The sequence below is a fragment of the Oncorhynchus mykiss genome, chromosome 18, assembly GCF_013265735.2.
Source record: "Oncorhynchus mykiss isolate Arlee chromosome 18, USDA_OmykA_1.1, whole genome shotgun sequence".
Lineage (NCBI taxonomy): Eukaryota > Metazoa > Chordata > Actinopteri > Salmoniformes > Salmonidae > Oncorhynchus > Oncorhynchus mykiss.
The window spans coordinates 34,959,121-35,030,822 of record NC_048582.1 but is presented as its reverse complement, the minus strand read 5'-3'; the positions used below and the strand labels follow the sequence as shown (position 1 = coordinate 35,030,822).

Genomic DNA, 71,702 nt, shown 5'->3' with positions numbered 1-71,702 from the left:
GTATTGACTTTCTAGTACAGCGTAGGTGAATCTGTGTGCTCTGTCGGGTGGAGTGCCTGACCCTGAGGGAGGGTCGCCCCAGAAACGAGCTAGTCAGTGATCTGGTGGATGTGATCCACCAGCAGCGCATCCACAAGGCTTTTGAGGAGCTGTTGTAAGAAACCATTTGACCAAGTTTGAATCCCAAATGGTACTCTATTCCCTTTATAGTGTACTACTTTTGCACAGTCCCATGTGCTCTGGTCAAAAGTAGTACACTAGGAATAAGGTGCTATTTGGGATGGCTCCACTGTTAGAGTGAAACAGAAGCGAAAAAATGAGGATGAAAGATGTCACCTACTTTGCTGTCTCAGTACTTTTTCTGTCTCAGGCTGTTCTATCCAGTCTTCTACAGGAGTCCATGAAATTCAGGACAAGGCCCAAGACATTGACCTGTCCTGCTTGTCACTCACTGTGACATCACCTGAGATTCTCTGAAGCCCAACCCCCTGCGCATACCCATAAGGTGAGCTGGAATGAGGGTGTACAATACAAAGAAATAATAGACCTTCTGAAATTCGGAGCAGGATATCTAGATCAAACCTACTTGTGTGTTGTCAATGAGAACCTCGTGCAATTGTAATCCTTACTTGCCGACAGAGATGGCCGCCTCGCTTCGCGTTCCTAGGAAACTATGATTTTTGTTGTTTTTTTCTGTGTTATTTCTTACAGTGGTACCCGAGGTAATCTTACGTTTCATTACATACAGTCGGGAGGAACTACTGAATATAAGAGCAATGTCAACTCACCATCATTACGACCAGGAATATGACTCTCCCGAAGCGGATTCTGGATTTTGCCTTCCACCCAGGACAATGGATCGGACCCCAGCCAGCGACCCTAAACGACTCCGTAAAAGGGGCAAACGAAGCGGTCTTCTGGTCAGGCTCCGGAGACGGGCACATTGCGCACCACTCCCTAGCATACTACTCGCCAATGTCCAGTCTCTTGACAACAAGGTTGATGAAATCCGAGCAAGGGTACCAGAGAGACATCAGAGACTGTAACGTTCTTTACTTCACGGAAACATGGCTCACTTGAGAGACGCTAACAGAGTCGGTGCAGCCAGCTGGTTTCTTCACGCATCGCGCCGACAGAAACAAGCATCTTTCTGGTAAGAAGAGGGGCGGGGGGGTATGCCTTATGATTAACGAGACGTGGTGTGATCATAACAACATACAGGAACTCAAGTCCTTCTGTTCACCTGACTTAGAATTCCTCACAATCAAATGTCGACCGCATTATCTACCAAGGGGATTCTCTTCGATTATAATCACAGCCGTATATATTCCCCCCCAAGCAGACACATCGATGGCCCTGAACAAACTTAATTTGACTCTATGTAAACTTGAAACCACATATCCTGAGGCTGCATTCATTGTAGCTGTGGATTTTAACAAGGCTAATCTGAAAACAAGACTCCCTAAATTCTATCAGCATATCAATTGTGCTACCAGGGCTGGTAAAACCCTGGATCTTTGTTATCATTGTTATGTTTAACTTCCTCGACGCATAATAAGGCCCTCCCCCACCCTCCTTTCGGAAAAGCTGACCACGACTCAATTTTGTTGCTTCCAGCCTACAGACAGAAACTAAAACAAGAAGCTCCCGCGCTCAGGTCTGTTCAACACTGGTCCAACCAATCTGATTCCACGCTTCAAGACTGCTTCGATCACGTGGATTGAGGTACAGTATGTTCCGCATTGCGTCCAACAACAACATTGACGAATACGCTGATTCGGTGAGCGAGTTCATTAGAAAGTGCATCGGCGACGTTGTACCCACAGCAACGATTAAAACGTTCCCAAACCAGAAACCGTGGATTGATAGCAGCATTCGTGTGAAACTGAAAGCGCAAACCACTGCTTTTAACCAGGGCAAGGTGACCGGAAACATGACCGAGTACAAACAGTGTAGCTATTCCCTCTGCAAGGCAATCAAACAAGCTAAGTGTCAGTATAGAGACAAAGTAGAGTCACAATTCAACGGCTCAGACACAAGAGGTTTGTGGCAGGGTCTACAGTCAATCGGATTACAAAAAACGGATTACAAAAAGAAAAAAGAAAAAAAAAGAAAACCAGCCCTGTCGTGGAACAGGATGTCTTGCTCCCAGACAGACAAAATAACTTTTTTGCTCGCTTTGAGGACAATACAGTGCCACTGACACGGCCCGACGTGAGTAAAACATTTAAACGTGTTAACCCTCGCAAGGCTGCAGGCCCAGACGGCATCCCCAGCCGCGTCCTCAGAGCATGCGCAGACCAGCTGGCTGGTGTGTTTACGGACATATTCAATCAATCCTTATCCCATTCTGCTGTTCCCACATGTTCAAGAGGGCCACCATTGTTCCTGTTCCCAAGAAAGCTAAGGGAAACGACCGCCCCATAGCACTCACTTCCGTCATCATGAAGTGCTTTGAGAGACTAGTCAAGGACCATATCCTAGTCAAGGACCATATCACCTCCACCCTACCTGACACCCTAGACCCACTGCAATTTGCTTACCGCCCCAATAGGTCCACAGACAACGCAATCGCAACCACACTGCACACTGCCCTAACCCATCTGGACAAGAGGAATACCTATGTGAGAATGCTGTTCATCGACTACAGCTCTCGACCCCGCCCTGTGCAACTGGGTCCTGGACTTCCTGACGGCCCGCCACCAGGTGTTGTTACCTACCCTCACCATCTCCACCCCGCTGATCCTCAACACTGGGAAACCCACAAGGGTGCGTTCTGAGCCCTCTCCTGTACTCCCTGTTCACCGACGACTGCGTGGCCATGCACGCCTCCAACTCAATCATCAAGTTTGCGGACGACACTACAGTGGCAGGCTTGATTACCAACAACGATGAGACGGCCTACAGGGAGGAGGTGAGGGCCCTCGGAGTGTGGTGTCAGGAAAATAACCTCACACTCAACGTCAACAAAACACAGGAATAGATTGTGGACTTCAGGAAACAGCAGAGGCAGCACCCCCCTATCCACATCGACGGGACAGTAGTGGAGAGGGTAGTACGTTTTAAGTTCCTCGGCGTACACATCACGAACAAACTGAATTGGTCCATCCACACAGACAGCGTTGTGAAGAAGGCGCAGCCGTGCCTCTTCAACCTCAGGAGGCTGAAGAAATGTGGCTTGTCACCAAAAGCACTCACAAACCTCTACAAATGCACAATCGAGAGCATCCTGTCGGGCTGTATCACCGCATGGTACTGCAAGTGCTCCGCCCACAACCGTAAGGCTCTCCAGATGGTAGTGAGGTCTGCACAACACATCACCGAGGGCAAACTACCTGCCCTCCAGGACACCTACACCACCCGATGTCACAGGAAGGCCATAAAGATCATCAAGGACAACAACCACCCGAGCCACTGCCTGTTCACCCCGCTATCATCCAGAAGGCGAGGTCAGTACAGGTGCATCAAAGCAGGGACCGAGAGACTGAAAAACAGCTTCTATCTCAAGGCCATCAGACTGTTAAACAGCCACCACTAACATTGAGTGGCTGCTGCCAACATACTGACTCAATTCCAGCCACTTTTAATAATGGAAATTGATGTAAAAATGTTTCACTAGCCACTTTAAACAATGCCACTTAAACATATAATGTTTGCATACCCTACATTACTCATCTCATATGTACAGTGCCTTGCGAAAGTATTCGGCCCCCTTGAACTTTGCGACCTTTTGCCACATTTCAGGCTTCAAACATAAAGATATAAAACTGTATTTTTTTGTGAAGAATCAACAACAAGTGGGACACAATCATGAAGTGGAACGACATTTATTGGATATTTCAAACTTTTTTAACAAATCAAAAACTGAAAAATTGGGCGTGCAAAATTATTCAGCCCCCTTAAGTTAATACTTTGTAGCGCCACCTTTTGCTGCGATTACAGCTGTAAGTCGCTTGGGGTATGTCTCTATCAGTTTTGCACATCGAGAGACTGACATTTTTTCCCATTCCTCCTTGCAAAACAGCTCGAGCTCAGTGAGGTTGGATGGAGAGCATTTGTGAACAGCAGTTTTCAGTTCTTTCCACAGATTCTCGATTGGATTCAGGTCTGGACTTTGACTTGGCCATTCTAACACCTGGATATGTTTATTTTTGAACCATTCCATTGTAGATTTTGCTTTATGTTTTGGATCATTGTCTTGTTGGAAGACAAATCTCCGTCCCAGTCTCAGGTCTTTTGCAGACTCCATCAGGTTTTCTTCCAGAATGGTCCTGTATTTGGCTCCATCCATCTTCCCATCAATTTTAACCATCTTCCATGTCCCTGCTGAAGAAAAGCAGGCCCATGATGCTGCCACCACCATGTTTTACAGTGGGGATGGTGTGTTCAGGGTGATGAGCTGTGTTGCTTTTACGCCAAACATAACGTTTTGCATTGTTGCCAAAAAGTTCAATTTTGGTTTCATCTGACCAGAGCACCTTCTTCCACATGTTTGGTGTGTCTCCCAGGTGGCTTGTGGCAAACATTAAACAACACTTTTTATGGATATCTTTAAGAAATGGCTTTCTTCATGCCACTCTTCCATAAAGGCCAGATTTGTGCAATATACGACTGATTGTTGTCCTATGGACAGAGTCTCCCACCTCAGCTGTAGATCTCTGCAGTTCATCCAGAGTGATCATGGGCCTCTTGGCTGCATCTCTGATCAGTCTTCTCCTTGTATGAGCTGAAAGTTTAGAGGGACGGCCAGGTCTTGTTAGATTTGCAGTGGTCTGATACTTCAGTTTTATATCTTTATGTTTGAAGCCTGAAATGTGGCAAAAGGTCGCAAAGTTCAAAGGGGCCGAATACTTTCGCAAGGCACTGTATATGTATATACTGTACTCTATACCATCTACTTAATCTTGCCATCTTTATGTAATACATGTATCACTAGCCACTTTAAACTATGCCACTTTATGTTTATATACCCTACATTACTCATCTCATATATATATATATATATATATACTGTACTCTATACCATCTACTGCATCTTGCCTATGCCGTTCTGTACCATCACTCATTAATATATCTTTATGTACATATTCTTTATCCCGTTACACTTGTGTGTACAAGGTAGTAGTCTTGGAATTGTTAGGTTAGATTACTCTTTGGTTATTACTGCATTGTCGGAACTAGAAGCACAAGCATTTCACTACACCCGCATTAACATCTGCTAACCATGTGTATGTGACAAATAACATTTGTTTTGATTTGTATAAACATGCCTGTAACTATCTACAATATTAATTAACCAGGCACTCAACTCATCAAAATAGTTTCTGCAATGCCACCATTTGCCTTTCAAATCAATTGAAAGGACCTGTAAAATACCTGTATGTGAAAATGTGCTGCTGCAGTTCCACCACCTCCCAGCAGTGGGAGCATTTCAGCCAGTACAACATGGCCCAAGCACAGGAGACGATGCAGGCGTCACAGCAGCTGAGGGAGGACATGAGTCACTAGTTTACAGGTATAAAATAAAGCCTGGGGGAGAGGAGTGTAGCGTTACCATATGGCCAGGCCTGTAAAAATAGCACTGTTCTGTATTGACCCCTATAAAACAGCACTGTCACTGCATCCCAAAAGGCACCCTATTCCCTTTATAGTGCTGCACTACTTTTGACCAGGGCCCATTGGATGCCATTTGGGGGACACACCCTGTCTGCTTTCACAGGGCTCTCTGTTGTTGTTTAGTATTTGATAGGGCCTGTTTCTGCTTCATAGATATTGCTAAAATGTATGTGTACAGTAAGACTATTGAGAGTTAGGTGACAAGTGTGGCAAATGAAGAAGCTGATTAAACAGCATGATAATTACACAGGTGCACCTTGTGTTGGGGACAATAAAAGGCCAATCTAAATGTTGCAGGCGGGTTGCATCTCTGAATGTGATCACGTTTAAGAAACACATCTGATGATTCGCTCACGTGTTAAGAAACCAGCTAGCATGCCTACTGACATTGCTTCACTGGCTAAGTCTAGGAGTCCTAGGCCTAGCTAAATGTTCTGTTACCTGATTTAATGTGTGCATTTACTTGAGAATTCAGAGCATGCGGACCGTGTTGTATGCATGTGCTCAAAGAGACCGCAACCTTACCTGGGTCCAAGGGCAGCTCCATGCGGCTTATTTAAAAAATATATATATTTCACCTTTATTTAACCAGGTAGGCCAGTTGAGAACAAGTTCTCATTTACAACTGCGACCTGGCCAAGATAAAGTAAACTGTGTTCAGTTTAAGGTATATATATACATATACAGTTGAAGTCGGAAGTTTACATACACCTAGGTTGGAGTCATTAAAACTCGTTTTTCAACCACTCCACACATTTCTTGTTAACAAACTATCATTTTGGCAAGTCGGTAAGGACATCTACTTTGTGCATGACACAAGTAATTTTTCCAACAATTGTTTACAGACAGATTATTTCACTTAGAATTCATTGTATCACAATTCCAGTGGGTCAGAAGTTTACATACACTAAGTTGACTGTGCCTTTAAGCAGCTTGGAAAATTCCAGAAAATGATGTCATCGCTTTAGAAGCTTCTAATAGGCTAATTGACATTATTTGAGTCAATTGGAGGTGTACCTGTGGATGTATTTCAAGGCCTACCTTCAAACTCAGTGCCTCTTTGTTTGACATCATGAGAAAATCAAAAGAAATCAGCCAAGACCTCAGAAAAAAATTGTAGGCCCCCACAAGTCTGGTTCATCCTTGGGAGCAATTTCCAAACACCTGAAGGTACCACGTTCATCTATACAAACAATAGTACGCAAGTATAAACACCATGGGACCAAGCAGCCGTCATACCGCTCAGGAAGGAGACGCGTTCTGTCTCCTAAAGATGAATGTACTTTGGTGTGAAAAGTGCAAATCAATCCCAGATGCTGGAGGAAACAGGTACAAACGTATCGATATCCACAGTAAAATGAGTCCTATATTGACATAACCTGAAAGGCCGCTCAGCAAGGAAGAAGCCACTGCTCCAAAACCGCCATAAAAAATCCAGACTACGGTTTGCAACTGCACATGAGGACAAAGATCGTACTTTTTGGAGAAATGTCCTCTGGACTGATGAAAGAACAATAGAACTGTTTGGCCATCATGACCATCGTTATGTTTGGAGCAAAAAGGGGGAGGCTTCCAAGCCAAAGAACAACATCCCAACCGTGAAGCACGGGGTGCTTTGCTGCAGGAGGGACTGGTGCACTTCACAAAATAGATGGCATCATGAGGACGGAAAATCATGTGGATATATTGAAGCAACATCTCAAGACATCAGTCAGGAAGTTAAAGCTTGGTCGCAAATGGGTATTTCAAATGGATCATGACCCCAAGCATACTTCCAATGTTGTGGCAAAATGGCTTAAGGACAACAAAGTCAAGGTATTGGAGTGGCCATCACAAAGCCCTGACCTCAATCCTATAGAAAATTTGTGGGCAGAACTGAAAAAGCGTGCGCGAGCAAGGAGGCCAACAACCTGACTCAGTTACACCAGCTCTGTCAAGAGAAATGGGTCAAAATTCACCCAAAATATTGTGGGAAGCATGTGGAAGGCTACCTGAAATGTTTGACCCAAGTTAAACAATTTAAAGGCAATGCTACCAAATACTAATTGAGTGTATGTAAACTTCTGACCCACTGGGAATGTGATGAAAGAAATTGAAGCTGAAATAAATAATTCTCTACTATTATTCTGACATTTCACATTCTTAAAATAAAGTGGTGATCCTAACTGACCTAAAACAGGGCATTTTTACTTGGACTAAATGTTAGGAATTGTGAAAAAAGTTAGTTTAAATGTATTTGACTAAGGTGTCTGCAAACTTCTTACTTCGACTGTATATGGTATATATACAAAAAAACATGCTCAAATGTTTCAAACCAAAACCTCATGGCCATCAAAATCCAGCAGCCTCACAGCTCTGCAAGCTGCTACATCCTCACTACTTTGCACAATCAACTCTTGACAAGTCTTTCTGTCAGAGCACAGCACCTGACCAGTTGCTGCTGCCACCTGGAGTTTAGAAGTGGTAGTGTAGCATATAATTGTGCTCATCACAAATAAACTACCTATTCCATAAACCACGTTTTAAGGTGATTTATGTATATTGAGCATTCACATTAATGACCCTGTTTATCCTACGTCTATCCAATACGCATTGTTTGGCCAAGACTACGTCCCAGATGGCATCCTATATGGTGCACTACTTTTGATCGCAGCCCTGTGGTCAAAATGTGTGAACTATACAGTATAGGGAATAGGGTGCCATTTGGCATGCAGTCCAAAATAGGTTGTTTTGATCCAGAGTCCTGGGCATAGTGTTTATTAGGCCTTTGTATCATACGGTTTATGTGACCTTTGTATCATACGAGGAGGTAGCTAGATAAAAACAAGGTAAACACGCACAGGAAAGAGAATCATTGATAATAAACCACCCTAACAGCTTGTGGTAATGTCTCCAAATGTGCTTGTTTGTGTCAGACAGTATATTTTAAAGAGGAGGAAGAAGACCGATTTTTATCAATATTTATAGTGCCGCCACAAGTGCTGTGCAGAACGTAGGACATAGAACATGTTTTCTATATACACTATATATACAAAAGTATGTGGAAATGAGTAGATTCAGAAATTTCAGCTACACCCGTTCTTGACGGGTGTATAAAATCGAGCACACAGCCATGCAATCTCCATAGACACACATTAGCAGTAGAATGGCTTTACTGAAGAGCTCAGTGACTTTCAATGTGGAACCGTCATAGGATGCCACCTTTCCAACAAGTCAGTTCATCAAATTTCTGCCCTGCTAGAGCTTCCCCGGTCAACTGTTATTGTGAAGTGGAAATGTCTAGGCCACAGAAGCTCACAGAACAGGACCGCCGAGTGCTGAAGCGAGTGGAAATGGTCTGTCCTCGGGTTGCAACACTCACTACCGAGTTCCAAACTGACTCTGGAAACAAAGTCAGCACAGGAACTATTCGTCAGGAGCTTCACGAAATGGGTTTCCATGGCCGAGCAGCCACACACAAGCCTAGATAGCCATGCGCAATGCCAAGCGTAGGCCGAAGTGGCGTAAAGCTCGCCGCCATTGAACTCTGGAGTAGTGGAAACGCATTCTCTGGAGTGATGAATCACGCTTCCCCATCTGACAGTCCGACGGACAAATCTGGGTTTGGCGGATGCCAGGAGAACTCTACCTGCTCCAATGCATAGTGCCAACTGTAAAGTTTGGTGGAGGGGGAATAATGGTCTGGGGCTGTTTATACGGTGCGGGCTAAACCCCTAGTTCCAGTGCAGGGAAATCATAATGCTACAACATACAATGACATCCTAGACGATTCTATGCTTCCAATTTTGTGGCAACAGTTTGGGGAAGACCCAAACCTGTTTCAGCACGACAATACCCCCGTGCACAAAGCAAGGTCCATACAGAAATGGTTTGTTGAGATTAGTGTGGAAGAACTTGAAAGGCCTGCACAAAGCACTGACCTCAACCCCATCAAACACCTTTGGGATGAATTGGAATGATGACTGCGAGCCAGGCCTAATCGGCCAACAGCAGTGCCCAACCTCACTAATGCTCTTGTTGCTGAATGGAAGCAAGTCCCCGCAGCAATGTTCCAACATTTTAGTGGAAAGCCTTCCCAGAATTGTGGAGGCTGTTATAGCAGCAAGGGGAAACCAACTCCATTTTAATGCCCATAATTTTGGAACAAGATGTTCGACGAGCAGGTGTCCACATACTTTAGACTATAGTTTAGGTGTAGCCTACAGTTTTATTTCAGATACACTTGTATGTCGTAGTGGAGACCAATATCTATCTTGTGTTATTAAGCTATATACTGTAAAACAACTCTTTGTTGATTTGTGTGGCTGAATTTCAGATTCTTTTTTTACATTTGAATGTAGTACCAGGTCCTACAGTGGTAGAACTTTTATTCTGTCTGGTGCTTTAGTGTTTGAGCGAGCAATAGTGAAAGGGAACTGCAGGCTATCAGTGAATTTATGTAAATCACACAGCTAATTAGAGTTTCTCAGTGACAACAGAGTGATCAAATTGTACACACAACACAATTAACAGATCGCATTGTACACATCACACTCCCTTTACTCTGCTCTCTATCGATCATACCCATGTGCGTGTGTTTGTCAGTGCTGTGGAAACCAAACCAACAGCAATGATGCAAATCGTTCTCCTTTTGTGTTTTCAAATTTAAATTAAAATTTGATTTAACATGTATTTAACTTGGCATGTCAGTTAAGAACAGATTCTTAGGGGCTGTGATTCTGAAAATAAAAATATGGGACAAAACACACATCACAACAAGCGAGACAACACTACATAAAGAGAGACGACAACACAACATGGTAGCAACACAACATGGTAGCAGCACAAAATATGGTACAAACATTATTGGGCCAGACAAAGGGCACAAAGGGCAAGAAGGTAGAGGCAACAATATATCACATGAAACAGCCATAACTGTCAGTAAAATTGTCCATGATTGAGTCCAGATTGTCCAGTTTTATTATTATTTTTTTTTAAAAAAGCTCGTTCCAGTCGCTAGCTGAGGATCGACCCAGGGATGTGTGTGCTTTGGGGACCTTTAACAGAATGTGACTGGCAGAACAGGTGTTGTATGTGAAAGATGAGTCCTGCAGTAGATATCTCAGATAGGGGGGATTGAGGCCAAGAGGGTTTTATAAATAAACACCAACCAGTGGGTCTTGTGACGAGTATACAGAGATTACCAGTTTACAGAGGAGTATAGAGTACAGTGATTTGTCCTATAAGGAGCATTGGTGGCAAATCTGATGGCCGAATGGTAAAGAACATCTAGCCGCTGGAGTGCACCCTTACCTGCTGATCTAAAAATTAACTCTCTGTAATCTAGCATGGGTAGGATGGTCATCTGAATCAGGGTTAGTTTGGCAGCTGGGGTGAAAGAGGAGCGGTTACGATAGAGGAAACCAAGTCTAGATTTAACCTTAGCCTGCAGCTTTGATATGTGCTGAGAGAAGGACAGTGTACCGTCTAGCCATACTCCCAAGTACTTGTATGAGGTGACTACCTCAAGCTCTAAACCCTCAGAGGTAGAAATCACACCGGTAGGGAGAGGGACATTCTTCTTACCAAACCACGTGTTTCATTCAATAAAGGAAAAAGGCTCATTTAAAAACCAATTCAGACAAATAAAACGTAAAGGGCGGGTTTCCCTTAAGCTTAGCTTGGACCAAATAAAGGATTTGAATGGAGATTCTACATTGACCCTACTTTTTAGTCCAGAACTAGGCTTTATCTGTGTCCAGGAAACTAGCCCATAGTGCTCTTACACATAAATGTAGATAAGGATAGCTGAACAAAGGATAGCTTTGAACAAAGCTGGGGGAGAATTGTTTTTCTTTATGATAAAACTCTATACTGATGACATTTTTATTTGCACACACAACTATCCAACCTCGCTCTAATCTTCTCTCTTCCGTGAAGAGTAATTTATGTCACTTACACACCCGAGCGCACACATACAAATAAACCAGGTTGTTTTCCTACTGCTATAAAGCATAGAGAATCTCCCTTGTGCCACAAAGTAGGCGCCCAACCCTAAAGCCCTACTACCCTGCTCCCACGCGATGACCATCATCCGTGGCATTTTATGACTTTACTGCCTGACCCTCAAGTTAATTTCGAGTGGCCGCGCCGTGGCTGGATGGGCATGCGCTTCCTGACAAGCCCAATTATTCTGAATCATTTCACTAAAGGGTCCAGATGCTGCCTTGCTGTCGTCTCAGATCCTGGGGGCCATTAAGACACGCTGGTGCCTCCTAAATGCCATACACTTCTGCTTGAATGGGCACCTCCCCATATCTGTCTACCTGTCATGCTGCACCCTGCCCCTTCATGCCCACACACATATACACACACCAGTATCACCCCACTTCCGCTCTCTATACTATTGTCACCAAAGGGTTGTCTCTGCCTCCCTGCTCTCTCACTCAGTGCCAAGCCTGTGTGTGGAGGAGAGAGGGGTTTGCCAAAGAGTGATGTGCTCACATGGTGGGAACTATCCTATTGATGCGCATTGCAACTTCACAAGAGGAATGCTGTCCACAAATTGAAGCTAGCCATCTGTGATTGGGCATTGAGGATTTACTGTATGTGCTTTGGAATTTGTTTCCAACCGAGTCGCTTTAAGAGATCTTACTTTTAACATCCATTACATCTGCCACAGGACTAGTGTGCTTTTTTTCTTCCCATCTCAAATGATTTTACTTGCAGTATCGAGACTTCAGTTGCTTCTGATGCAGTGCCTCCTATGGTCCTGAACTCCTGAGCAGGAGGTGTGAGCCGAAGCGATGCAAGTGCCCGTCAAGGACTGTGTCTCCCTGACGGTCTACTCCTTCACGTTCCTGCTGGGCCTCCCCTCCAATCTGCTGGTGCTCTTCGTGTACGTCCGCAAGGCGCGCAAGCGGGGTGCCACGCCCAACGTGGTATACGCACTCAACCTCTGCCTGGCTAACCTGGCACTGATGGCCTGGCTGCCTGTCAAGGCCTTGGAGACTTTCCTCCAGGACTGGGCTCTTCCATCGCCCCTCTGTCCCGTCTACAGCTTCTTCTTGTTCTCCTCGATGTACGGCAGCTGCCTCTTCCTCACGGCAGTGACGGTGGGCCGCTACCTCAGCATCGCCTTTCCCATCAGCTACAAGCTGTACCGGCGGGGCCGCATCTCCTGCTTCATCAGCGCTGCCCTCTGGGCAGTGGTACTGTTGCACCTGAGTCTGGGCCTGGTGGCAGAAGGCGGGGGTGGTTTCGTGTCCACCTCCAGCCATAATGTGTCAGTCTGCTTTGAGAACTTCACCCAGGACCAGCTGGACCTGCTGCTGCCATTGCGCCTGGAGATGGCGCTCCTCCTCTTCCTAATGCCACTGGCCATTACCGCCTTCTGCACGCTGCGCTGCGTAGCCCTGGTGTGGCGGTCCTGCTTGCCCGTCCTGGGAAAGAGGCGCGTCCTGGCCGTGGCCCTTTCCACACTGGCTGTGTTTGTGGTTTGCTACGTGCCCTACAACGCCTCACACATCGTGGGCTTTGTGCTGCAGGAGAACGTCCACTGGAGGACTGAGGCCATGCTGTCCAGTGCATGTAACGTCTTCCTGGAGCCTGTGGTCATGCTGATGCTCTCCCCGGCAACGCCCCGCGGCCTCATGGGAAGGCTCTGTGGAAGGCCCAGCAGATACAGCCGGACAGAGGGGCGCCATTGTAGCAAAACCATCACACGGGACCCTCTAGCTAATGTGAGGGGAGTGGCGTCGCTGACCGACAGACAGACAGGAGCAAACATTTCCAAGTTATGTCAGGAAAAATCTGCACAAACAAGACATATAAGACCTGTGAGTGGAATTTAAAAAATAAATAGTTTAGGACAAAATGAAGTGAAGAACTCAGGCTGATGTGGAAAACACTTAGAAATAGGACTCGGTAGTGCTCAAAATGGGCAGAGCTGAGGTTGGAACAAGTGACAGTCTAGAAATCTCACAATTATTGATGACAAAATAATATATTGTGTTCTCATGATACTGTAAGCTTTCTATGCTCTGAAATCGTTAGAAAGTTCTACATAACAAACCACAGTGATCATATGAAGAACCTTTGTGGCTTATGAACTGAGAGGCTGAAAGACAAGTGAGATGTGGAAAATTGACCAAAGGTTATCTGAGATGAGCCAGTGATGAGTCCTCTACTGTGATGGTCTGATCTGGATTGTGCCACCGGCAGATGGGGCAGGAGGACAATTTCAACTGAGTGACTAATTACAATGGAGCCATTGTTAAAAAGTTAGATTCATAAAAATAGTTTGAATGTATTCTGGTATATTTTTGTTGGTTTACTGTAAGAAACTGGGTGTCTTTCTCTATCTTAAAAAGGTATGGTGATAGAAATGCCCTGTCAATTCTCTGTCCAAATATTCTGTAGATAATTGATCAATAGGCAAGTGGTATTAAACAGACACATGTAAATAGAACCATCATTTATTGATTGTTATTTACAGCTTACACTGGGAGCTTTAAGGAGTTTACGAAGATGAATGTAAAATGTACTAATTATTTCTGATCTGAAACTCTGCTGAACATGAAGTGAATCAGAAACATGTCCTCATTTTATATCTGACAGTCTGAGAATCAATACATTTGAAATCTCAACCAGAAACAGTTCTGACTATAATGAATGTTTCTCTAATCTCAAAATGTGAATTAACTGAGCATTACTTGTTTATAGAACCTGCTTCTAATTGAGGATTTGACTTTGCAATATTTACATGTAAATCACTACCTTCCTTGTGCAAGAGAAATGCCTGAATAAAATATAAACTGAGCAAGTGTTGTGTATATTTCTTCTGAATCCCATTTAAGAGACATTCTGAACTATGGATAACTTGATCAATTCAACGTGATAGTGTTCAGTGTTACAGTTAAATGATTTACCCTGTTAGTCGGCCTAATTGAGAGTACCTAAAGTTGATCATATTATAAGCATTCAGTGAAAGTCCCTCAGACTGTTTATCATTTCATCATTTTCATGTTAGTCACTTCCTCATCATAGATACATCCTAATGTGTGTATAAAAAAAATTGAGGTCAGTTGAAGTGCATTTATGGTAACGAGTGAGGAGAAGGCCTTCTTTGGTGAGCAAATTCACTTTAATAATTTATTTTATTTGAGAGTACCATCAGCAAATGCAACATGGTTCACAGTCCTTATCCATAGCCGTTATCCATGACCTTTGTACAAGAGATACTGAAAACACGTTGTGTTCTCCAAACACGTTGTTACTCTTGCAGAACTGTGCAATTATAAATCTACCATGTAATATCTTAGTATGGGGTCACATTGTTTGTGTAATTCAAATTACCTGTACCATAATGTGTATGGCTTTTATGCATGCCTTTGCTAAATATGCTGCAAATAAGCCAAATGCTGCATTCATGAAAATAAAGAACTAAAATGATTTTTGACACTTCTCAGGGCATCTGCAAGGTTGGGTTAAGAGAGAACAAGAAGGGGTCCCCTTTTTTGTGTCTAGTGTGGTGTCATTTAGAGTAGTACTTTTCAAATGAATCCCTGAGTGGCTGTATTGTCTAGTGTGATGTCATTTAGAGTAGTACTTTTAAATGGATCCCTGGAGGGGCTGTATTGTCTAGTGTGGTATCATTTAGAGTAGTATTTTTAAATGTATCCCTGAGGGGCTGTATTGTCTAGTGTGGTGTCATTTAGAGTAGTACTTTTAAATGGATCCCTGGAGGGGCTGTATTGTCTAGTGTGGTGTCATTTAGAGTAGTACTTTTAAATGTATCCCTGAGGGGCTGTATTGTCTAGTGTGGTGTCATTTAGAGTAGTATTTTTAAATGGATCCCTGGAGGGGCTGTATTGTCTAGTGTGGTATCATTTAGAGTAGTATTTTTAAATGGATCCCCGAGGGGCTGTATTGTCTAGTGTGGTATCATTTAGAGTAGTACTTTTAAATGGATCCCTGAGGGGCTGTATTGTCTAGACTGGTGTCATTTAGAGTAGTATTTTTCAAATTAATCCCTGAGTGGCTGTATTGTCTAGTGTGGTGTCATTTAGAGTAGTACTTTTCAAATTAATCCCTGAGTGGCTGTATTGTCTAGTGTGGTGTCATTTAGAGTAGTACTTTTAAATTAATCCCTGAGGGGCCGTATTGTCTAGTGTGGTGTCATTTAGAGTAGTACTTTTAAATAAATCCCTGAGGGGCTGTATTGTGTCTAGTGTGGTGTCATTTAGAGTAGTACTTTTAAATGGATCCCTGAGGGGCTGTATTGTCTAGACTGGTGTCATTTAGAGTAGTACTTTTAAATTAATCCCTGAGGGGCCGTATTGTCTAGTGTGGTGTCATTTAGAGTAGTACTTTTAAATAAATCCCTGAGGGGCTGTATTGTGTCTAGTGTGGTGTCATTTAGAGTAGTACTTTTAAATGTATCCCTGAGGGGCTGTATTGTCTAGTCTGGTGTCATTTAGAGTAGTACTGTAAAATGGATCCCTGAGGGTCTGTATTGTCTAGTGTGGTGTCATTTAGAGTAGTACTTTTAAATAAATCCCTGAGGGGCTGTATTGTGTCTAGTGTGGTGTCATTTAGAGTAGTACTTTTAAATGGATCCCTGAGGGGCTGTATTGTCTAGACTGGTGTCATTTAGAGTAGTACTTTTAAATTAATCCCCGAGGGGCTGTATTGTCTAGTGTGGTGTCATTTAGAGTAGTACTTTTAAATGGATCCCTGAGGGGCTGTATTGTGTCTAGTGTGGTGTCATTTAGAGTAGTACTTTTAAATGGATCCCTGAGGGGCTGTATTGTCTAGACTGGTGTCATTTAGAGTAGTACTTTTAAATTAATCCCCGAGGGGCTGTATTGTCTAGTGTGGTGTCATTTAGAGTAGTACTTTTAAATAAATCCCTGAGGGGCTGTATTGTGTCTAGTGTGGTGTCAGAGTAGTACTTTTAAATGGATCCCTGAGGGGCTGTATTGTGTCTAGTGTGGTGTCATTTAGAGTAGTACTTTTAAATAGATCCCTGAGGGGCTGTATTGTGTCTAGTGTGGTGTCATTTAGAGTAGTACTTTTAAATGGATCCCTGAGGGGCTGTATTGTGTTATGTTGACGAAGTTTACCACACTTGCAACTCCAGTATGAGACATTGGTTCCTAAAGTACGCTGATCAGTATTCTCAACATAAAACAAGCATTACTACTACAGAACAAACTATGCTGGGAAGCATACACAAGAATAAAGTGGGTTTGATATTTTGAGGCCTCAATCTAAGAAAAATTATTCATTTTAAAATGTTCATAACATTTTTTTTAAAAGAGTAAAAGTGCAAGGGACAAATGTATCCTCTCTAACAATTGATAACTAAGGTTATTATATTCAGAATATTCCATTATATATATTCATATGTTTAACTATGGACACTAGAGGATTTGCTAATAAAACAGTACACAACAGGGTGTGCACAATGGGGAAATAACCTCGTAGCTTAGTTCATTTTAAAAATTCATTTTTTGTGTAACTAGAAATAATGAACAGTCATTATAGAAATATCATAACTGTTTTGTGGCGTGTCTCCATGGTAATAAAGTAATGACAGGAAGTGAATGAGACAACAATGTCATCTGAGATGTTAGTTGTGCAATTCCGTTCAGATAGCTGTCTCCCAATAGTTTTGGGTTGAAATGTCAGTGTTTCATTATGCTTTTCTCTCTCTTGTAGTGACAACAACGCCAACAGTATCTGCCAATATGAGGCCAGCAAATGACATTTCATGCAGCTTTGCGCTGTTCGTCTACATCACCACCTTCTTGATCGGGGTACCTGCCAACATCCTGGCATTCTGCACTTTTTGCCGAAAGGTGCGTCGCAAACCTGCCCCCATCGACATCCTGCTCCTCAACCTGACCATCTCCGACCTCATCTTCCTTGCTTTCCTGCCCTTCAAGATGAAGGAGGCTGTTGATGATTTTAACTGGACCCTCCCTTACTTCCTGTGTCCAGTCACTGGCTACCTGTTCTTCTCCACCATCTACAACAGCACCCTCCTCCTGACCGCGGTGAGTGTGGAGCGCTTCCTCAGCGTGGCGTATCCCGTAAGGTTTACAGCACCAGGCAGGGTTTTCCACACACAGTTGGCCTGTGCAGTTTTCTGGATCCTGTCCCTTGCCCACTGCAGTGTTGTCTTCGTAATGCAATTAGACAAAGATGCCGACAACACTACCTGCTATGGAAATTTCAATGATGTCCAGCTTATTACCCTTCTCCCGGTACGCTTAGAGATGTCCCTGGTTCTCTTCTGTGTACCCTTCCTGATCAGCACCTTCTGCTATGTCAACTTCATCCGTATCCTGTCTAGGCTTCCCAACATCAGCCAGCACCGGCGCCTGCGTGCCATCGGGCTGGCGTTGGGGACTCTGCTGGTTTTCGCCCTCTGCTTTGGGCCCTACAACGTGTCCCATATGGTGGGGATCATGCAGAATAAAGTCCCTACTTGGCGCAACAATGCCATTCTGCTCACCACCTTAAATGCCTGTCTGGACCCCATCGTCTTCTACTTCTCCTCCTCAGCTGTTAGGAGCACTCTCAGCCTCTGCCTGAAGCGAATCAAGGCTCAGCTCAATCCAAAGGCCACAGCCGCCCATGCTGGTAATACACCAGACCCTATGGACTCCACCCATTCGTCCAGCCAGAAGTTTGTCGCTGCTGCCAAAAGTGGGACAAATTACACCCCACGATGAATCAGTGACTAGTAAATCAGTTTTGTCCATCCATACAAAGTGTACACAAAGCATTGAAATGGTGTGTTTCCACAATGTGATCTAGAATTCTGATACCATGGTCAAGCATTTTGATAGCATTTGTCCATCTGAAACTGCTATAGAATGTCTGAATTCATCTGCACATGTATTCAGTTCTGTGTGCAGAGTGAGACAACAGTATGATGATGTCTGGTGACTGTGACTGGTAACTTAGCTTGTGTCCCACAAGGGTTATTACAGTACAGTACAGTAATTTGTCTTTGTGGCTAATCTTATGCCATGCTTATTGAGACTGTAAATGCCAGAATATCAATATGCAATTGCTGCACAAATTATATAAAACAAAATCAGTATCAGAAAAGTCACATTGTGGTCATTGCACTTGAATTTACAGTATATTGTGTATGCGTTATTACACATGCAATTCGCTTTTTTACTGATCAGTTAGTCAATAAACTCCTTATTAAGACATTATCCTTGCCTAATGTTATTGCTTTTCTTGCCAACTATCTTTTAGATTTATCATCAAGTCATTCAGCTTTTTCAAGAACCTTGAGGGTCATCTTTATCTGGAGAAGAGGAAATTGTAAGAGGAGCTTGTAGGAAGGACTATGCTTATTTGTGTAGAGTGTATATTCTCCTATGTATTTGTATGTCTCGTGTTGTTGAGGAAGAGCTTGCAAGTAGAATTTCACTGTATTGTTCACACCTGCTGTATCCTGTGCACGTGACAAATTAGATTTAGGTAATTTCCGGACCTCTTCATGATAGGGGCCCAAGTTTCAAGTCAGCAAAGAACAACAACACACTTGTATGTATTTTTGGGGGGTATTTTTTGGTGTTTTAGTATCCCCATTAGCTGTTGCAAAAGCAGCAGCTACTCTTCCTGGGGTCCACACAAAACATGAAACATAATACAGAATATTAATAGACAAGAACAGCTTAAGGACAGAATACATTAAAAAAAGGCACATGTAGCCTTACATATCAATGCATAAACACAAACTATCTAGGTCATGGCGTTGTGCCATGAGGCATTGCTTTCTGTTTTTTGAAACCAGGTTGGCTGTTTATTTGAGCAATATGAGATGGAACAGAGTGCCATGCAATAATGGCTCTATATACAGTGCCTTGCGAAAGTATTCGGCCCCCTTGAACTTTGCGACCTTTTGCCACATTTCAGGCTTCAAACATAAAGATATAAAACTGTATTTTTTTGTGAAGAATCAACAACAAGTGGGACACAATCATGAAGTGGAACGACATTTATTGGATATTTCAAACTTTTTTAACAAATCAAAAACTGAAAAATTGGGCGTGCAAAATTATTCAGCCCCTTTACTTTCAGTGCAGCAAACTCTCTCCAGATGTTTAGTGAGGATCTCTGAATGATCCAATGTTGACCTAAATGACTAATGATGATAAATACAATCTACCTGTGTGTAATCAAGTCTCCGTATAAATGCACCTGCACTGTGATAGTCTCAGAGGTCCGTTAAAAGCGCAGAGAGCATCATGAAGAACAAGGAACACACCAGGCAGGTCCGAGATACTGTTGTGAATAAGTTTAAAGCCGGATTTGGATACAAAAAGATTTCCCAAGCTTTAAAACTACCAAGGAGCACTGTGCAGGCGATAATATTGAAATGGAAGGAGTATCAGACCACTGCAAATCTACCAAGACCTGCCGTCCCTCTAAACTTTCAGCTCATACAAGGAGAAGACTGATCAGAGATGCAGCCAAGAGGCCCATGATCACTCTGGATGAACTGCAGAGATCTACAGCTGAGGTGGGAGACTCTGTCCATAGGACAACAATCAGTCGTATATTGCACAAATCTGGCCTTTATGGAAGAGTGGCAAGAAGAAAGCCATTTCTTAAAGATATCCATAAAAAGTGTTGTTTAAAGTTTGCCACAAGCCACCTGGGAGACACACCAAACATGTGGAAGAAGGTGCTCTGGTCAGATGAAACCAAAATTGAACTTTTTGGCAACAATGCAAAACGTTATGTTTGGCGTAAAAGCAACACAGCTCATCACACTGAACACACCATCCCCACTGTCAAACATGGTGGTGGCAGCATCATGGTTTGGGCCTGCTTTTCTTCAGCAGGGACAGGGAAGATGGTTGAAATTGATGGGAAGATGGATGGAGCCAAATACAGGACCATTCTGGAAGAAAACCTGATGGAGTCTGCAAAAGACCTGAGACTGGGATGGAGATTTGTCTTCCAACAAGACAACGATTCAAAACATAAAGCAAAATCTACAATGGAATGGTTCAAAAATAAACATATCCAGGTGTTAGAATGGCCAAGTCAAAGTCCAGACCTGAATCCAATCGAGAATCTGTGGAAAGAACTGAAAACTGCTGTTCACAAATGCTCTCCATCCAACCTCACTGAGCTCGAGCTGTTTTGCAAGGAGGAATGGGAAAAAATGTCAGTCTCTCGATGTGCAAAACTGATAGAGACATACCCCAAGCGACTTACAGCTGTAATCGCAGCAAAAGGTGGCGCTACAAAGTATTAACTTAAGGGGGCTGAATAATTTTGCACGCCCAATTTTTCAGTTTTTGATTTGTTAAAAAAGTTTGAAATATCCAATAACTGTCGTTCCACTTCATGATTGTGTCCCACTTGTTGTTGATTCTTCACAAAAAAATACAGTTTTATATCTTTATGTTTGAAGCCTGAAATGTGGCAAAAGGTCGCAAAGTTCAAGGGGGCCGAATACTTTCGCAAGGCACTGTAATACTGTACACTTTCTTGAATTTGTTCTGGATTTGGGGACTGTGAAAACAACACTGATGGCATGTCTGGTGGGGTACGTGTGTTTTATTTTTTTTATTTCACTTTTATTTAACCAGGTAGGCTTGTTGAGAACAAGTTCTCATTTAAAACTGCGACCTGGCCACGATAAAGTAAAGCAGTTCAACACAAACAACAACACAGAGTTACACATGCAATAAACAAACATACAATCAATAATACAGTACAAAAGTCTATATACAGCATGTGCAAATGAGGCAGGCTAAGGAAGGTAAGCAATAAATAGGCCATGGTGGTGAAGTAATTACTATATAGCAATTAAACACTGGAATGGTAGAATGTGCAGAAGATGAATGTGCAAGTAGAGATACTGGGTTGCAAAGGAGCAAGATAAATAGAGTATGGGGATGAGGTAGATTGGATGGGCTATTTACAGATGGGCAATGTACAGGTGCAGTGATCTGGGGGTGACCAGTGAGATGTAACTGCTGGAACGTGTGCTACGAGTAGATGCTGCTATGGTGACCAGTGAGCTGAGATAAGGCGGGGCTTTACCTAGCAGAGACTTGTAGATGACCTGGAGCCAGTGGGTTTGGCGACGAGTATGAAACAAGGGCCAGCCAACGAGAGCGTACAGGTCGCAGTGGTGGGTAGTATATGGGGCTTTGGTGACAAAACAGATGGCACTGTGACAGACTGCATCCAATTTTCAGGAGAGTGTTGGAGGCTATTTTGTAAATTACATTACCAAAGTCGAGGATTGGTAGGATGGTCAGTTTTACGAGGGCATGTTTGGCAGCGTGAGTGAAGGATGCTTTGTTGTGAAATAGGAAGCCGATTCTAGATTTAATTTTGGATTGGAGATGTTTAATGTGAGTCTGGAAGGAGAGTTTACAGTCTAACCAGACACCTAGGTATTTGTAGTAAGTCAGTACCATCCAGAGTAGTGATGCTGGATTGGCGGGCAGGTGTGGGCAGCGATCGGTTGAAGCATGCATTTAGTTTTACTTGCATTTAAGAGCAGTTGGAGGCCACGGAAGGAGTGTTGTATGGCATTGAAGCTCATCTGGAGGTTAGTTAACACAGTGTCCAAAGAAGGGCCAGAGATATACAGAATGGTGTCGTCTGCGTAGAGGTGGATCAAAGAATCACCAGCAGAAAGAGCGACATCATTGATGTATACAGAGAAGAGATTCGGCCCAAGAATTGAACCCTGTGGCATCCACATAGAGAGTGCCAGAGGTCCGGACAACAGGCCCTCTGATTTGACACACTGAACTCTATCAGAGGAGTAGTTGGTGAACCAGGCGAGGCAATCATTTGAGAAACCAAGGCTGTTGAGTCTGCTAATAAGAATGTTGAATGTGATTGACAGAGTCGAAAGCCTTAGCCAGGTCGATGAATATGGCGGCACAGTAATGTCTCTTATCGATGGCGGTTATGATATCGTTTAGGACCTTGAGCGTGGCTGAGTTGCACCCAAACCAGATTGCATAGCGGAGAAGGTACGGTGGGATTCGAAATGGTCGGTAATCTGTTTGTTAACTTGGCTTTCGAAGACCTTAGAAAGGCATTGTAGAAAATATATAGGTTTGTAGCAGTTTGGGTCAAGAGTGTCTCGCCCTTTGAAGAGGTTTATGACCGCGGCAGCTTTCCAATCTATGGGAATCTCAGACGATACAAAAGAAAGGTTGAACAGGCTAGTAATAGGGGTTGCAACAATTTCGGCAAATCGTTTTAAAAAGAGAGGGTCCAGAATGTCTAGCCCGGCTGATTTGTAGGGGTTCCGATTTTGCATCTCTTTCAGAACATCAGCAATCTGGATTTGGGTTAAGGAGAAGTGGGGGAGGCTTGGGCAAGTTGCTGTGGGGGGTGGAGGGCAGTTGATCGGGGTAGGGGTAGCCAGGTGGAAAGCATGGCCAGACGTAGAAAAATGCTTATTGAAATTCTCAATTATAGTGGATTTATCGGTGGTGACAGTGTTTCCTAGCCTCAGTGCAGAGGCAGCTGGGAGGTGGTGCTCTTATTCTCCGTGGACTTTACAGTGTCCCAGAACTTTTTTGCAATTAGTGCTACAGGATGCAAATTTCTTCTTGAAAAATATATCTTTCGTAACTGCCTGTGTACATTTGTTCCTAACTTCCCTGACAAGTTGCCTATCACGGGGGCAATTCCATGCTAATGCAGAACGCCACAGGATGTTTTTGTGCTGGTCAAGGGCAGTCAGGTCTGGAGAGAGCCAAGGGCTATATCTGTTCCTGGTTCTACATTTTTTGAATGGGGCATGCATTTTTAAGACGGTGAGGAAGGCACATTTAAAGAATAACCAGGCATCCTCTACTGACGGGATGAGGTCGATATCCTTCCAGGATACCCGGGCCAGGTCGATTAGAAAGGCCTGCTCGCTGAAGTGTTTTAGGGAGCATTTGACAGTGATGAGGGGTGGTTGTTTGACCGGAGACTCATTATGGATGCAGGCAATGAGGCAGTGATCGCTGAGATCTTGGTTGAAAACAGCAGAGGTGTATTTGGAGGGCAGGTTGGTTAGGATGATATCTATGAGGGTGCCTTTGTTTACAGATTTGGGGTTGTACCTGGTGGGTTCATTGATAATTTGTGTGAGATTGAGGGCATCAAGCTTAGATTGTAGGATGGCCGGGGTGTTAAGCATGTCATAGTTTAGGTCACCTAGCAGCACGAGCTCTGAAGATAGATGGTGGGCAATCAATTCACTTATGGTGTCCAGGGCACAGCTGGGGGCAGAAGGTGGTCTATAGCAAGTGGGAACAGTGAGAGACTTGTTTCTGGAAAGGTGGATTTTTAGAAGTAGAAGCTCCAATTGTTTGGGTACAGACCTGGGTAGTTTGACAAAACTCTGCAGGTTATCTCTGCAGTAGATTGCAACACCGCTCCCTTTGGCAGTTCTATCTTGTCGGAAAATGTTATAGTTAGGGATGGAAATTTCAGGATTTTTGGTGGTGTTCCTAAACCAGGATTCAGACACGGCTAGGACATCCGGATTGGCGGAGTGTGCTAAAGCAGTGAATAAAACAAACTTAGGGTGGAGGCTTCTAATGTTAACATGCATGAAACCAAGGCTTTTACGGTTACAGAAGTCAACAAATGAGAGCACCTGGGGTGTAGGAGTGGCGCTAGGCGCTGCAAGGATTAACCTCTACATCACCAGAGGAACAGAGGAGGAGTGGGATAAGGATACGGCTAAAGGCTATCAGAACTGGTCGTCTAGTGCGTTCAGAGCAGAGAGTAAAGCAGGGTTCTGGGTACGATAGAATAGATTCAAGGCATAATGTATGTGTGTGTGTCAGAGCTCTGTGTAAATTGACTATGCAAACAATTTGAAATTTTCAACACATTGTTCTTATAAAGAGAAGACGTGATGAAGTCAGTCTTTCCTCAACTATTAGCCAAGAGAGACTGGCATGCATAGAATTTATATCAGCAATCTGATTACAAGGAAGAGCAAAACGTGCTGCTCTGTTCTGGGCCAGCTGCACTTAACTAGGTCTTTCTTTGCAGCCCTGGACCACACGACTGGACAATAATCAAGATTAGACAAAACTAGAGCCTGCAGAACTTGCTTATTGGAGCATAGGCGGAAATCCCAGGGGTGACACGACCCCCCCCCCATCCTGGGAAAATATGATTTGTCCCCCCTAATATATCACTGTAAACATAACTATGTAATTTCAATAATATTAATAACACGCAATGAAAGCACTTGCGACCCCCCGCCCTTTGCCTCACAATGGTTTGATCCACTGCCAGTTCCTTATCTGACAGGTAACAGAGGGTTCGTATCTACTGTCTGTAAGGCACTCAATGCACGTGACTGACGTGAGGTTAATCCAGTCAATCGCGCCATAGCAATGTTTTTTTTTATGTTGGCAGGGTTTACACACACACTAGCTGAATTTGCAGAGCTAGCGGGCAAACATTAGCTATTAAGCTAGCTAGTACCTATTCCATTTATGTGGCATCGTCAAAGATGGAATCTTTGATATCGTCAGTTTATTCCAAGATCAGCATGCAGCTGTAGTGCTTCAAAGTCCCTGTGATAAGGTTAGCGATAAACTGAACTCCCAACTGAACAGAACTACACTCTCTTCTACCATTGTCTTAAATATCTTTAATGGTCTCGTTGCAAAAGCTAAATTGTCGCTATGGGACCTTGAAGCACGTGTGCTGAACTTGGAGTAAACTGACAATAGCAAAGATTATAGCAAACACCACAGAAACGGAATTGGTGCTTGCTAGCTTTGCAAATTCAGCTATTGTTGGAAGCCAGCCAATATGAAACAAACTATATTCAAATTACAAAAGGTTGCAGCATATGTTGTGTAAATGGTGAACTCATACAGCTGTCATCTCTTGTCACTGCAATCCGTTTCACATTTGCTAGCTACCTTTTAGATCGAAGCTCATAGAGAATGATAGAAGATAAGATGATAGAAGCCCATCTCCTACTGTAAATAACCTACACACTGTGTGCGTGTGTGTGTGTGTTTGTGTTTGTGTGTTTGTGTGTTTGTGCAGCTAGCCAGCCTGCCAGGTAGAAAAAAGTCAGAAAAAAGTAAAAAGACAGACATCAGAGTATTTTTCAGTACACCAAAATGCAAAGCAAGAACCCTAGTAGCCTAAGACTAGTTGATAAAATGTTCATCAGAAAGAAGTGAAATGCTAATGGAAACGTTTCACAATGATGTCATTAGGCAGATCAGGCAACAGAGGGCACACAGACAGCAGAGCTGGGGACAGGTGGGCAGGGACTGACTGGCAGGTACAGGCTGGCAGAGACAGGGAGTCTCAGGTAAGTTTGTTGAGTCTTTGTTTGGCAACATGAAAGGTTCTACATTTTTTTGACTTAAAATAGGGACATCATTGGAAAATGCCATGGATACCCCCACTCTCAACTTAAACTGGTGACTGAACTAAGATTTGTTTAAGGCAATGGTATTGCTGTTGTGATTAATTGTGTAGTTCTGGGTACTGGTAGTTAGGAGTACGGCAAACACCTTATTTATTTTCTAGGAGACAGACTGTGAGGGTGGTGAAAGGGAAAGAGACAAGGAGAGAGACTTCAGAGGACAGTGTCACAGCCACGGCAAGACCAGGTGTCAACCAGGGGACAGTGGCAGAGCATTGTCCAGTTACCTCAGTGATGGCACAAAACCATATCAGCCACACCCACAATTTATAGAACCGCAAACTCTTGCCAACAGAGTGTTGACGTTTCAAGAGAGATGGTTTTGCGATTTCCCCTGGCTACATTATAATCCATCAGTAAAAGGAGTTTTGGGTTTTCACTGTAGCCAAGGGTTTTCAAGCCAGCCATCTTTTGGCCAAAGAGCAGATGCTGCCTTCATTAGTGCAGGATTTAGGAACTGGAGAAAAGCCATTGTAAAATTCACAGCACATCAAAACTGCCAAACCCACCGCCACTGTGTAACTGTAACAGCACACCAGCTAAATCCAATCAGTGTCCAGTTATCCAGCGCGTGGGGTAAACAGCAGAAATGACGAAAGCTACCTTGCACTGTATGAGAAAGCAACAACATTGATTGAATCTATTGAGATACATTCAAGACGATTTGCTGGCAAAGCAGTGGATCACTATAGGGCAGCATTTTTTTAAGTGTTGGATGGTGTGGAGGTTCAGTTTGGCGACCGTTTTGACCAGGACAGTCTAAACATTCTGCAAATGTTGGAAAGAGTGCTTCTCATGGGGGAGTTGGATGAGTCTCTTGATCAGTACCCTGAGCTGAACATAGATTCTCTTTCAGTGCAGTTGCCTCTCTTTCTCAACAAATAAATCAAATCAAATCAAATTCGCCTGTAGCAGCAGTTGAGAGGCAGCAGAGGTCCTCAGGAGGCTTCCAATGGAGGTGCAGGGGTTGGTTGACCAAGTTGAGGTGCTGATCAGAACTTTGTCTGTAATGTACATAAAGACAGGCTAGACAGTCTTGAGGGAAAACATCTACCAGCAATTAGTTGGATCCATTGAAACCCTCAAACATATGTTTGGTTCTTTTGATCAGTAGTGTGTATAGCAGTGGTTCTCAACCTTTTTTGAGTACTGCATATTTTAAGGAAAGGCAGGCAAGGTTTTGAGTGGTTCTCAGGGACCTCCACCCCCTCTATTTATATGTAAAGTTAGTGGAATCCTTGTGCTGCTGAATACGTTCATTACACTTTTTTATTTCATGGACCCCTTGCCATTACACCAGGGACCCCTAGGGGTCCACGTACCCTGTTTGAGAACCCCTGGTGTATAGTATGAGATTTGTTATTTTGTTTAGTAGTTTTTAGTACATGACAGTACACTTACTAATTATTTATTTTATTTGATTTAAAATTGCATACTTTGTGTGACATACTTGTCCATAGCTGTTGTTTGAAGAGTTGAGACACTGACTGAACAATAACCAAGTATTTCTGAAGGATATTTTGGTTGATTTGTTTGGGTTTTTCATTGAAGTAGTTATCTTGCTTTTAGAACTGTACTTACTCTGAGCGTTTTGTTCTTGTAAAGATGTTGTAATAGACTCAAACCAGTGGCACATATTTAATGACTATATAAATGAATCAGAAAAAGTTCAATAAAAAGGTCAGGTCAGTGCGGAGACCAACTTTGTGATGGTTCTCAATGGAGATTCTTTGAGATGAGATCGCACCATGTTCATTGTATTTATGAAACCTGCACCCATACAGTGTACGGCCATTACCACCTACTGGCTGTGCTTGGTATTGCTGGTTGTAAATACAAATACCTGCATACATACTGGACTGATGAGGAACACTGCTATAACTATTAATATTAGTATTATTATAATGATTTAAACATTTTAACAAGTTGGGACAACCCTTCAGTTAACTACTGTACCTATCAATTATCCGGTAGTAGTAATTATGGTTCCTCAATATACATTTAACATATTACAACATAGGCTATGTGTTACAGCACTACTTTTGGTGTCCCCCTCAGGAATTGCTCTTGAGAAAATGTCATGTAATTGTCCCCTCCAAAGTTGATATCAGATTTTCGCCCCTATATTGGAGTGTAGTGCTTTTTGGGGACCAGCTATGTTTTCAAAACTTTTATGCTTACATGAATTTCCAGGGATACACCACATCCTGAAATATATGTAGATATCTTTGTTAGGAAGAATACTATATTTCCTTTGACGGCGTGATGCTGAATGCAAAAAAGGGTAATTTTACACCAGTCTCTCCTAACCAATAGTAGACAACCAAAATATATGTTTTTCTCCAAAAAAGGTAGAAGGGTGAGTCATGACTGACAGGGGCCTTAAGGTCCTATGACCAAAGAGAGTTGGTGGAGAGGGAAAAGGGTACTTCTTTATGGTTTGGATTTTTGATACTTTGCATTTCGTGACTAATTTGCACTCACTTTCCACCTCCTTGAATAAGACCACTTCCAACTCCCTAGACCAGTGTAAGACAGATGCCTATATGACTGTTTAATTTTATCTGATTGTCTGGTTACCATAATGTCTTAGTGGATCTGGGCTACTAAATAGGCGAGTTTGAAGAAAATCGTGGAAGGTGCAAATGTATCCTGTCTAATCATTGATACCTCAGGTTAGTATTTTCAGAATATTAAGTTTGAGTGTTCAAAAGTTTAACTTCATGGACACTGTTAAAATATAATACTGTAAATAATATTTGACAACTATGACAACACAACTCATAGTAGCTACACATCAGTTACTACACATCAGAATCAACGTTGTTTCCACGCCATTTCAATGAAATGACGTCAAGCCAATGTGGAATAGATGTTGAATTGACGTCTGTGCCCAGTAGGCTCCTACCAATAGTTTTGAGTTGCACAGTCAGTATATCGTGATGATTTCCTCTTACTTGTAGTGACAACATCGCTGACAGTAACTGCCCACGACAGCAGCAGATTACTTTCCTGACGGCTTTGCACTATTTGTCCAGATCACCACCTTCCTGATCGGGGTACCTGCCAACATCCTGGCATTTTGCACTTTTTGCAGAAAGGTGAGCTGCAAACGTGCCGCCATCGACATCCTGCTACTCAACCTGACCATCTCCGAACTCATCTTTCTGCCTTTCAAGATGGAGGCGGCTGACAAACCAGGAATAGAACCTCTACTACTTCCGGTGTCCAGTAACTTCTACACAGGGCTGTGGTGTTCATGAAATTTCATCAGCAAGTGGATTGTCAAGCAAATAATTGTCGGTCTCATGGTAATTGACTGTTAATTAACATAAACACATTTAGCATCTCCTGGCTTCCTACAAGCCACTGATGCAGACCTTTGGAACATCTACATTTTAAAAAGTCTAATAAATCCATGTAATATAGCCTACACCTTCACAATAAATTCATTGTTTATTTTCGAAAGGTCTAACATGATATGAAGAAAATGTGGTCTATTTCAGAAGAACAGAATAGGATACTCTGAGTTGTCCTTACGTTAGGTCCTGATTGAGCTATGCAAATTGACTGTGTGCTACATTAGTTAATTTGCAGACAAGATTTGTTTAGAATTCAGTGGAATTATTTTATATTATTTTATAGTATGTAGAATACAATTTAACAACGCTGGATAAAATAGAAAGGATATTTTCTCCAAATGATTTGCGAGGGACCTCACACATGTGGTTATTCTGTGTTGAGAGGTTAACAAAGAAACAGGACCTCCTATATGCTTCATTTAGAGTTGTTTATGCAACTTTAGTTGTTCTACAAACATTGACTTATGTTTTGATTTTTAATACATTGTAAGGCTGCATGATGCAACACGAATGATGATTTGAAAAAAAGTTGAATGAAAGGCATGAACTCTGCTTAGGTTTTTGCTCAGGCTGTACACACTTCATCAGTCTCTCATTCGCAATTTGACAAGCACTTGCTAATTCCTCTAATTTCCCGGCGGCATCCCCTCTGTGTGGCCATAATGCACCCTAAAAAAATCCATGCCTTTTGCAGACAGTGTGCACTGTGCCCTTGGCCCGGAGTGCTGCGCGCGTCCTTATCCAATTCCAAGATGCATATTGAAGATATAACTGTCCACAACAACATAAGTAGTTTAAAAACATATGTGATTGACTTTGCCCACCAGATGGCAGAAACATCTGATTATTCCCAGATTATTTCAATATCTCATATTTTCACAATCAAAGCCCAATGATTTCATTGCTGACCAACTATCTGCCATGTTATTTTACACTGATCTTAATGTGATTGCAACACATTTCCCTGTAAATTTATCTGAGATACATTACATTGGACATTCAAGGGTTGCTGAGAGACAATGTTTGGAGAGCTTATGGAAACAAAGATTGTGACAGGAGTTTATTAAATTTGCGCAGCATATCACATCACATCACAGACACTTGGCAGTGGGTAATGCAGTGAGGGAGGAGTGTTCTGATTTGATCTGACAATCAGCATCCGGCAGACACTTTGTGCTGCCAGTAGATTTGAGGATCCAGTCGGATAACATCGTGATCATGGGGATACAGATTTTCAAGATCCATGGAGGTGAGTTTGTCATTAGAAAACGGACACTTTTCCTCTCACATTAGTTACAGTATAAATGAGGTATCAGTAAAAAAAAAGATGGGTTATTCACAAAACTTCACCACAACAGAATGTATCATCTACTTTTACCTGCTATGAAATTAATATTGAATAGCATCTATTCACTCTTTTACTGTATATCTTGTTAGCATTCTAAGTCAATTCTAACTTCTTCAGAACACAGGTGATACATTTAACAGTAACTCCATTTTTATAAATAACCCCAAAGTTGAGGCTTATGTTTTATACAGGTGAACAATCAAATCAAAACACAAAAGCAGACAAAAAGATGGCTGACGTGTTGTGTTTCCTACTGCTGACAGATAATGTCTGAAAGTTAGTATCTCATGAGATATTTTTATGGGACACCTTTTCGGTAACACACTGTGCCTTCAGAAAGTATTCATACTCATAATACCCCATAATGACAAAGTGAAAATGTATTGAAAATAAAATAAAGAAATATCTCATTTACATAAATTATCTTACCCCTGAGTTAATACGTGTTAAAATCCCCTTTGGTATCGATTCCAGCTGTGAGTGTTTCTGGGTAAGTCTCTAAGAGCTTTGCACACCTGGATTGTACAATATTTACCTATTATTATTTTCAAAATTATTCAAGTTGGTTGTTGATCATTGCTAGACAACCATTTTCAAGTCGTGCCATAGATTTTAATGCAGATTTAAGTCAAAACCGTAATTCGGCCACTCAGGAGGATTCACTGTCTTCTTGGTAAGCAACTCCATTGTAGATTTGGCCTTGAGCTTTAGGTAATTGTCCTCTGAAAGGTGAATTTATCTCCCAGTGTCTGGTGGAAAGCAAATTGAACCAGGTTTTTCTCTAGGACTTTGCCTGTGCTTAGCTCCATTCCATTTATTTTTCATCCTGAAAAACTCCTGTCCATAATGATTACAAGCATACCCATAACATGATGCAGTCACCACTCTGCTTGAAAATTTGTAGAGTGGTACTAAGTAATGTGTTCTATTGGATTTGTCCCAACATAACACTTTGTATTCAGGACAAAAGTGACTTTGCAAACAGGATGCATGATTTGGAATATTTGTATCCTCTATAGGCTTCCTTCTCTTCACTCTGTCAATTAGGTTAGTATTGTGGAGTAAGTGTGGGGTACAAAGACGAGGTAGACATTAAAAACCATGTTAAGCACTATTATTGCACACAGAGTGAGTCCATGCAACTTATTATGTAACTTGATAAGCAATTTTTCACCCTTTTCTCTTTCCAGTTGTGTCGTGAGTCTCCAAGTGTCTGAGACTGATGAAGTAGGCTAATCGCCATGCCGATCACTCATCTGTTGCTGTCTGTTTACATTGCCACCTTCCTGATTGGGGTACCTGCCAACATCCTGGCATTCTGCACCTTTTGCCAAAAGGTGCGCCGCAAACCTGCCCCCATTGACATCCTGCTCCTCAACCTGACCATCTCCGACCTCATCTTCCTCACTTTCCTGCCCTTCAAGATGAAGGAGGCTGTTGATGACATGCACTGGAACCTCCCCTTCTTCTTGTGTCCAGTCACTGGTTTCCTGTTCTACTCCACCATCTACAACAGCACCCTCCTCCTGACCGCGGTGAGTGTGGAGCGCTACCTTGGTGTGGCCTTCCCTATCAGATATGCCCTGTGTCACAGGCCACGCTATGCTGTGGTGGCCAGTATCATATGTTGGGTGGTGTCATCACTGAACCTTAGCGTTGTGTACATTGTGCCCTGCTCCCACTGGATATATAGCAATGGGACCATTATGGACGATCCCCCGACAACGTGCTACCTGAACTTCACCCAAGGCCAGCTCAGCATCCTTCTCCCAGTGCGTCTGGAGCTATTCCTGGTCCTCTTCTGCGTCCCCTTCCTGGTCTGCACCTTCTGCTATGTCAACTTCATCCGTATCCTGTCTCGGCTGCCCAACATCGGGCGGCGGCGGCGCCTGCGGGCCATTGGGCTGGCACTGGGCACCCTTTTGGTGTTTGCCCTCTGCTTTGGGCCCTACAACGTATCCCACGTGGTGGGGTTCGTCCGGAAAGACAGCGAGAGTTGGAGGGATGTAGCGTTGCTCTCCAGTACCCTCAATGCCTGCCTAGACCCCATCATCTTCTATTTCTCCTCAGTGGCTGTCAGGAGCATGCTCAGTCACTGCTTCAGGAGCTTCGTGGCTACACTACACATTTTAAAGTGTGAGAGGGGTCAAGTCTGATAGGGGTCAGCCTCCAAGACTGATAAATACAGAAAAACATGCCCCCCTCCAATTAGTCATGCATGAAGATGTATGTATGTTCAGTGCAATTATGTATATTATATGTATTAGGTATACTCTGTTATGTTATGTAACTGTTGGCAAAGATCATCTATGATAAATTACGTTCCCTAAAGCTGTACCACAATTATAGTATAACCATTACCCACACCTCCACAAACCATATTTATATTTAATTTAAAAAGTCATGAATAAATTGATCATCCGTATTACTTAAATCGTTTATATTACAGTACATGTGCTCTAACCAGTAGGTTACATCCAATAAAAAATATACTTGTTTTATTGGAATAAATAAATTAGAACCATAAGCTATAAGAGCACAGAGGTGGGTGTGAAAGATGTCCAATTTTGAGTTAATTTTGTGTAACAAGCGTGTAAATCAGGATGTGCAAACATGGGGAGATTATACAGCGCTGAGTCACAGCGTCTCATGCTCGTCTTTCCGTTGCTAGGAACTGTAAACAAATCGACAACCGCTCTCTTTTGTGCCGGTCTTGATAAATACAGATAACTGCTCTTTATAGTGTCCTGTGAACTAGTTATGTTCGTTATTAGTTTACAAATTGTACACCCAGTAACATTATAGATTCAATGGGATTGAATTCAGAGGGAAATAAATGAGTGCCTTGTTTGACAAGGCAGATTGGCAATTAGGGCTGACCCCATTTAGTCGACTGGTCAGTTGTTTGGTCGATAGGCCAAAAAACATTTTTTTTTTATGGCACACGAGACACCTGCCTGTTTCATGCCTGTCTCAGTGGATTAATCCAATGCGGAGGCCGCAGGGATGGCACAGTCCATCACTCTAAGACACATATGTGCTACAGTGGAGGCTTGTGGGAGGAGCTATATGAGGACAGGCTCATTGTAGTCAAAAATGTGGTTTCCATATATTTGTGTTTGATACCGTTCCATTTATTCCATTCCAGCCATTACAATGAGCCTGACCTCCTATAGCTCTTCCCACCAGCCTCCACTGATGTGCTACTGAAATTGTACATGGTAATATTATGTCAGAACAATGGTGCAACACTAATAACTAATATTTTATAACAAATCTGATTTCCTGAAGTGTATGTTTATTACTATTAACATACTATTAACATTTATTACTATTAACATCCCCTTTCATCTCACTGTGTATCCGCCTGAGTTTTTTGCAGACGGCACATTTGTAGCATAAGACTTCTTCTGGTTATCTTGGTCTCAAGCTCCTTGAGTTGGTCATCAAAGATTATTTTTAGTCGGTGACAGCTCTATTGGCAATACAACACAAATCAGCTACAAGCTCCAAATTACACAGCAACTACAATAAGTATACCAAACATTAGGAACAACTTCCTGCTAATGAGTTGCAACCCCCCCCCCCCCCCCCCCCCCCACACCCTCCTCAGAACAACCTTAATTCGTCACGGCATGGACTCTACAAGGTGTCAAAAGTGTTCCACAGGGATGCTGGCCCAAGCAAATGCTTCTCACAGTTGTGTCAAGTTGACTGGATGTCCTTTGTGTGGTGGACCATTCTTGATACACACAGGAAACTGTTGAGCAAGAAAAACCCAGAAGCATTGAAGTTCTTGACACAAACTGATGCGCCTGGCAACTACTACCATATCCTGTTCAAAGGCACTAACATGTATTGTCTTGCTCATTCACCCTCTGAATGGCACAAATACACAATCCATGTCTCTATTGTCTCAAAGCTTTAAAAATCCTTATTTAACCAGTGTCCTCCCCTTCATCTACACTGATTGAAGTGGATTTAACAAGTGACATCAAGTCAAGGCTCTGGCTGTGCCACTCAAGTATATTCAGAGACTTGTCCCAAAGCCCCTCCTGCGTTGTCCTGGCTGTGTGCTTAGGGTCGTTGTCCTGTTGGAAGGTAAACCTTCGCCCCAGTCTGTGGTCCTGAGCGCTCTGGAGCAGGTTCTCATCAAGGATCTCTCTATACTAGTACAGTAAGAGCAAAATAATCCTATCATACTCTATATGCTCCATTTATCTTCCCCTCAATCCTGACTAGTCTCCCAGTCCCTGCTGCTGAAAAACATCCACACAGCGTGATGCTGCCACCATGCTTCACCGTAACTGGTTTCCTCCAGACGTGACGCTTGGCATTAAGGCCAAAAAGTTCAATCTTGGTTTCATCAGACCAGAGAATCTTGTTTCTCATGTTCTGAAGTTGTTGAAGTGGTCCTGCAGTCACTGGTCTCAGCTCCCAAAAGTAGTCACACACTTTCAACAATATCCCTCCTTTCTTCTAAAGAGACGAGGTCGCACATTATTGATATTGTAAGAAAACATGATTTCGCACAATCTGCCTGTCATGTACTGTCATGTTGTCTTGTCTCTGTCCTTTCCCTTCACCCTGTCTCCCTCTGCTGGTCGTTGTTATGTTACCTTTTCTCCCCCTCTTTTCCCCAGCTGTGCCTTGTCTCCTCCTAATTACCCATTCACCCCGTTCCCCACCTGTTCCCTTTTTCCCTCTGATTAGGTCCCTATATCTCTCTCTGTTTCTGCTCCTGTCCTTGTCGGATTCTTGTTTGTTTGTTTGTGTGTCTCATGCCTGAACCAGACTATCATCGTGTGTGCTGCAACCTTGTCCTGTCCTGTCGGAATCTACCTGTCCATCTGAGCCCACGTATGTTCGTCATTAAAGTACTCTGTTTGTTAATTCGCTTTTGGGTCCTCATTCACGCACCATAACAGAAGAATCCGACCAAGAATGGACCCAGCGACTTCGGATCCTCTCCACTCAGCCGTCGAGATCCAGGGAGCGATGCTAGGCAGACACGAGCAGGAATTGTCTGCTGCTCGACATGCCGTTGAGACCCTGGCCACCCAAGTCTCCAACCTCACAGAACAGGTTCACCATCTCCGCCTCGATCCACCGGCCACTTCCAGGGCTTTCGAATCTCCGGAGCCCAGAATCAATAACCCGCCGTGTTACTCTGGGGAGCCCACTGAATGCCGCTCGTTCCTCACCCAGTGTGATATTGTGTTTTCTCTCCAGCCCAACACTTACGCCAGGAGCACTGCTCGTGTCGCCTACGTCATATCTCTCCTTACTGGACGGGCTCGTGAGTGGGGCACGGCAATCTGGGAGGCAAGGGCTGAGTGTACTAACCAGTATCAGGACTTTAAGGAGGAGATGATACGGGTTTTTGATCGATCTGTTTTTGGGGAGGAGGCTTCCAGGGCCCTGTCTTCCCTATGTCAAGGCAATCGATCCATAACAGACTACTCTATTGAGTTTCGCACTCTTGCTGCCTCCAGTGGCTGGAACGAGCCGGCTTTGCTCGCTCGTCTTCTGGAGGGTCTCCACGCAGAGGTAAAGGATGAGATTCTCTCCCGGGAGGTTCCTTCCAGCGTGGATTCCTTGATTGAACTCGCTATTCGCATTGAGCGACGGGTTGATCTTCGTCACCGAGCTCGTGGAAAGGAGCTCGCGTTCTCCGTTGCCCCCCTCTCCGCATCACTACCATCTTCCTCTGCCGGCTCGGGAGCTGAGCCTATGCAGCTGGGAGGTATCCGCATCTCGACTAAGGAGAGGGAACGGAGAATCACCAACCGCCTCTGTCTCTATTGCGGTTCTGCTGGTCATTTTGTCACTTCATGTCCAGTAAAAGCCAGAGCTCATCAGTAAGCGGAGGGCTACTGGTGAGCGCTACTACTCCTGTCTCTCCTTCAAGATCCTGCACTACCTTGTCGGTCCATCTACGCTGGACCGGTTCGTCAGCTTCCTGCAGTGCCTTAATAGACTCTGGGGCGGAGGGCTGTTTTATGGACGAGACCTGGGCTCGGGAACATGACATTCCTCTCAGACAGTTAAGGGAGTCCACGGCCTTGTTCGCCCTGGATGGTAGTCCTCTCCCCAGGATTCAGCGTGAGACGCTACCTTTAACCCTCACTGTTTCTGGTAATCATAGCGAAACCATTTCTTTTTTGATTTTTCGTTCACCTTTTACACCTGTTGTTTTGGGCCATCCCTGGCTAGTTTGTCATAATCCTTCCATTAATTGGTCTAGTAATTCTATCCTCTCCTGGAACGTCTCTTGTCATGTGAAATGTTTAATGTCTGCTATCCCTCCTGTTTCCTCTGTCTCTTCTTCACAGGAGGAGCCTGGTGATTTGACAGGGGTGCCGGAGGAATATCACGATCTGCGCACGGTGTTCAGTCGGTCCAGGGCCACCTCTCTTCCTCCACACCGGTCTTATGATTGTAGTATTGATCTCCTTCCGGGAACCACTCCCCCCCGGGGTAGACTATACTCTCTGTCGGCTCCCGAACGTAAGGCTCTCGAGGATTATTTGTCTGTAGCTCTTGACGCCGGTACCATAGTCCCCTCCTCCTCTCCCGCCGGAGCGGGGTTTTTTTTTGTCAAGAAGAAGGACGGGTCTCTGCGCCCCTGCATAGATTATCGAGGGCTGAATGACATAACAGTTAAGAATCGTTATCCGCTTCCTCTTATGTCTTCAGCCTTCGAGATCCTGCAGGGAGCCAGGTTTTTCACTAAGTTGGACCTTCGTAACGCTTACCATCTCGTGCGCATCAGGGAGGGGGACGAGTGGAAGACGGCGTTTAACACTCCGTTAGGGCACTTTGAATACCGGGTTCTTCCTTTCGGCCTCGCTAACGCTCCAGCTGTCTTTCAGGCATTAGTCAATGATGTCCTGAGAGACATGCTGAACATTTTTGTTTTCGTTTACCTTGACGATATCCTGATTTTTTCACCGTCACTCCAGATTCATCTTCAGCACGTTCGACGTGTCCTCCAGCGCCTTTTAGAGAATTGTCTTTTTGTGAAGGCTGAGAAGTGCACTTTTCATGCCTCCTCCGTCACATTTCTCGGTTCTGTTATTTCCGCTGAAGGCATTAAGATGGATCCCGCTAAGGTCCAAGCTGTCATTGATTGGCCCGCTCCTAAGTCACGCGTCGAGCTGCAGCGCTTTCTCGGCTTCGCGAACTTCTATCGTCGTTTCATCCGTAATTTCGGTCAGGTGGCAGCTCCTCTCACAGCCCTTACTTCTGTCAAGACGTGCTTTAAGTGGTCCGTTTCCGCCCAGGGAGCTTTTGATCTCCTCAAGAATCGTTTTACATCCGCTCCTATCCTTGTTACACCTGACGTCTCTAGACAGTTCGTTGTCGAGGTTGACGCGTCAGAGGTGGGCGTGGGAGCCATTCTTTCTCAGCGCTCCCTCTCTGACGACAAGGTCCACCCATGCGCGTATTTTTCTCATCGCCTGTCCCCGTCGGAACGTAACTATGATGTGGGAAACCGCGAACTGCTCGCCATCCGGTTAGCCCTAGGCGAATGGCGACAGTGGTTGGAGGGGGCGACCGTTCCTTTTGTCGTTTGGACTGACCATAGGAACCTTGAGTACATCCGTTCTGCCAAACGACTTAATGCGCGTCAGGCGCGTTGGGCGCTGTTTTTCGCTCGTTTCGAGTTCGTGATTTCTTATCGTCCGGGCTCTAAGAACACCAAGCCTGATGCTTTATCTCGTCTCTTCAGTTCTTCAGTAGCCTCCACTGACCCCGAGGGGATTCTCCCTGAGGGGCGTGTTGTCGGGTTGACTGTCTGGGGAATTGAGAGGCAGGTAAAGCAAGCGCTCACTCACACTCCGTCGCCGCGCGCTTGTCCTAGGAACCTTCTTTTCGTTCCCGTTCCTACTCGTCTGGCCGTTCTTCAGTGGGCTCACTCTGCCAAGTTAGCCGGCCACCCTGGCGTTCGGGGTACGCTTGCTTCCATTCGCCAGCGTTTTTGGTGGCCCACCCGGGAGCATGACACGCGTCGTTTCGTGGCTGCTTGTTCGGTCTGCGCGCAGACTAAGTCCGGTAACTCCCCTCCTGCCGGCCGTCTCAGGCCGCTTCCCATTCCCTCTCGACCGTGGTCTCACATCGCCTTAGATTTTGTCACCGGACTGCCTTCGTCAGCGGGGAAGACTGTTATTCTTACGGTTGTCGACAGGTTCTCTAAGGCGGCTCATTTTATTCCCCTTGCTAAGCTTCCTTCTGCTAAAGAGACGGCACAAATCATCATCGAGAATGTTTTCAGGATTCATGGCCTTCCGTCAGACGTCGTTTCGGACAGAGGTCCGCAATTCACGTCTCAATTTTGGAGGGAGTTTTGCCGTTTGATTGGGGCTTCCGTCAGTCTCTCTTCCGGCTTTCACCCCCAGTCTAACGGTCAAGCAGAACGGGCCAATCAGACTATTGGTCGCATCTTACGCAGTCTTTCTTTTCGCAACCCTGCGTCTTGGTCAGAACAGCTCCCCTGGGCAGAATACGCCCACAACTCGCTTCCTTCGTCTGCGACAGGGCTATCTCCTTTTCAGAGTAGCCTCGGGTACCAGCCTCCGCTGTTCTCATCTCAGTTCGCCGAGTCCAGCGTCCCCTCCGCTCAGGCTTTTGTCCAACGTTGCGAGCGCACCTGGAAGAGGGTCAGGTCTGCACTTTGCCGTTATAGGGCGCAGACTGTGAGAGCTGCTAATAAGCGTAGAACTAAGAGTCCTAGATATTGTCGCGGTCAGAGAGTTTGGCTCTCCACTCAGAACCTTCCCCTTAAGACCGCTTCTCGCAAGTTGACCCCGCGGTTCATTGGTCCGTTCCGTATTTCTCAAATCATTAACCCTGTCGCAGTGCGACTTCTTCTGCCGCGATATCTTCGTCGCGTCCACCCGGTCTTCCATGTCTCCTGTGTCAAGCCCGTTCTTCGCGCCCCCGCTCGTCTTCCCCCCCCCCCCCCCCATCCTTGTCGAGGGCGCACCCATCTACAGGGTCCGTAGGATTTTGGACATGCGTCCTCGGGGCCGTGGTCATCAGTACCTAGTAGATTGGGAGGGGTACGGTCCTGAGGAGAGGAGTTGGGTTCCCTCTCGGGACGTGCTGGACCGTGCGCTGATCGATGATTTCCTCCGTTGCCGCCAGGCTTCCTCCTCGAGTGCGCCAGGAGGCGCTCGGTGAGTGGGGGGGTACTGTCATGTACTGTCATGTTGTCTTGTCTCTGTCCTTTCCCTTCACCCTGTCTCCCTCTGCTGGTCGTTGTTATGTTACCTTTTCTCCCCCTCTTTTCCCCAGCTGTGCCTTGTCTCCTCCTAATTACCCATTCACCCCGTTCCCCACCTGTTCCCTTTTTCCCTCTGATTAGGTCCCTATATCTCTCTCTGTTTCTGCTCCTGTCCTTGTCGGATTCTTGTTTGTTTGTTTGTGTGTCTCATGCCTGAACCAGACTATCATCGTGTGTGCTGCAACCTTGTCCTGTCCTGTCGGAATCTACCTGTCCATCTGAGCCCACGTATGTTCGTCATTAAAGTACTCTGTTTGTTAATTCGCTTTTGGGTCCTCATTCACGCACCATAACACTGCCATTGTGGGTGAGTTTCTCAGACACAGATTAAGCCTACTTCTGGACTAAAAACCTATTTCAATGGAGTGTTTCGATTGAGCATGCTTTCTTGTCCAGGACTAGGTGTAATTTGTGTCCAGGAAACCATCCCATAAAGTCTGTAAACGTCTTAAATTATATAATTTACCACACCCACTGCTCCAGTCTTAGTACTGTCTATGTTGCAGTCTAGGATGATCTTTGAGAGAGTGATGATCCAGCTGTTGATCTTGTCTCTTCTCCGCCTCTCCACTGCAAATACAAGAATCCCATAGCTTAGTTGTGAAAGCTACAGTGGTTCTTCCTGTAAAAGTTGCGTCATACTGCAGCACACCTTGCGGGCTTCCGCAGAATCCTAAGGCACGTTATTTAATAGTCAGCCATTGTTGCCATTAATGCTAGTTAGTGCTAGTTTGACCACCAGAGGGCATCTTTGAGAAGCATTTGGCAGTCTTCAATATTGGCTGTACTAGAAAATGTAAAAGCTTTTTTTTAAAGAACATAGTATATGGATTGATTTTAAGAAATGTAGCTTAATTAATTAGATTAATATTATGGTGTTTCTATTCCAAGAAAAAAAAACCTCTGTGTTTCCGTTAGGAAAATATGGTGCTGTATAACGTGACCTTAATTTAAATAGGCAAGTCAGTTAAGAACAAATTCTTATTTACAATTACCGCCTACACCGGCCAAACCTGGGACAATTGTGCGCCGCCCTATGGGACTCCCAATCACAGCAGGTTGAGAATGTAAGAAATACATTTGATGAAACAATTCTCCCCCTACCCTCCTTCTTGGCAAGAGTCTATTGTCCTGCTAATAGCCCATAATGGCACTGTACAACGTGACCAATCGGGAGTAGGCTACAGTAGTACAGTAAGAGCAAAATAATCCTAACATTTCCACACCCTAATTGTAGTCTAACCAATACCCAAACGGTGATTAAGTGAAAATAAAAATCTCATTGATTTATCAAGACCAGTCCCCATGCTTGTCTCAGAGCAGCGCTGTCTTGACCTCTGAATGCTGTCTTTTCCCCCTTCCTCTTGCCTCTTCCATTCATTTTGAAAGAGTATTTTCCAGTAAGCATAAGGGTACGTCACTAAACCACAAATGACCTCAAAGTCCCGCAGCATAATCTCAAAACTTTTAGTTGAGCAACCACTGTACAGCATGAGCCATACTCCCATTCGGAGGTGAGTCAATACCACTTGCACAAGATAATCAAAATCATTTTGGAAATGACATGAAAACATTTAGTAAGGCTTCTCCTTTTTCTCTCTATGCCCATAGTAAGTCTGAACTTTTACTTTGAAATCTCCATTTGTCAGATAAATTATTTTGTACTTTCATTGTGTTGTGCTCTTCTTATCCCTAGGTGCCCAGGGGGGCATCCATCTTCCTGCATAGAGAGACTAAGACAAATAAACGGTCAAACTTAATGTCCCCGTTACGTAAAACCTCGGCTCATAAAAACAAACAAATTGACAGTGTATTCAAATACATTGTCCACAAATTCAAATTAGAATGATAAACAAATTGCCTATAGTACTTTTGCATTTAGGATTTGCCTTTATTTCTCGTACTGCATTTAAGACACCGTTTATTTTACATGGCAACACTTTACATTTGTGCACAACAGTTGAAACAATCTACTTGAAGACTTTGGTCATACTTTATCTGGATAGTCCAGATAGTGTGTTGATCGTATGACCATCTGTTGATAAGCATGACCATCTGTTGATAAGCAACTGCTTGAGAAGGTAAGGGTTACGTTTTTAGGGTTAGGATAAGGGTAAGGGTTAGTTGAAATGTTACTGATAGTCCCATCTGTAGATGCTCTACAGACTATCCAAATAGTGTTACCGAGATGTTTCCTTGCCTTCGGTCATCCTATAACCCAAATCTAAATATAACATACATCACCTTCACCTGACAGGGACACTACGATGTATGATTCATCACGACACGTCTGTCTAACAAAGATGGGAGAGGGGCAGTTTTAGGGATGCAAGCAAATGTAGGCCTCACCAATTTCAACTGCCATGCTGTAGAGTCTACTTTTCACCAAGTTCTCTGTGGATGGCAGGTAAGTGGGACAGTTTTTCTCCCATTTTAATTTATTTTTATGTCATGATACACACAATCACAAACCAATCACGCAAAAAATTGGAGGGTAAATACAGAGGGGATCATTTCCTGAAGGTTTAGCTAGGGAAAGTCCATTCCAATGTGCAGTTGGGGGGGAGAAGTGAGGCGAACCACATAGATGGGGGAGCATTGGGGTGTGATGAATGTGTATGGAACACTAAACTGTGTGGCAGGTGAAGCTGTACGTGTGTGTGCGAGGTGGGCTCATCATCACATTGAAGTGACCTGGTGTCAGAGAGAGGGGGTACAAATTAGGGATTTATAGGATTCTCAAGAAAGACTAGTGACTTAACGTCTATGGCCCTATTGTGATAAAGGCAATACTCAAAACTAATTTTAGTCAAATGAATGCAACTTTTAGCTGTTTTTTTATGGACTGTATTATTTACCGTGTTGAATGTGGGACCTATTTTGCGGACAGACCATTGCCAGGCAACAGTCAGACACGCGAGAGAGTGAAGGCAGGACAACCCTTCGAACTCCATGAGCTAGCAAGACAGCTATTTGATTGTTTTACAAAGTTGTTGTAACGCGGTCTGAGTAAACCAAAGTGATGAACCGTTAGCTAGTCCCGCATCCCTGACCACCGTGAGGACAGCATTGGAATTGTTTCTGGTTCAACAGTCATCGGATGGTCTCCGCTTTTTGATGCTGTGAGACACAGAGCTCGGTGTGATGTGAGTCACATTAGCCACTGGTTGTGGTAAAACAAGAGAATAACTGTAGCTATATAATTAGCTACATTGGGACCAGTCCCGTTTAGTCGAGGAGGATTTTTGTGTTTGAATGGCCAGTTCGACTGTTGTTGCACTCGTGCGCTTCTCATCGGTCACGCGTAGCTGATCTGGATTCAGGGCCGTGAGTATTCTACTTATTTTATTGGTTTAAAGGGTGTCCCCACTGTTTATATGAGTGCTCTTAGGTATTAAAACCTGTTACCAGGTCCTTACTAATTAACATAGATGTGATTGAAATGTGTTGATAATTGTTCGTTTTTGATTTGAAACTGAATTGGTACGTCTTGATTTTTATAATAATTAATAACTTTACATCTTGTTTGTTGTGATCATTTATCATAGTTCAAAGGATATCCATTTGTTTCTTTTCACTGTGTGGGCTTCTTACTAGTAAGCAAATACATGTCTTTAGGGGTACATTACTTATTAGGTGGAGGCACTGAACTACAGTATTGATGGTTATGCTTACACACATGTTTACACACATTAACCTTCACATGCTAACTATTTACAGACTAAATACTGCCACACCTCGATACTAGGTCAAAACTGATTAGAACTAAGGTCCCTCAGAAGACAGGGTTAAAAACTGAATTTGAAAATATATATATAATAATAATAAAGAGTGACCTCTGTAATTATTGTGACAGTGACATATTTTTTGTTGTTTTGGCACTGCACTCAAGCACTTTGGATTTCAAATGATACAATGACTATTTGAGGGTATTTTCATTTGAGGGTATTTTCATCCATATCAGGTAAACCATTTAGAAATTACAGCACTCTTTGTACATAGTCCCCCCATTTTAGGGGATGAAAAGTATTGGGACAAATTCACTTACTGTATATGTGTATTAAAGAAGTCAAACGTTTTGTATTTGGTCCCATATTCCTAGCACTCAATAACTACATCAAGCTTGTGACTCTACAAACTTGTTTGCTGTTTGTTTTGGTTGTGTTTCAGATAATTTTGTGCCCAATAGAAATTAATGGTAAATAATGTATTGTGTCATTTTGGAGTCACTTTTACTGTAAACAAGAATATAATATGATTTTAAACACTTCTACATGAATGCTACTATGATTAGGGATAGTCCTGAATGAATTGCGAATAATGATGAGTGAGAAAGCTACTCACCTCCGGCCTGTGTAAATGTTGGGTCAGAATGCACGGGCATTGCTTTGGCTGCCCCATCTCTGACTGTGTCAGCAGAGAAATTGGCAAAACGCATCTCCCCTCCCACCATCTCCTCCGCAGGACTACCCCCATTACTGAAGGGGTTCTGAATGAGGAGAGAGGTAAATGAAACATCAATACTTCACTAAAATTATATTATGTACACACACACACACACACACACACACATATGCTACTGCCTGCTGTGCTCCAGTAAATGCAGCAGTGAAGACCACACTGACTGACCCAGTACCGTTGCCTGCTGCCTCTAGCTGGTCATCTGTCACCTAGACCACATGATAGGTCAACTGGAGTGAAGAAAGTCAAGGGGAGGTGGTCAGGACATGAATATGCCAAACATTTCATATAGAATCAGAATCCAAGTACATGTAGATGTACCAGGAATTTGAGCTGGTGAAATGGTGCGGACAACCATAAATAGAATATACAATCAGAAAGAATATAGACAAAATTGCCTGGGTCATTGATTGAGCTCACCTGTGCAGAACTGGTATTGAACATTATGATCCGCAAAAGCTGCGGCCTGCTGTACACTCTGTATGGTAACTGCAGTCTGCTCCTCCGTCACCACACCCTCTGAGAAAAACACACTAGCACGTTAGAATCCACACTTTCACAATCTCTCTCTCACAAAAACACATTTCAAAATTCCAGCATTTGAACAGAGGAAATCGCACACCCGATACCTACCTTCCAATTGGAGAATCTCCTCTGTTTGCCGTGACTGATGGAGGGATAAGGGAGTTCTTTTAAAACACTCATATTCAATTAAAACAGCTGTGTACTATAGGCAAATTAATAATACTCCAAGCGATAAGAACCAAATATACGTGAGATCCTTCCACTTCATGATACAAGTGTCAAACTTGGTATACTAATACTAGATACCTTATTAAGGAACATTTTAAAGATTGGAGGCAGTCTGGGAAGCATGTCAGTCACCCAGGGTGGCCATTTAATAAAATGGCTGCCATTCGGATTTCCTGTTAATTAAAAAAAATATATAGGGTAGAATCATTCCAAACAATATCAAAATAACTTTATGTTATCTACCCACTAAATAAACTCCACAGATAATATAGACAATCATTCTGACCATAGAATACTCTTGACCTTCATGGGGGCTATAAGACCTTCATGGGGGTTATATTGAGGTCATTTCCAACATAGTCCAGCAGCTACGGGAAAAATGTGAAATATTTTTGGCTCGAGCCATCACAGATTTTGTTCATTACACCCATGGCAGACATTTTCATTATGGACAGCTATGGCCACCAACCAGCTGGATATTATACGCTAGGTGGCCAAAGGTATGTGGACTCCTTCAAAATTAGTGGATTCTGATATTTTAGCCATACCTGTTGCTTACAGGTTTATACAATCAAACACATAGCCATGCAATCTCATTAGACAAACATTGGCAGTAGAATAGCCCTTACTGAAGAGCTCAGTGACTTTCAACATGCCACTGTCATAGGATGCCACCTTTCCAACAAGTCAGTTCATCAAATTTCTGCCCTGTTAGAGCTGCCCTGGTCAACTGTAAGTGCTGTTATTGTGAAGTGGAAACATCTAGGAGCAACAATGGCTCAGTCGCGAAGTGGTAGGCCACACAAGTAAAAATCGCCTGTCCTCGGTTGCAACACTCACTGACTCTGGAAGCAACGTCAGCACAAGAACTGTTCGTTGGGAGCTTCATGAAATGGGTTTCCATGGCCGAGCAGCCGCACACAAGCCTAAGATCACCATGCACAATGCCAAGTGTCGGCTGGAGTGGTGCCATTGGACTCTGGAGCAGTGGAAACACCTTCTCTGGAGTGATGAATCACGCTTCAACATCTGGCAGTTCGATAGACGAATCTGGGTTTAGCGGATGCCAGGAGAACGTTATCTGTTTTAATGTAGTTGGGTGGAGTCGGAATAATGGTCTGGGGCTGTTTTTCACGATTCGGGCTAGGCCTCTTAGTACCAGTGAAGGGAAATCTTAGAGCTACAGCATACAATGACATTCTAGGCGATTCTGTGCTTCCAATTTTGTGGCAACAGTTTGGGGCCTTTACTGTTTCAGCATGACAATGCCCCCGGTGTACAAAGCGAGGTCCATACAGAAATGGTGTGGAAGAACTTCACTGTACTGCACAGAGCCCTGACCTCAACCCCATTGAACACCTTTGGGATGAATTGGACCGCCGACTGCGAGCCAGGCCTGATTGCCAACATCAGTGCGCAACCTCACTAATGCTGTTGTGGCTGAATGGAAGCAAGTCCCCGCAACAATGTTCCAACATCTTGTGGAAATCCTTCCCAGAAGAGTGGAGGCTGTTATAGCAGCAAAGGGAAGACCAACTCCATATTAATGCCCATGAGTTTGGAATGAGATGTTCGACGAGCACGTGTTCACATACTTTTAGTGTACATTCATGTAGTGTACATTTACAATGGGATTTTATAAAAAAGTGTACACAGGTTTCCTGTAATTTGTCTTAAAATTGACATAAAACAGAATATCATTATATATCATTGCAATCAGTAGACTTCAGGTAACACACATAATAGTTTTTAGTGTCTACATGTAAACTATTGGAACTAGCTATGAAACAATGTACAAACAGTAGTAAGTTGGCACACGTTTTCACCACTTTTCTACTAAGATTTTAAGGGATATGTATATGGCATCTTTGGGCCATTTTATTGTTTTCCAGACCCCCTCAAACATTTTAAGACATCATTGGGCTGTATGTAGCAATTATTTATGGAGATATGGCCATGTGAATCGTGTCCAATACGGCCCTATACAGCTGGTTGGCACCTGTACAAAAGCCCTCAGAGTGGAGCAGCATACTACTGAGATGAACTTGATTAACCAAGCTGATTTCACCTGTTGACTCTCTCTAAATGTCACACACTTGTCACTAATTATCAGGACTGCCTTGATAGGCTCATAAAAAAATTGTTTGTTTAAGTCATAATGTTAAGATGTCATGTAATTTCCTTATTTGAGATTTATTGGTTTAATAGATTCGTCCTTATCACCTTTACCTTTTATGTTATGCAACTTGCTTATAAAGCCCCACAGTGGATGTGTCATAATACCCATAAAACCTAGTGGTCAAACAGGGAAATGGTTTTTCCACCATTCATTTTTCCCATATGGGATTTTTGAAACACTTAAATAAGGGATGTGTTTTGATAACTGTGTAAATCTCTTTTGGACATTGTGAGTTTTATCAATATATTTGGCTCTATTTACTCTCATATTCAAAAATGCTAATTAGCCTCAAAGTAGATATCAAGACTACAAATTACTGCATGTCATCTTTAGCTGACACCTTTGCAGACAGGTATTGTGTAAATGTGTAACTTGCCCAAGGCAGTTCACAGAATTGTAAATTTAAGGAAATAGAGCCAATTTATTAATTACTAAATGTAGTTAACATTATTTCATCCAGAGATTCTTCCCTTTGCCTCGATTCGGCAGTCTCATCCAGATCATCATGGCATTTGAATTTCTATATGATAGCCACATTAGCAGCTAATTGGCATTGCATTTTTTTTGTGGGGGGGTAAATACAGGAAAATATATTGATAAAAATCACCTTGGTCGAGATATTTACACGGTTATCAAAATGTCACTGTAGGGGAAGCCTAAAATCCCCTATGTGAAAAATGAATGGTGGAAAAACTATTGGAACCATTTAGGGCTGACCCCATTTAGTTGACTGGTCAATTGTTTGGTCGACAGGCTGTTAAGTCAACCAATATTTTTTTAAAATTGAACAGTCTAAAACCTTTACGATACCAGTCAAAAGTTTGGACACACCTACTAATTCAAGGGTTTTTCTTTATTTTTACTATTTTATACAGAGACTAATGAAGACATCAAAACTATGAAATAACACACATGAAATCATGTAGTAACAGAAAAGTGTCAAACAAATCAACATAAGTTATATTTGAGATTCTTCGAAGTAGCCACTCTTTGCCTTGACAGCTTTGCACACTCTTGGCATTCCCTCAACCAGCTTCATGAGTTTGTCACCTGAAATGCATTTTAATTCACTGGTGTGCCTTGTTAAAAGTTAATTTGTGGAATCTCTTTCCTTCATAAATCCTGTTCGGGGTAGGGGGCAGCATTTTCACGTTCGGATGAAAAGCGTGCCCAGAGTAAACTGCCTGCTACTCAGGCCCAGTTACTAATATTTGCATATTATTAGTAGTATTGGACAGAAAACACTCTGAAGTTTCTAAAACTGTTTGAATGATGTCTGTGAGTATAACATAACTCATATGGCAGGTGAAAACCTGAGAACAATCCAACCAGGAAGTGGGAAATCTGAGGTTTGTAGTTTTTCAACTCATCGCCTATTGAATATACAGTGTCTATGGGGTCATATTGCAGTTCCTAAGGCTTCCACTAGATGTCAACAGTCTTTAGAACCTTGTTTGAGGCTTCTACTGTGAAGTGGGGGCGAATGAGAGCTGATTGAGTAAGAGGTCTGCCAGAGTGGCATGAGCTGATCACACGCACACTCGTGAGAGCGACCTGCATTTCTAAAGACAAAGGAATTCTCCGGTTGGAACATTATTGAAGATTTATGTTAAAAACATCCTAAAGATCGATTCTATACATCGTTTGACATGTTTCTACGAACTGTAATATAACTTTTTGAACTTCTCGTCTGAACTTTCGCCTGGACTTGCCCGCGCCTCGCGAGTCTGGATTTGTTTACTAAACGCGCTAACAAAAGGAGTTATTTGGAAATAAATGATGGACTTTATCAAACAAAACAAACATTTATTGTGGAACTGGGATTCCTGGGAGTGCATTCTGATGAAGATCATCAAAGGTAAGTAAATATTTATAACGCTATTTCTGACTTTTACTGACTCCACAACATGGCGGGTATCTGCATGGCTTGTTTTTGTGTCTGAGCGCCGTACTCAGATTATTGCATGGTTTGCTTTTTCCGTAAAGCTTTTTTGAAATCTGACACACAGTGAATTAAGGAGAAGTATATCTATAATTCTGTGCATAATATGAGTATTTCTGTAAATTGATGTGGCTCTCTGAAAATTCTCTGGATGTTTTCGAGGCACAACATTACTGACCATAAAGCGCCAATGTAAACTGACGTTTTTGGATAGAAATATGTACTTTATCGAACAAAACATACATGTATTGTGTAACACGAAGTCCTATGAGTGCCATCTGATGACGATCATCAAAGGTTAGTGATTAATTGTATCTCTATTTCTGCTTTTTGTGACTAGGCTCTGACCTAACATAATCATATGGTGTGCTTTCGCTGTAAAGCCTTTTTGAAATTGGATATGATGGGTAGATTAACAAGAAGCTAAGCTTTAATTTGGTGTCTTGCACTTGTGAATGTATGAAAGTTAAATATTTCAAAAAAATGTTTTGGAATTTCGCGCTCTGCTTTTTCAGCGGATGTTGCTAGCGGAACCCCTAGCCCTAACAATTAACCTTGCGCAATACCCTAGATGCAGTTGCACCCCTAAAAACTAAAAACATCTGTCATAAGAAACTAGATCCCTGGTATACAGAAAATACCCGAGCTATGAAGCAAGCTTCCAGAAAATTGGAACGGAAATGGCGCCACACCAAACTGGAATTCTTCCGACAAACTTGGAAAGACAGTACCGTGCAGTATCGAAGAGCCCTCACTGCTGCTCGATCATCCTTTTTTTACAACTTAATTGAGGAAAATAAGAACAATCTGAAATGTATTTTTGATACTGTCACAAAGCTAACTAAAAAGCAGCATTCCCCAAGTGAGGGTGGCTTTCACTTCAGCAGTAATAAATTCATGAACTTCTTTGAGGAAAAGATCATGATCATTAGAAAGCAAATTACGGACTCCTCTTTAAATCTGCGTATTCCTTCAAAGCTCGGTTGTCCTGAGTCTGCACAACTCTGCCAGGACCTAGGATCAAGAGAGAAACTCAAGTGTTTTAGTACTATATCTCTTGACACAATGATAAAAATAATCATGGCATCTAAACTTTAAAGCTGCATACTGGAACCTATTCCAACTAAACTACTGAAATAACTACTTCCTGTGCTTGGCCCTCTTATATTGAACATAATAACCAGCTCTCTATCCACCGGATGTGTACCAAACACACTAAAAGTGGCCGTAATAAAGCCTCTTTTGAAAAAGCCAAACCTTGACCCAGAAAATATAAAAAACTATCGGCCTATATCGAATCTTCCATTCCTCTCATTTTTTTTTTGAAAAAGCTGCTGCACAACAACTCACTGCCTTCCTGAAGACAAACAATGTATACAAAATGCTTCAGTCTGGTTTTAGACCCCATCATAGCACTGAGACTGCACTTGTGAAGGTGGTAAATTACCTTTTAATGGCATCAGACCGAGGCTCTGCATCTGTCCTCGTGCTCCTAGACCTTAGTGCTGCTTTTGATACCATCGATCACCACATTCTTTTGGAGAGATTGGAATCCCAAATTGGTCTACACGGACAAGTTCTGGCCTGGTTTAGATCTTATCTGTCGGAAAGATATCAGTTTGTCTCTGTGAATGGTTTGTCCTCTGACAAATCAAATCAAATGTATTCATATAGCCCTTCGTACATCAGCTGATATCTCAAAGTGCTGTACAGAAACCCAGCCGAAAACCCCAAACAGCAAGCAATGCAGGTGTAGAAGCACCTGCATAGAAATGCCAAAACCTAGGAAGAAACCTACAGAGGAACCAGGCTATGAGGGGTGGCCAGTCCTCTTCTGGCTGTGCCGGGTGGAGATTATTACAGAACATGGCCAAGATGTTCAAATGTTCATAAATGACCAAATCAACTGTAATCAACAAATCAACTGTACATTTCGGTGTTCCTCAAGGTTCCGTTTTGGTACCACTATTGTTTTCACTATATATTTTACCTCTTGGGGATGTCATTCGAAAACATAATGTTAACTTTCACTGCTATGCGGATGACACACAGTTGTACATTTCAATGAAACATGGTGAAGGCCCAAAATTGCCCTCGCTAGAAGCCTGTGTTTCAGACATAAGGAAGTGGATGGCTGCAAACTTTCTACTTTTAAACTTGGACAAAACAGAGATGCTTGTTTTAGGTCCCAAGAAACAAAGAGATCTTCTGTTGAATCTGACAATTAATCTTGATGGTTGTACAGTCGTCTCAAATAAAACTGTGAAGGACCTCGGAGTTACTCTGGACCCTGATCTCTCTTTTGACGAAGATATCAAGACTGTTTCAAGGACAGCTTTTTTCCATCTACGTAACATTGCAAAAATCAGAAACTTTGTGTCCAAAAATGATGCCGAAAAATGAATCCATGCTTTTGTTACATCTAGGTTAGACTACTGCGATGCTCTACTTTCCGGCTACCCGGATAAAGCACTAAATAAACTTCAGTTAGTGCTAAATACGGCTGCTAGAATCCTGACTAGAACCAAAACATTTGATCATATTATTCCAGTGCTAGCCTCCCTACACTGGCTTCCTGTTAAGGCAAGGGCTGATTTCAACGTTTTACTGCTAACCTACAAAGCATTACATGGGCTTGCTCCTACCTATCTTTCTGATTTGGTCCAACCGTACATACTACACGTACGCTACGGTCGCAAGACGCAGGCCTCCTAATTGTCCCTAGAATTTCTAAGCAAACAGCTGGAGGCAGGGCTTTCTCCTATAGAGCTCCATTTTTATGGAATGGTCTGCCTACCCATGTGAGAGACGCAGACTCGGTCTCAACCTTTAAGTCTTTACTGAAGACTCATCTCTTATGATTGAGTGTAGTCTGGCCGAGGAGTGTGAAGGTGAACGGAAAGGCTCTGGAGCAACAAACCGCCCTTGCTGTCTCTGCCTGGTCGGTTCCCCTCTCTCCACTGGGATTCTCTGCCTCTAACTTACAGGGGCTGAGTCACTGGCTTACTGGTGCTCTTTCATGCCGTCCCTAGGAGGGGTGCGTCACTTGAGTGGGTTGAGTCAATCTTCCTGTCTGGGTTGGCGCCCCCCTTTGGGTTGTGCCGTGGCGGAGATCTTTGTGGGCTATACTTGGCCTTGTCTCAGGATGGTAAGTTGGTGGTTGAAGATATCACTCTAGTGGTGTGGGGGCTGTGCTTTAGCAAAGTGGGTGGGGTTATATACTTCCTGTTTGGCCCTGTCCGGGGGTATCATCGGATGGGGCCACAGTGTCTCCTGACCCCTCCTGTCTCAGCCTCCGGTATTTATGCTGCAGTAGTTTGTGTCTGGGGGCTAGGGTCAGTTTGTTATATCTGGAGTACTTCTCCTGTCCTATCCGGTGTCCTGTGTGAATTTAAGTAATTCTCTCTTTCTCTCAGAGGACCTGAGCCCTAGGACCATGCCTCAGGACTACCTGGCATGATGACTCCTTGCTGTCCCCAGTCCACCTGGCCGTGCTGCTGCTCCAATTTCAACTGTTCTGCCTGCGGCTATGGAATTCGATCCTGTTCACTGGACGTGCTACCTGTCCCAGACCTGCTGTTTTCAACTCTCTAGAGACAGCAGGAGTGGTAGAGATACTCTTAATGATCGGCTATGAAAAGCCAACTGACATTTACTCCTGAGGTGCTGACTTTCTGCACCCTCGACAACTACTGTGATTATTATTGTTTGACCATGCTGGTCATTTATGAACATTTGAACATCTTGGCCATGTTCTGTTATAATCTCCACCCGGCACAGCCAGAAGAGGACTGGCCACCCCCCATAGCCTGATTCCTCTCTAGGTTGCTTCTTAGGTTTTGGCCTTTCTAGGGAGTTTTTCCTAGCCACCGTGCTTCTACACCTGCATTGCTTGCTGTTTGGGGTTTTAGGCTGGGTTTCTGTACAGCACTTTGAGATATCAGCTGATGTACGAAGGGCTATGTAAATAAATGTGATTTGATTTGATTTTGAACAGGCTAGTAATAGGGGTTGCAACAATTTCGGCAGATCATTTTAGAAAGAAAGGGTCCAGATTGTCTAGCCCGGCTGATTTGTAGGGGTCCAGATTTTGCAGCTCTTTCAGAGCATGAGCTGACTGGATTTGGGAGAAGGAGAAATGGGAAAGTCTTGGGCGAGTTGCTGTGGGGGGTGCAGTGCTGTTGACCGGGGTAGGGGTAGCCAGGTGGAAAGCATAGCCAGCCGTAGAAAAATGCTTTTTGAAATTCTCTATTATTGTGGTGATTTATCGGTGGTGGAAGAGTTTCCTACCCTCAGTGAAGTGGGCAGCTGGGAGAAGGTGTTCTTATTCTCCATGGACTTTACAGTGTCCCAGAACTTTTTTGAGTTTGTGTTGCAGGAAGCACATTTCTGCTTGAAAGAGCTAGCCTTGGCTTTTCTAACTGCCTGTGTATATTGGTTTCTAGCTTCCCTGAAAACCTGCATATCACGGGGGCTGTTCGATGCTAATGCAGAACGCCATAGGATGTTTTTGTGTTGGTTATGGGCAGTCAGGTCTGGAGAGAGCCAAGGGCTATATCTGTTCCTAGTTCTAAATTTCTTGAATGGGGCATGCTTATTTAAGATGGTGAGGAAGGCATTTTTTTAAATAACCAGGCATTCTCTACTGACGGGATGAGGTCAATATCTTTCCAGGATACCCGTGCCAGGTCGATTAGAAAGGCCTGCTCGCTGAAGTGTTTCAGGGAGCGTTTGACAGTGATGAGTGGAGGTCGTTTGACCGCTGACCCATTACGAATGCAGGCAATGAGGCAGTGATCGCTGAGATCTTGGTTGAAAACAGCAGAGGTGTATTTAGAGGGCAAGTTGGTTAGGATGATATCTATGAGGGTGCCCGTGTTTACGGCTTTGGGGTGGTACCTGGTAGGTTCATTGATAATATTTGTGAGATTGAGGGCATCAAGCTTAGATTGTAGGATGGCTGGGGTGTTAAGCATGTCACAGTTTAGGTCACCTAGCAGCACAAGCTCTGAAGATAGATGGGGGGCAATCAGTTCACATATGGTGTCCAGAGCACAGTTGGGAGCAGAGGGTGCAGGTGGCAACAGTGAGAGACTTGTTTTTAGAGATGTGGATTTTTTTGAGATGTGGATTTTTGGGTACAGACCTGGATAGTAGGACAGAACTCTGCAGGCTATCTCTGCAGTAGAATGCAACACTGCCCCCTTTGGCTGTTCTATCTTGTCTGAAAATGTTGTAGTTAGGGATGGAGATTTCAGAGTTTTTGGTGGTCTTCCTAAGCCAGGATTCAGACATGGCTAGGACATCCGGGTTGGCAGAGTGTGCTAAAGCAGTGAATAAAACAAACTTAGGGAGGAGGCTTCTAATGTTAACATGCATGAAACCAAGGCTATTACGGTTACAGAAGTCATCAAAAGAGAGTGCCTGGGGAATAGGAGTGGAGCTAGGCACTGCAGGGCCTGGATTCACCTCTACATCACCAGAGGAACAGAGGAGGAGTAGGATAAGGGTACGGCTAAAAGCTATGATAATTGGTCGTCTAGGACGTCCTGAACAGAGAGTTTCTGGGGGCGATAAAATAGCTTCAAGGTATAATGTACAGACAAAGGTATGGTAGGATGTGAATACAGTGGAGGTGAACCTTGGCATTGAGTGATGATGAGAGAGATATTGTCTCTAGAAACATCATTGAAACCAGGTGATGTCATCGCATGTGTGGGTGGTGGAACTGAAAGGTTGGATAAGGTATAATGAGCAGGGCTAGAGGCTCTACAGTGAAATAAGCCAATAAGCACTAACCGGAACAGCAATGGACAAGGCATATTGCCATTAAGGAGAGGCATGCTTAGCCGAGTGATCATAAGGGTCCAGTGAGTAGTGAGGTTGGTTGGGGTCACGGAGATTCAGACAGCTAGCCGGGCCATCGGTAGCAAGCTAGCATAAGATGGAGGTCTGTTTTTAGCCACCCCGTGCGTTTCCGTCGGTAGATTAGTGGGGTTCCGTGTGGTTGAGGGGACCAATCCAATTGGCAAAATAGATATAGTTATAGTGACCCAAGAAAATTGTCCGAAAGACCTATTCAGATGGCAGCCAATAAGACAGCTAACGATTAGCGGGACGCAGATTGGCGTTCAGGTAACGTCGTGAGGGGCCTGTTGGTTAACTCCCTCGGGCAGATAACGTCGGTAGTCCAGTTGTGAAGGCCTGGTGGGGCTCCGCATCGGCAGGAAAACGGGTCCGGATAGGTGATTGTAGCCCAGGAGTGGCTGATGGAACTCTTCAACTGGCTAGCTCTGGAATAATTGATGTTTGCTCCGGGACCCGACGTAAGCCAATAGTCACTCAGATAGCAGCTAGCTAGCTGCAAGATCCAGGTGTAAATGTCCAGAGCTTGCGTTAGAAATCCAGGGATATGGAGAGAAATTAGGTCCGGTATCTTCTGGTCTGACTCGCGTTGTACAAAACTGGGGATAGCTTTTCGAGCTAAAGGATAGCTGATGACCACCAACTGTGGTTAGCTTAATACTAACGTTAGCCAGTAAACTGGCTAGCTTCTGGATAGCTTCTATTGTGGATTTCAGATTTGAGGTGAATAATACTTTTTTTTTGTTAATTGGTGAGGCCGGTTGCAGGATCATTAAATTGATCTGATCTTCATCTAAGTCACAACAATAGACAAACATAGTCTGCTTAAACTAACAACACACAAACAATTATATGTTTTCATGTCTTTATTGAACACACCGGGGGAGCGTTACTTTACTCACAGTGCAGGGTTGGAAAAGTATGTGAACCCTTGGATTTAATAACGGGTTAACCCTCATTTGGCAGCAATAACCTTACCCAAACGTTTTCTGTAGTTGCGGCTCAGACCTGCACAACGGTCAGGAGGAATTTTGGACCATTCCTCTTTACAAAACTGTATCAGTTCAGCAATATTCTTGGGATGTCTGGTGTGAACCGCTCTCTTGAGGTCATGCCACGGCATCTCAAACGGGTTGAGGTCAGGACTCTGGGCCACTCCAGAAGGCGTATCTTCTACTGTTGAAGCCATTCTGTCGTTGATTTACTACTGTGTTTTGGGTCGTTATCCTGTTGCATCACCCAACTTCTGTTGAGCTTCAGTTGGCGGACAGATAGCCTAACAGTCTCCTGCAAAATGTCTTGATAAACTTGGGAATTCATTTTTCCGTCGATGATAGCAAGCTGTCCAGCCCTGAGGCAGCAAAGCAGCCCAAACCATGATGTTCCCTCCTCCACACAGTGTTGGGTGTTCCTTCCAAACAACTCAACTGTAGTTTCATCTGTCCACAGAATATTTTGCCAGTAGCGCTATGGAACAACCAGGTGCTATTTTGCGAACTTCAGATGTGCAGCAATGTTTATTTTGGACAGCAGTGGCTTCTTCCGTGGTGTCCTCCCATGAACACCATTCTTGTTTAGTGTTTTACGTATTGTAGACTTGTCAACAGATATGTTCCATATCTGTTGACAAGAGATATCCAGAGATTTCTGTAAATCTTTAGCTGATTCTTCTTAACCTCACTGAGAATTCTGCGCTGTGCTCTTGTAGTCATCTTTGCAGGACGGCCACTCCTAGGGAGAGTAGCAACAGTGCTGCACTTTCTCCAAGTATAGACAATTTGTCTTACCGTGGACTGATGAACATCAAGGCTTTTAGAGATACTTTTGTAACCCTTTCCAGCTTTATGCAAGTCAACATTTTATTAATTTTAGGTCTTCTAAGATCTCTTTAGTTCGAGGCATTGTTCACATCAGGCAATGCTTCTTGTGAATAGAAAACTCTAATTTTGTGAGTGTTTTTTATTTGGCAGGGCAGCTCTAACCATCATCTCCAATCTTGTCTCATTGATTGAACTCCAGGTTAGCGGACTCCTGATTCCAATTAGCTTTTGGAGAAGTTATTAGCTTAGTTAAGGGTTCACATATTTTTTTTCCAACCTACACTGTGATTGTTTAAATTATGTATTCAATATAGACAAGAAAAATACAATAATTTGTGTGTTATTAGTTTGTCTATTGTTGTGATTAGATGAAAATCAGATCAAATTTTATGTCCAATTTATGCAGAAATCCAGGTAATTCCAAAGGGTTCACATACTTTTTCTTACCACTGTATATACTGTTTACAGGAAAGGTTATACCTAAATTGAGTATTTTGCTGTAGCAGTTTGATTGAAATGTTTTGGCATTCTTATAGACAGCTGTAATTGCACTCTGTTATTTAAATAATGAAAATTAAAAGTTCAATATTAAAAATGGCCAATATTCACATAATTGATTTTATGATTTTATTTGTCATTATAATCACATAACATTGTACATTGTAGGCCTATGTCTTCATTACATTTACATTTAGCAAGACCAAATGAACTGAGAAGACATCATAGTCGATCACATTCTATTATAAATACCTTTTGAAGTTTAGTACATTTCATGATGATTGTGCATAATTTATAAGACATACAACAGGTGGAGTGGATGGATTGATTTACGTTTTCTTTAATCGCTTTGGTGCTATTTTCATAAGCATGTGGTGAATTTTCCAAACTTAAGTACAAGACTCTAAACTGACAACACTTATGTTCAGAACCTTTGATTGTGCATTCATTGGGGTCTTTCGCCCCTGAGTCATTCATGCAAAATCTAAGTTCTATGAAATACTAATACTTGCTTAGCAATACTTCAGATAATGTTCACTATTTAGTCATTTTAACTACTATTAAATCCATTAGCAAATAATACAAGATACAAATGTCAAAACAGTTATTTTTAAGGTGATGAATAGAGTGAAATCGTAAATATGATTTTCCATGCAGTTTGACTATAACTTGACATGTAACATTTTAAAATAATTTGTATCCAATGGCAGGTTGTGAGCATGTTGAGAAATATGTCAGTCTTACAGTTTCATTACATACATACACTACATGACCAAAGGTATGTGGACACCTGCTCATCAAACATCTCATTGCAAAAGCATGTGCATTAATATGAAGTTGGTACCCACTTTGCTGCTATAACAGCCTCCACTAGTGAGGTCTGGCACTGATGTTGGATGATTAGTCCTGGCTCGCAGTCAGCGTTCCAATTACTCCAAAAGATGTTCGATGGGGTTGAGGTCAGGGCTCTGTGCAGTTCAGTGAAATTCTTCCACACCGATCTCAACAAACCATTTCTGTATGGACAGAATGGTCTAGAACAGGGGTGTCAAAGTCAAATGGACGGAGGGCCAAATAAAAAAATCAGCTACAAGACGAGGGCCGGACTGTTCGAATGTTCATTGAAAATTTTTTAAATGACGCATATAGTCTAGTGAACCTAATTGAACCTACTGAAAACCTAACAAATATATTACAATATGATCAGATAAATAAAGCAATATTTTCTTATGGCTCTGTCAGTAATCTTTAATTTTCAACAGACACAAAAGACAAATTTCCTTTATATAAATATCCCCATAACATGAACATTAAATGAAAGAAACCGGTATTCAAGGCACCATCAGTAGACTATATTTTCTATTTTAGCAAAAGTGGGCTAAATTTACTTCAAAGAAAAAACAATAATAGCAATTTTCTATCATCCACTCAACTGAAATATTTTTAAAATATAATTGGATTGAAATACAAAAAAATAAAGTGCAAAAATCTATTAATCAAAAACAACACTTTGTTTAAGGAGAAGTAACATGCAGTGAAAACAAATATTAAATTTTAACTTTTAAACTTGAACTGAGTAAAAACTCTAAATATGTGATTGCACAGTAATGTTCACTTGTTTGAGGTTGAGGGTGATACTTGGTGGTGTCCCATCTTTTCCACAAGTTCATCAATGTTCGGGGTAAGGCTCTGAGCTGAAGAAATCCTCAGAATTGAGTGGAGGTGTTCAGCAGTAAGTCGACTTCTGTGTGATGTTTTGTTCAGGTTCATCAAAGAAAACAGTTGTTCACACAGGTATGTGCTGCCAAACATAGACAACGTTTGAGCAGCCTGGATGCGCAGCTGGGGCATTGTGCCGGGGAGGAAACGGGCGAACTCCGCAGCACCCACTGCCGCATATTTTGCCCTCAGTGCATCATTGCATTGGAGGTCAATCAACTCCATTTGGAGGTTTGGTGGTGAGCTTTCCACGTCAACAGCAAATGGGTTACCGAGCAGTTCCAACCTGCTTTTTTGTGCTTCAAAGTCAGCAAATCGGCGTCGAAAGTCAGCGGCAAGCATACCTATTTTATCAGCCAACTGTGTGCTCGGGAACGCACTGGTAGAGAGCTTCTCTTTCATGGTCTGGCAGCTGGGAAAGTGGCTCAAATTTTCTTTCCGCATCTGCGTCTCCCACAGAGTCAGTTTGGTTTTAAATGCCTTCACTGTACTGTACATATCAGAGATGACACGATCCCGACCCTGCAGCTGCAAGTTTATTGCATTCAGATGACTCGTAATGTCACACAGAAAAGCCATTTCACACAGAAACATTTCGTCTCGGAGTTGTGTTGTGTCTTTCCCTTTGCTGTCCAAGAACAGACAAATCTCCTCACGAAGCTCGAAACATCTTTGAAGCACCTTTCCCTGGCTTAGCCATCGCACCTCTGTGTGATAAGGCAAATCACCATGCTCCGTTTCTAACTCCGTCAGAAATGCCTTGAACTGGCGGTGATTCAAACCTTTGGCTCTGATAAAGTTAACTGTGCGCGTGATGATGCTCATTACATGCTCCATTTTCAAGGCTTTACCGCACAACGCTTCCTGGTGTATGATACAATGATAAGCTGTCAGCTCACCTGTCGCGTTTTCCTCTTGCATCTTTTCCCGTATCTTCGCCACCAGTCCGCTCCTGTGTCCACACATCGCAGGTGCTCCGTCGGTTGTCAAACCCACAAGTTTTTCCCAAGGCAGCTCCATCTCATTTACACATCTTGACACCTCTTCATACAAATCATGCCCCGTAGTTGTGCCATGCATAGGACGTAAAGCCAAAAACTCCTCTGTCACGCTTAGGTTGGAGTCCACTCCGCGGATGAAAATTGACAACTGGGCAATGTCAGAAATGTCGGTGCTCTCATCCACAGCCAAGGAATATGCAATAAAATCTTTTCCCTTTTTCACAAGCTGCTCTTTTAGATTGATGGACAACTGGTCTACTCTCTCGGCAATGGTGTTTCTGCTCAGACTCACATTTAAAAAGAGTTGCCTTTTTTCTGGGCAAACTTCGTCACAAACTTTAATCATGCAGTTTTTGATGAAATCCCCCTCCGTAAATGGCCGGGCTGATTTAGCGATCTCTTCTGCCAAAATAAAACTGGCCTTGACAGCAGCCTGGCCTTGTGATTTGGCTTTTTTGAACAGAGCCTGTCGAGATTTGAGGCCTCGTTTTAATTCCTCTGCCTTTTGTAGCCTTTGTTCCATGTCCATATTCTTGTTTTTGTCCGCGTGTTTCGTTTCATAATGTCGTCTCAGATTATACTCTTTCAGTACCGCCACACTTTCTCCACACAGAAGACACACAGGTTTTCCAGCTACCTTCGTGAACATATACTCCGACTCCCACCTTGTTTGAAACCCCCGGTTCTCAGTATCCACCTTCCGTTTTGCCATTTTTGATGGGTATCTGAAAGTTAATTTTACTGTGATGCTGACGACTGCTGTGCCAATAAATATTGAAATGAAGCAGCCTACTGCTCGGTGCGTCACCTTTGCATTGTGGGAAATGTAGTATTGGTGCGTGTAAAAGATCTGCGGGCTGCCGGCTTGCTGCGGGCCGGTTCTAATAATAAATCAAGATCATCCCAGGGGCCGTAAAAAACCTTCTTGCGGGCCGGATGTGGCCCGCGGGCCTTGACTCTGACATATGTGCTCTACGCGCTTCAGCACTTGCTGGTCCCATTCTGTGAGCTTGAGGCCTACCACTTCGTGGCTGAGCCGTTGTTGCTCCTAGACGTTTCCTCTTTACAACAACAGCACTTACAATTGACAGGATTCAGCTCTAGCAGGACAGAAATTTAATGAACTGACTTGGTGGAAAGGTGGCATCCTATGGTGGTGCCATGTTGAAAGTCACTAAGCTCTTCAGTAAGGCTATTCTACTGCCATTGTTTGTCTATGGAGATTTCATGGCTGTGTGCCTGATGTAATACACCTGGCAGCATAGGGTGTGGCTGAAATGTCCGAATCCACTAATTTGAAGGGGTGTCCACATACTTTTGTATAGATAATGTACGTAGGACAAATCATCAGAAATAGGGATATTGTAAAGCAGTTGGCTGTTGTAAAAACATAGCACTGCCCCATGCAACATTGCACAAGATCACCTTTTCTACGAGACTTGTCAACTGACACAGTATCACCTCTCTCTCTGCTTGAAATTCATCAGCTTACAGTGTCTCAATGAAATTCAGATAATGAGTGGAATCTATTGTTATATACAACCCAGACATATGTATTTCAGCAGTGCAATGTACACTGCAGTATAATTCCAAATGGTAGCACATACACTACCGTTCAAAAGTTTGGGGTCACTTAGAAATTTCCTTGTTTTTGAAAGAAAAGCAAGTTTTTTTGTCCATTAAAATAACATCAAATTGATCAGAAATACAGTGTAGACATTGTTAATGTTGTAAATGACTATTGTAGTTGGAATATCTACGTAGACAAACCAGAGGCCCATTATCAGCCACCATCACTCCTTTGTTCCAACGGCACGTTGTGTTAGCTAATCCAAGTTTATCATTTTAAAAGGCTAACTGATCATTAGAAAACCCTTTTGCAATGATGGTATTACAGCTGAAAACTGTTGTACTGATTAAAGAAGCAATAAAACTGGCCTTCTTTAGACTAGTTGAGTATCTGGAGCATCAGCCTTTGTGGGTTCGATTACAGGCTCAAAAGTGAAGAGTGAAGAGGCGATTCCGGGATGCTGGCCTTCTAGGCAGAGTTGCAAGGAAAAAAGTAATATCTCAGACTGGCCAATAAAAATAAAAGATTAAGATGGGCAAAAGAACACTGGACAGAGGAATTCTGCCTAGAAGGCCAGAATTCCCGAGTCGCCTCTTCACTGTTGACGTTGAGACTGGTGTTTTGTGGGGACTATTTTATGAAGCTGCCAGTCGAGGACTTGTGAGGCAAATGCTTCTCAAACTAGACACTCTAATGTACTTGCCCTCTTGCTCAGTTGTGCACCGGGGCCTCCCACTCCTCTTTCTATTCTGGTTAGAGCCAGTTTGTGCTGTTCTGTGAACGGAGTAGTACACAGCATGGTACAATATCTTCAGTTTCTTGGCAATTTCTCCCATGGAATAGCCTTAATTTCTCAGAACAAGAATAAACTGACGGATTTCAGAAGAAAGTTATTTGTTTCTGGCCATTTTGAGCCTGTAATCGAACCTACAAATGCTGATGCTCCAGATTCTCAAATAGTCTAAAGAAGGACAGTTTTTTTTATTGCTTCTTTAAAAAGAACAACAGTTTTCAGCTGTGCTAACATAGTTGCAAAAGGGTTTTCTAATGATCAAATAGCCCTTTAAAATGATAAACCTGGATTAGGTAACACAAGTGACCCCAAACTTTTGAACGGTGGTGTACATGTAGAGTGATTCTTTTCGATTGTGTCCCATTGAAGCACACTGGCTGATGGAAAAAATTATAATGTAGTATTTACAGCCATATCCATATATGGTTTGTTTTACCTTCCACCATAAATTGATGTCAAATTGATACATTTGAAATATCATTTTTCAGTGTTCAGCAGTTATCAAACTACATACGTTAACTAGGAACTACATAATTGTGGTTCAGTATTTATCAGTTTTGAGCAGTATGATTAAGTGAATTGTGTTGTTAACAAATGACAAGAAAATCAACAGCAAAGTGAACATTGCATTTTGAAAAACAGTTACTTAGATTGAACATGTATACAAATTGAAAGAGTGATTTGGTGCAGCGAACTTGTGACTTTGAATTTGTTTGTTGTACTCAGTCAATGGGAAATGTGCTTAGAGTTTTGAAACATTATTTTTGTGATTAGAGTTGTGAAAATGTACCACATACTTGTGAAAATTGCACCCAAGTCATTGGGAGAAAAAAAACTGAAATACAGTGTGTGATAAAGTTATCTTGATAGCCATTCAATCAGATTAATTCTCTCACAATACCTCTTAATATAAATGTACATACACTTGGATCATTACAACAGAAAAAAATACCTTGATGCACGACACACAATGATTAATTATTTGAATTAGAAACATGCTTTTGTGTGTAAGCACCCCTGAAAAACCATAATCAAAAAAAGAATATATATGTTTCTCACAAAAGTAGTGTGTATTAGCTGACTGATATCCACCTCATTTTTGAAAACTTTTAAAACACAGAAGCCAAATGCCTAAACTATGGATACAACTTCCTCCATGCTCATGCATGATCACAATTCATATGTGCACCACTAGAAATCCCTGCATTTAATAGTAGGTTTCTGTTAGCTGATACATAATGACAAAATACACCATATTACTGTCCTGTGTGGACTTTTTAGGCTAAACTGCATTGGAAAAAAGCATAACTGATCCAGATGGTTGCCCAATCAGGCAACCTAGATGCGCTTATTTCAAAATGAATATGCATTCTAAATGCCAGGTTTTGAGTGGTTATTCAAATGACAGGCTATTCACTGCCGTTTACAGCCTAGACTAGAGTTTGTACTCACTTGAAAACAATAACATTCTTCATTACATTGTGTTGTTGTAGCCTATGTAGGATGCATTGCTTGTCCCTACAAAACTGAAACAATAGGGTATATTTTCGAGCATCATACCTGGGTACTGGGAGGGAGCGCGCACATATTGTAAACTACCTATGCTTTATTTTAATGATACACTTTTTTTCCCCTTTGACTGGATATATGCACTGCAGTATTAAGCCTAACATTGGTCTTGTGAATTATGGTCGAATATGCATACGCTTCTAATTTAGGCTATATGGTACATGTCGAGCCTGTCTGTCTTCATTGTTCTGTTGCGAAATTATGCATCTGGCCTCTCCGCTGTCACGGCTATTCCTTTTAAATTCCCAGTAAAAGCCAAAAGCTTGTTGGACACTTGTTTCAACTTATTTTCATTAGCCTACTAATAGCCCGTTGGAGTTTAGATGCATGCTTGCTCTTGCTTGCTGAATGTAAAATATGCTATAGCATTAACGGGCGGGGAGATGGAAAAGAGCAGTCCATATTTATAGTAGGCTACTCCTATCTTAACACCGGGCTACATCCTGACAAAATAGGTCTACACCATATGAGTGACCTGCTAATGTATCTTTCTGGACCTTATACACTGTTGAGGATAGACCCAAATGGATCCAAAATTGTTGTATAATCAGGCCCACGCTGTTGACCTATGCAGTTATTTCGGGATGTGTGCGCAGTTATTCAGATTAGCCTACATTACTGCAGTTTACAGCCCACGGACAATAGTTTCGTATTCACTGAATAACAATAATTCATTCCTCATTGCACTGCGTTGTTGTAGGCCAGGTATAATTATTTTATTGGCTTAAAAACGTAGGCCTGGGACTAATCAATAGTGGAGCTTTGCGTGCCTGGGGACAACGGAGCGCAGCCTGCTGGAACGCACTACACATCTATCTGCCCACTACAGATCTGCCATATCATAATCTGTTCATTTCTTTTTCTCGGACTTTGACAGGTAACTATTTAGCCTATAGTTTAATATTTAGCTAGTGAATGGCCTAATATCTAGCTAATATTTCGCTTCTTAATCCGGCTAAACATCAATAGCCTCTCTCTTCCAGTTGTTCCCGTGCGCAACAGGCTATATGCCGCAAGCCTCTCCGAAATAGGCCATTCCTCTTCGTGTGAAATCCCAGTGAAAGTTATAGTCTACAAAAGCTATAGACATTTAGATTTTTTTATACTAGGCCTAATAGTTTATTCGGGGAAAGAAGCATGATTGTTCTTGCTAATCGCTGAATGTAAAACAGGCCTACAACAGCATAGAAAATGCATGTCGAGGAAAATTGAGGGAAAGTGCATTGGTGTGATTACTTTTGGCCAGTTATGATACGATTGTTGCACTGATGCATTGCAAATAGTTGCACAGAACATACAGAGACGAGCACAGTGAAAAAGAAGACCCAAAGGAATTGACAACCATTACAAAAATGGAAATCCCTTGCAAACCACTGGAACAAAAAGGCAATGGCATGCAGTACAATATGTGCAGGCTAAATGGCATTTGTTGTTGAATTGCTACATTTAAATACAAGTTACTATATAATTTTTCACTAGGCCTACATGTACATTGAAGTAGCCTATTATTTGCAGTTGACAATGAACACACCCTAAAAGTACTGAATGGTCACTGAACCAGTAGCCTGTCTGTGTGTTAGAGACCTCGTGAATGGTCTTGTGTTACCACCTTATCAATAGGCAGCCTGCAGTAGACTGCTTTGATCAGTTGATTGACAGGTGTAGGACTGTAGAATGATAAACGATCAGCTTTCCTCTAGGATGGAAGCTCACCAATGTTTTATAGTTATGCAGCCAATAGTTTATCATTGTAGTCAACATTAGAGTTATTGGCTTGGTGGATGGCCCAGGCCTTTGTTAACTCTACCACAACAGAACCAGCCTACTAGGTCTAGCTAACATTAGCGCACTTGAATCAAATAAAATAAAATAAAATAATACTTATACACTTACACTTACTTAAAACTATTTACTTTACTTTTATACTCTTATGAATTGACTCTTTCAAATAATTGACTCTGGAAAGTTTGCCACCAGCACGCTGCAGTAGGGATATAAAGTGGAAGTCGAATCCATCACATACATTGTTTGGCTGAGCCCATTGCAAATATCACTCCGATACTTGAATTTTGTAGGCTACTATGTGCTGTGCTGCATTTCCATTGTTTATGCTTTGAGTTTACGTATCCTTTTACTTGCTGATAACAGTTTTTTTCATGATATACCTGTTTTATTCTGCCACTTGCACTCCTGCACAGTTATCTTTACTCTCCGAGGCAATAGCTAAATATTCTGCATTCCTGGAAAGAAAGGAGAAAGAGAAGTGGTTAGAATATTGTCTGCTTATTATCTAAAAACCTGAGCGATTTCATCCCATAGACATAGATAGAGGACTTTAGTGCCCAAAAGCCCATTTTAGCATGGGCAGAGCCATTAAGAACGTTCACCCTTTTGATGTAGTCAAATGGGTGGGACTTCCTATGGGTTAAGGAAGGATCACAAAATTCCATCAGGAGGATTAATTATACTTGTGAGCAAACATTCCATAACTGCAGATGCCTTGTCTTTATACCTGTTCAAACAACACCCTCCAGGGGGCACTATGCACCCTTTCAGTTTCTTTATCAACTCATAGAAGTAGCAGAAGAAGAAGATTGACTACTTCAAAATGGAAATGGCCCAAATGGCACCATCCATGCTCTGACAGATGCCATAGTGGGACAGATACAATGTTGCTTCCTCTAACTATCTCTATGTTTCATCCTATCCTCAATCATTCATCCCTCCATTCATCCTTTATTTGTCTATCTATAACCATTCTAATCACTGTCGTTACTTAAAGAATTTCAATAAATCAAATACATTTTATTGGTAGCATACATATATTATGCAGATGTGTGCGCAGATGCAGCGAAATGCTTATGTATCTAGCTCCAACAATGCAGTAATACAAAACAATACAAAATAATAATACCCCCAAAAAAGAAAGAAATTAAGAAATATCAGAACAAGCAATTCCAGAATATATAAGTACTGTAATGTATATGATGGTGTCTATACATTATTGACAGTATATGAACAGGTGTGGACAGCAGTAGTTACAGTGCATATAGGATGAGCCTATATAAACAGTATGAAACATTATTAAAGTGACCAGTAATAAATTCAACTACACAGCATATCTCCTACTATTCCTACATCTATTCCTTCATAACCTCTTTATCAATCCACTTAGCCCTCTAACCTCTCTATCCATCCAACAACCCCTCTTAACCTTCATTCAACACGCCATCCTTTTTTCATTCATCCATCCATAACTTCCTTTATCCTTCCATGAAGCAACCATCCATAGAACTTAAGTAAACAGACTTATTGCTTTAATGTAGCAAAGCGAAGCAAGCAGTGTCAGCTGAGCTAACATTCAATCAAAGACTGACCATCATTTATTTTAATGGCAGCTTATTCCGTTTGGCCATTCAGCAAACATCATCGCTTCAAACTGCAGCGCGTTTGCCAACCAGCCCCCCTGCCTCCACCTGCTTTGGTTCTGTCCTTCTAGAACCCTACCTATAGCTTGGTTTTGATCATTTAAATTCACTGAGAACTTTCCCCAAGTTTAGCACCCCACGGAGCACAGCCTGAACACCAAGGCCATATCTATTATCATAAACATTTTTATGTTCAGTGAAATATGATGTCAATGGAATACATGAGTTTCCTCCTGACACAACTATATTTCACTTCTTTACCTTCTATTCAGCTTTAAGCAATTTAAACATTTTACACAACAACAAAACATAGTTCTAGACTGCTGAAGCAAGCAAACAAATGTTGTACCTTCTTTGGCTTTTCTAGAGGGGCAAATGTGACGATTGAGGGACAGAGGGATGGGAAGAGTGAGAAAAGGGAGTGGCAAAGAAGACGAAGATAGAGAGAAAGACTGAGTACAGGAAGAAAATATTGAACAAGGAACAACAAGGAATTGCACTGCTCAGCACTATGGAAGAGAGGAGAGAACACAAATCAACAGGATGAACAGGTACAGAACAGACAAGGACAGTGAGATTATGTAGAGGGAGACAATAGAGGACTTAAAACAAAAGGATACAGCTGCAGGAGAGGAAGTAGGGTTACAGTGTTACTTACGCGCTTTCTCTTATTGCTTCCTCTCCTGCAGCTGAGATCTTTCTGAAGCAGTATACCATCTCTATGTAGAGCCAAGCCTGTAGCCCGATGATGGACACGTACATCATCACCTCAGAGACTATGGAGGCTGTCCCTCTGGTGGCTAGAGAGAGAGATGGCGAGAGAGAGGGTGGGAGTCAAAGCACTCAAAAATGCAACCACATAGGCTTTCAGCACTTACAAAGGCCTTAAAAGCTTTAAATTGCATACAAAACATGAGTCTGTATAGTAATACTGCACCTTTAGCCACCACTTTCAGGTGCACAAGCTTGCTGACAACGGTCTGGTATTCGTAGAACTCGTACGTCAGGAGCCGGTGGAAGAAGCAACGGTAGGTGCCCGAGTCATTGAAGGTGACATTGAAGACGTAGATGGACGCATCCTGTATGTCTTGGCTCCTCTTACTGCCGTTCCAGTCCACTCGGTCCTCAAAGCGCTCATCCACAATGTGGGGGCCCTCCTCATTGTAATTATATATCTAATGACACAATGACATCTGGGTTGTTTACCTGGCACTGAAAATCTCTCCGGGTTTCACTTCCTAGATCGCCACCCGTATCTTGCAACATCCAAGTTGATAGACTCAAAAGGATACAACTGTGTTTTGAGAGAGGTTCTTTGAGTAGGAAAGTATACTCAAAGTTCCATAAAGTAGCTGTGATCCTATCTGCCCATCGGCTGTCTCAGTTGCCCTTGTGATCTCTGAGATCTAAAATGGCATCCAGATTAATTCCATTTGAACCGCACTCAAAACTTTGCCATATAATGTAGTTGGGCATTGTGGTGTGTGCATATGTGCGTGCATACCTTTTGTGTGTTGTGCTTTGTGGTTGTGTGCTCAGGGATGGGCTCTGGGCCATGTGGCGTAAGACAGCCTTGTCTAGAGGACTACTGCTGGCATACTCTAAACAGACTGCAGACTATAGTGGCAGCATGTTTTGTGTGGGCACCAGAGCAAACAAAACCTCAACCCTAATCCTACAATCTACTGCAGTTTGTAGTCATTTGGAATACTATAGCAATCATAATCAGTCTCAGATACTCACATGTGCATAGTCAGCTTCCCCTTTGGCCTTGAAATACCAGTCGACCGTGGCAGAAGCCTCCACCTCGGGCCTCATCTTACAGGAGATGCAGCCCAGTTTGAACCCTTTGCCTGCAACGGCCTCAGTGTCCGAGTCCACCTCTGAACAGGCCCCATTGCACAGGGACACTGTTGTTGTGAGGAGAGTTGCTATTAGTACTTAATATTTTGATATTAGAAATGGGTATCTTCACAATTCAACAGTACACAGAAGAATATCCATATATTGAAAAATGTTGTCTATTAATGGTCAACTCCACTAAGGTGGTCAACTCCCCTTACCAAAGAGGGCACAAAGCAGAGACAGGAGCAGCAGCCGCACAGCAGACATGTCCTCGGGTGTAATGTAGCAATGATAGTACAGATCCTAGGGCTGAGAAGCCTCAAAAGCTATCAAAAAATATCCCAACAGTCTCTTTGAACACTTGAGAGTGTGATATTCCTTTGAGATGTTATCCAGAAAGACTTTGTTTGAGCAAAGTAAGAAATGGTAGGGACTGAAGTTGCTTCCTCCGAAATGACCTTAGAAATAACAAAAATAGGAGTCCCAACATCTTCAATAATACATTTGACGTGTGTTAAATTCCTTCAACCAACACTTGATATTATAATAATATATGCCATTTGGCAGATGCTTTTATCCAAAGCAACTTAGTCATGCATGCAAACATTTTACTCACTGGTGTTCCGGGGAATAGAACCCACAATCTTGGTGTTGCAGGCGCCATGCTCGTTGTGCCATGCTCTTAGTGCCATGCACTTCTCTTTAAATGGAAACAATCTTCTTATCAAAGACTATTGCATTAATGAATTGACATTGTTACTACTGTTCTCATATGCTTTTTCATGCAGGATACATGCAAGTTTAACCATTAATATTGGTTTACAATTCATGTTTTTTAGGAAAACTCTGGCGCTTGATGATTTCAATTTCAAAGTGCAAATATAAGGCCAATAGGCCAAGGAGAGACTTTCTAGAGAACAAACATAATACACAATACAGGCTAAGAGTGCTAATCTAATATACAGTCGGCCTATTTAAAAGCCTCCCTTAAAAAGATGACTGCAGCAATATACACGTTTTGATAAACATTTAAATCTAGCACATAAAAGTTCTTCACTTATTTGGCTTAAATCAACAAGTTAAACATGGGTTACAATGTTTAATGCAACATTGATCTGATTACTGCTGTTACAAAAGAGCCTACACATCCCTAAACTATAGCTATGATTATGGTTCGTTTTTTCTATTGTTCCAGATCTTTGTTGATACAGTGTTTACAAATCTATACCCTGGCCTGGGATTATCAGTTCCCTGAAGTCCTAATATCAAATACACTGAGCTATTATTATCTTTACAGGCTATTTATACCAACTGTAGTCTGATGTTCTATTCGAATAATAGGCCTACTTCTAAATTACATTGACACGGTTATATATGACACTTATTTGAATAATCTGTCGACATTATAGGTCTTCGGTTATTTTAATAGGCTACTGTAAAATCGCAAACCACTGCATAGGCTAAATTAATAATTAATTGCATGCCAGAAGAAAGAAGGCCTAGGCTACATAAGCAACATACCGATTATATTTAATTTTTTTAGGAACACTGTAAATGTGTTATTGCGCTATTTGTTTTAAATAATCATCATTTGCGTTGTCTCACATTTTACTGTCCTCACGTTGTCCCTTCTGAACAAAATTGCCTCCTTATGCCGATCTGTCCTTTTTCCGGGGAAATGTAGGCTATCTGTTCCTTCTGATGGATTATTATTATTGATCCTTTTGAGTGGCAAAAATTATTCCACCCATCAAATGACCCTGGATTTGTAGGCCTAGAAGAGATGTTTCTCCCAGGGTTGCATTGCGAATAATAGACTTCTCGCCCCCTGTCTGTCGTTATATTTTTTTACCGCAGTGCATTTGGTTGCAGCATCCTCCAAACAGGACACTTGTGTGAAGCTAGCCACAATAAGGATTAGCCACAATAGCGGAATGAGCTTCTCCTTCAGAATAAAGGTCCCCCATTAGAAGTGATTCAAATGGATACAAATACTGGAATCATGCCATATTTGGACTAGATAGGCCTAATGCTAAACAAGGTCGGAATGTTGTTTTATAAATTCAACAAAAGACAATAATTAGTTAATTTGACACAAAGTTATAAAGAATATGTAGAAATCACACTGTGGATGTATTAGACTTTAGAATTGCATTACTTGGTGACACCGACAGATTACAATT

General features: G+C 42.7%; 4 protein-coding genes across 6 annotated transcripts; 3 read left to right on the top strand and 1 right to left on the bottom strand.

The window, feature by feature from the left end:
• The first annotated feature begins 12,401 nt into the window (after positions 1-12,401).
• On the top strand, positions 12,402-13,845 carry LOC110496800 (free fatty acid receptor 2). The gene is made up of 2 exons (XM_036951038.1): positions 12,402-13,337; positions 13,819-13,845. The coding sequence occupies exons 1-2, from the start codon at positions 12,402-12,404 to the stop codon at positions 13,843-13,845; spliced, it is 963 nt and encodes a 320-aa protein (XP_036806933.1).
• An 820-nt stretch (positions 13,846-14,665) lies between these two features.
• LOC110496079 (free fatty acid receptor 3-like) lies at positions 14,666-18,813 on the top strand. The gene is made up of 2 exons (XM_021571760.2): positions 14,666-14,725; positions 17,320-18,813. Exons 1-2 carry the CDS (start codon positions 14,695-14,697, stop codon positions 18,336-18,338), a joined length of 1,050 nt encoding a protein of 349 aa, XP_021427435.2. The 5' UTR covers positions 14,666-14,694; the 3' UTR covers positions 18,339-18,813.
• Positions 18,814-31,583: 12,770 nt separating this feature from the next.
• On the top strand, positions 31,584-33,351 carry LOC110496078 (free fatty acid receptor 3-like). Its single transcript, XM_021571759.2, has one exon. The coding sequence runs from the start codon at positions 32,029-32,031 to the stop codon at positions 32,941-32,943; it is 915 nt and encodes a 304-aa protein (XP_021427434.2). The 5' UTR covers positions 31,584-32,028; the 3' UTR covers positions 32,944-33,351.
• Positions 33,352-44,634: 11,283 nt separating this feature from the next.
• Positions 44,635-71,400, bottom strand: LOC110496075 (sodium channel subunit beta-1). 3 transcript variants are annotated; one of them, XR_005037436.1, is made up of 9 exons: positions 70,136-71,400; positions 69,738-69,977; positions 69,418-69,584; positions 68,612-68,849; positions 68,333-68,474; positions 66,412-66,486; positions 45,369-45,463; positions 45,171-45,204; positions 44,635-45,056 (listed from the first exon to the last, which is right to left on the bottom strand). XR_005037436.1 is itself a non-coding variant. In XM_021571752.2 (7 exons), the coding sequence occupies exons 3-7, from the start codon at positions 69,784-69,786 to the stop codon at positions 66,417-66,419; spliced, it is 666 nt and encodes a 221-aa protein (XP_021427427.1). In that variant the 5' UTR covers positions 69,787-69,977; positions 70,136-70,219; positions 71,125-71,400; the 3' UTR covers positions 62,928-66,416. The 3 variants fall into 3 exon arrangements, 2 of the variants coding, with proteins under 2 accessions (XP_021427427.1, XP_021427426.1); XM_021571752.2 differs by lacking the exons at positions 44,635-45,056; positions 45,171-45,204; positions 45,369-45,463 and having other exon boundaries at positions 62,928-66,486; positions 70,136-70,219; positions 71,125-71,400; XM_021571751.2 differs by lacking the exons at positions 44,635-45,056; positions 45,171-45,204; positions 45,369-45,463 and having other exon boundaries at positions 62,928-66,486; positions 71,125-71,400.
• Positions 71,401-71,702: the final 302 nt, after the last annotated feature.

What these genes read in the sequence shown, in the direction of transcription:
- LOC110496800 (XM_036951038.1), top strand. Translation starts at nt 12,402, where the DNA reads ATGCAAGTGCCCGTCAAGGACTGTGTCTCCCTGACGGTCTACTCCTTC. An exon ending in CACGGGACCCTCTAGCTAAT is followed by an intron (nt 13,338 to 13,818) that starts GTGAGGGGAGTG and finishes TGCCACCGGCAG; the next exon opens with ATGGGGCAGGAGGACAATTT.
- LOC110496079 (XM_021571760.2), top strand. Translation starts at nt 14,695, where the DNA reads ATGGTAACGAGTGAGGAGAAGGCCTTCTTTG. An exon ending in TGAGGAGAAGGCCTTCTTTG is followed by an intron (nt 14,726 to 17,319) that starts GTGAGCAAATTC and finishes TCTCTCTTGTAG; the next exon opens with TGACAACAACGCCAACAGTA.
- LOC110496078 (XM_021571759.2), top strand. Translation starts at nt 32,029, where the DNA reads ATGCCGATCACTCATCTGTTGCTGTCTGTTTACATTGCCACCTTCCTG.
- LOC110496075 (XM_021571752.2), bottom strand. Translation starts at nt 69,786, where the DNA reads ATGTCTGCTGTGCGGCTGCTGCTCCTGTCTCTGCTTTGTGCCCTCTTT. An exon ending in GGGAAGCTGACTATGCACAT is followed by an intron (nt 68,850 to 69,417) that starts GTGAGTATCTGA and finishes TTGTGTCATTAG; the next exon opens with ATATATAATTACAATGAGGA. An exon ending in GAAGCAATAAGAGAAAGCGC is followed by an intron (nt 66,487 to 68,332) that starts GTAAGTAACACT and finishes CTTTCTTTCCAG; the next exon opens with GAATGCAGAATATTTAGCTA.